The following is a 72089-nucleotide window of genomic DNA, read 5'->3' on the forward strand; positions in this document are numbered from 1 at the left end:
AAATGAACAAAGGAAACATTTCACAATTAATATTGTGAAATATCAATCCTAAAATATTCCTAAACCATGTTTATGAGCACAAAGTAACTATGTTATTTTGTCTTTGTTCAAGGTAGAAAAAAAGGAACCAAGTGGCCCAAAGAGAATGACAGATCAAGGGAAAAGTAGAAGCAATAAACCTCATAATCAAAAGGTGCATTTGATTTCAGGTCTATGTTGAAAAATTGCTAATTAGTCTAAAGAGTCTAGCAGAATCCTCAGAAAGCTTTTCATACTCCGTTGGCTAAAGCTGTTCCAGACATGGTTCTCAGCTTGGTTTCCTTGCAGAAAGCCAGTCTTCTTAACCTAAGGAACAAATAGAAGTGAAGGGAAAAGATGTTTTCCCCATTACTATACTGTTGGGGAACATTTACTTTGAAGAGACCTGGAAAATTACCCTACTGGAAAACAAAAGGTCATCCACTTGAAAAGTCATTGATGTCTTAACTCTTGACTATATTTTATGTCACTCCAAGAGGTTCTGATATATCTTCAAACATTCAGGTCTCCCTTAGATGGACTTAAGTGTGGATCGTTGTAAATGAAACTTGATATCTTTAATTAAAGCCCTGGTAAGCATGATCTGGATTGATGGAGGGTCAACTGTGTATCCAGCCTGTGTCGAACACTGCAAATAGGAAGACATGTAATCCGTAATGCCAGTTCTTAAGGAATTCGGCCATGAGCTAGACAGACACACTAAGGCAAAAAAATATCTCAGGGCACCATCCTGTGCCAACTACTGCCTGGGTCGTACAGTCAGTGCTGTTGGATCCTAGTTGGCAAGATTTTTCGGGATGTCCAGGGGCAGTGGTATGTCAATTGGATGGGAGTGGAGGACTTGCACAGAGAAGTGAAGGAGCTAGGTAATGTTGGTTGGGGTGGTTTGCAATTGAATTGTAGTAGACTTTGATAACCAGGATAACAACAGTTTTGCAGGTAACCAAAATCCATGGAAGGATGTGGAGCTGGGGCAGATAAACCTGGCAGCCATAGATTGAGTTGGAGCAACAAGACCATTCAATAGGAGAGTTGGCATAGCTTAGATGGCAGCTGGGTGATAGGAAGCCAGAATGGAAGTAGGAAGAGACACATGAGAGAGACTAGGAAGAAAGAAGCAGTTCTTGGAACAAGACTTCCTTCCCAGTTTGATCATGGTCACCATAATTAATAGTATATTTATCCCACTTTTCTGATTAAATGACAAATTTCTTGAAGGTAATGTCTTGTTTGCGTAAAGGAAGCTGTTGGTTGAATTAAATTGGGTATAACCCAATATATCGAAATTATATTTTTTTTCACATTGACTCTTGCTAGTCATGAAAATCTTTTAATTTTTCTCCAAGACAATTAACAACTATGAGCTATTTTGGATACCAAGATTACTTTATACACCCAGTATATATCCTGATAACACATTACTTTGAAAAGAAACCTCCCCTACACACATGCCCACATCTACCAAACCCAGAATCTCAGAATCAAAATGCTTACTCTGACTAATAAAAAGAATGGGGGTGTTTAAAAGGAAGAAAACACTTCCATTTTGAGGCAGAAACCTAAAAGCTGTGAAGGGTGTTAATCAGTTTCTCCGGGCATTTAAGCATTTCATCACATTTGTTTTTCCCCTTTCTTGATTCATCATTTAAAAAAAAAACCTTCAGCTTGGGGAATTCTGATCTGTAAAAAGCTTTTAAACAAACTCCCTAACACCCTTTTATACGAATACCTCCTTCTCCTCAGAATGCAAAAATAGAAACTACATTCATTCTAAATAATGTATTGTGCTCTATTCTACCAGGCAGTGGACCTCCAGCAGCAACTTCAGCTTTATCGCCTGCTGAGCTCTTCGGTTACTGTGGAGCCTCTTTCTCAAGAGCTCTGTATTTCCTGGGGCAGTAGGGCAACCTTGGATTCATCTCTGATACTAATTGTGAATATAAAGCTGTGCTACACTGCCTGTGGGATTTTTTTTTACTTTTGTTTAAAAACTGCTTATTTTTACACTTTTTTTTTTCTTATTTTACTTTATCAGCTTTGCATATGGGAGACAGAATGCACAGCATGAATTTTGTAGCCAGATGAAATCCAAGTTCCTGGACTAACTAGTTCATATAACCCCCTTGAGCCTTTGTTTTCTCATTTGAAAATTTCCAGGAGTTTGTGAGGATTAATTAACAGGAGATAAAGGAGGCATTCAGCATAGGGTAGGCTTGGTAAACTTTCTGTGTGTGTGTGTGTGTGTGAGTGTGTGTGTGTGTGTCTTACCAATGGAAGTTTGTTCCTGAATATTCTAGTGCTTAAGGACAAGGTAGTGGATAGACAAGTCCTTCTGCGCTATCATCGAGCTGACAGGCAGCATTAACATTCCCTAGAAGTTGTTGGAAGTACAAAGCTGCTACCTGGGGAGGGGCCCAGTACTCTGTGGTCGGAACTCTCCAGGTGATTCTGCTGCAAGCTGAAGTTTGAGAACCACTTTCTAGATTACAGGACAGCATGGTGTATGAGAAAGGTATGCCTGTGTGTGTGTGTGTGTGTGTGTGTGTGTGTGTTTCTGGTGCTTTGCTGAGATGTTAATCTTTGGTTTTTACAAATACCTCTAAGAGGGAAGGAGCCAGAGGCCAGTGTCAGGTCACATGTTTCTTTATTCTTGTCCTGTTAAGTCTTTGGAGGCAGAGAATTCGGAGTACAAATACAGCCTGATTCCTGTGGTCTGTTCAGATCCAGAATTTGAAGACTTCCTGAATTTTAGCCTCAAAAATCACAGCTAAGGTACTCCCAGGTGGTCTTCTTAGTCTTTGGTTATGGTGGTGGGTGGGGGTTGGGTGCAGAGGTGGGGCAGGAATTTCTGCCTGTGGGAGTTGAGTGGGAGGGCTAAGATGTAACCAGGGCCAGAAAGCACCCTCCATTCAGATTCTTATTTAGAGACATCCCAACACCCTTCTGTTTGGAATCTTAAATAAGACTTTGAGTATGACGGGTGGAGAGGTCATCAAAAAACTGACGCAAAATACTTGTTAATCTCATATGAGAAACTACTTCTGAAAATGGGCTTTTAATGCGGACCCTTTCAGTATTTGGGGGACACTTTGGGGTCAAAATAATAGCAAACAGACATACACACTCATCAATGGCTACAAATCTCAATCTTTGAGGGTCTCCTCTGTAGTACCATCATGGCCAAATCTCCTTCCAGTACTTGAGCTTGCAGTTGGTTAGATACTGCCCCCTTGTGGGCACGTGATCTCACCGTATACTGTTGGGAGCAGGGGAGTCTGCAACTTGCTGGCTTAAACTTTTTGTGGTCATCGGTGGAATGTCTAGGTTTGCTTTTCTGTTCTTTTTCCTGCTCTGAGCTTCTGTCCTCTTGTGAGTTTTCATAAATCCCATGCTGATTTTGGGAGATACATATGTTTCACCAGGGTTACCCAGTTGCAGGCACGGGTGGATCAGGGATGCATGGCATTTGGCACAACTAGTAGGGTACTCCTAATGGACATGCCACACTCCATCATTAAGTTTTGTATTAAATGGTTCAAAATTAGGTAATTTGTTTATTTTAGAAAAATAAAATTAGATCTACACTCCTATCACTCATTATGTGGCTCTTTTGTTACATATCATTCTGTAGACCATATCTCTTCTTCTCCACTTTTCTCCTTTCTGGTTCCATTTTAATTGTATGCACTTATTCCAGGAACAGGAAAACAGAGAGAGAAGAGAGGAGGGGAAGGAACAGGACTAAGGCTGATAGTGAACAATGCTGATCTAGTCCTTGCCTGTTGGGGTAGGCTGCCCCTGTGAAATGAGACAGCCTTCCCCTTGACTGCTCAGCCTGGTCATTTGAAGTGCCACCTAAATCACCACCAGGCACCTCATCCTCTTCTTTATTACCTGTTTTTGTCTCTTTATTTTCAGTCATATCTGTAGGCTCTAAAACCTTCTGTTTTTGCTTTTAGCATCTTCTTAATTTTCCATGGAAGAGAAAGAAGAAAGTGTCTAAATATTACTGACTGAGTTGAGAATATATTTTTTATCTTGGCTGGGAGCCTCCAACCCAGCATTTCTTAGATCTGCTCATGTTTTTCTTGATGATTCAGAAAGGCTTCCACATACTAGAATGATTAACCCTCCATCATTAAAGTAAAAATATTTTTTTTTCATTCCTTCAGCACTTTATTTGGTTTATGCTTTCATTCATTCAGTAATCATTCAGTACTTACAAAGTGTCAAGGGGCTTTTCTGCATTCTGGAGGTTTAGTGATTTATAAATAGGTAGGATTTCTGCTTGTGTGGAGTTTTAAGTGAAAAGGGAAGAGAAACATGAAAGCAAATGAACAGTTTTAGATTTTGGTGAGTGTGTGAAAGTAAACAAAGAGAAGCGATAGGGTAGGTGGTTACTTTAGATGAGTCTGTAGGAAAAGGCTGTTATGAGTAGGTGACATTTAATCAGGGACATTTAGTCAGCAGCATGTCAAACCAGGGGAAAATCTGGGTAGGAATAGTGACTACAAATACCCTGTGGTATAAATAAGCTTGCTGCCCCGAAGGATCCATGAAGGCTGTTGAGATCAGAGTTCAGAGAGCAAGAGGGATAGAGGGCAGCTATGGTGTTAGAGGGGCAGTGAAGCCAGGAAAAACTTGGAAGCATTCTAAAGAGCTAACATGATCACATTTATATTACTCAAAGGTCATTCTGGTTGCACTCTGGCCAATGGACTGTCAGGGAACAAGAAAGGGCAGGACAGACAGACTAGAAAGAAGACTATGTGGCAATGTAGATAAGATGTGAAAATGGCTGATATATGGTGAGGAAAATTGGGTGGGAAAGTGGGTGATCCCTGAACACATGGTGGAAGAAGAAATCATGGGACTTTCAGCTGAACTGGATCTAAGGCAAAAAGGAACTATCAGAGATATTTACCTTTCAATATAGTTTACATTTTTTTTTAGAGTGGAAAGTGCAAAGCTTTATTAAAGCATAACAGAAAAAAATTCCCCCTGCCCCCAGGAAGAAGGGGACCCGAAAGGTGGAATCCCTGGAAAGGGGAGGACTTCTCCCTTTTATATCTAAGGTCTTCTTTTGTCCTCCCACATTCCTGTCCTTTATTTCCCCTGCTATCTTGCATGTGATGGGGGATGCAGGTGGGAAGGCCAAAAGGTGGGAGACAGGTGTACATTTTTTTAAGGTGGGGGTTGAGTTAGCTTTCTGTCACTGTGACAAAATATGTAAGATAATCAATTCAGAAGAGGAAAGATTCACTTTGGCTCACGACTTCACATATTTCATTCTATAGTCATTTGGTCCTGTTGTTTTGGGCCTGCAGTGACAGAAGTCATCAAGTTCGTCATGGTGGGAACACATGGTGAAGGAGGAAGCAAAGGGAGAAAGGAAAGAGCTGGGATCCCAATATCCCCTAAAGACCACACCCCAACAACCTAACCTCCTCCCACTAGGCCTCACCTCCTAGAGGTTCCACCAACCTCCCATTAGCACCACAGCTGGCAACTAAACCTTTAACACAGGGGCCTTTGGAGGACATTCAATAACCAACAGCAGGGGTCTTACTAAAGAACGAAGATTTTTAAATGCATTTATTTATAGCAAATAATATTATTTTTCACAGCATGAATTTGTGCTCTGAATAATTTTTGCAGATGTTTAATGAAGGCTTTGTTTGTTTAATGGACCAAATGCCTTCAAACATCACACTGACTAATCAATTCATTTTGCTAACATCTTCAGTTACCCAAAACAGAGTACGAGAAACACAACAGTCTGACTTAAGTGGCCTATTTTGTGTTTAGAAACAAAAATAATGAATCTGATACTGGGAACCAATTGATTTTCTTTCCAGTTTGGGGGAGTCTCTTTCTCCCAATAGCTCTACTACTCTTTATCTTTTGATGCTAAGAGATCCTCGGAGTCACAGCATTAGATATCTGGCAGCTGCACTTTTTCATCCCATTTCTAGTATTTTCTTTGATTGGAAATTCATACCCTGATGCTTGTCCTTCTGCTTTTCACAGGTCCTTTTGACATCATTCAGGCAAGATGGTGCACGGGGACGTGTGTTCGTGTTTCTGGTGTCTGTTCGTGTTTGCATGCACATGATCACACTTAAGCATGAAGAAGGACAAGAGAGAAGAGGAAGACATAAGAGGGAGAGAGGTAAACAACAAGACAGGTGGAGACAGACAGAAGGTAGAGACATGGCAGAAAGCTGAAAACGTGATAGTTTTGTTTTGAAGATGTAAAACCAACTGCAGAAGGAATTCATGATTATTTTCAGCAGGTCATATTTGTGGGGTGCTGAGTCCTTCCACTTTTTCTGCACTGAAAAACTGGGACTGGTGGAAATTAGGTGAGGCTTAGGAGGGATAGAGCAGCAAGGGTGATAAGACGCTTGGAGTTTTTATTGGATAGTTCTGTTGAATTGTGTCCCCTGAAAAGATATGTTAAGTTCTAATCCCAGTTCCCTGTTCTATGGTAGTCCCTTCTTATCTGCAGGAGATATGTTCCAAGACCCCCAAAGGATGCCTGAAATCTCCACTAATTCCAAGCTCTCTAAACAAGCATTGGGACACTAAATAGGTGGACCTGATAACTGAGATGGCTAAGTGGCTGAAGGGCAAGTTTTGTGTACAGTGTGGATATCCTGGACAAAGCAATGATTCATATCCTGAACAGGACAGAATGCAATTTCACCATGTTACTCAGAATCATGCACAATTAAAAACTTAACAAATTGTTTATTTCTAGAATTTTTCATTTAATATTTTTGGATTGGGGTTAATCTCAGAGGGCAACTGAGATTGCAGAAAGCAAAACTACAAATAAGGGGAGACTGTAGTATAGATGCTCCTCAACATTGAATGGGATTCTGTCCTGGCAAACCCTTCATAGATGTAAAGTGCATTGGATGCATCTACCTCACTGAAGGTCCTAGATGAGCAATGCAGTGCACTATGGAACGTTCATTGTTTACCTACCTGATGGTGTGGCTCAGGGGAGCTGGAATTCACTGCTACTACCCAGCATCATGAATGAATATTGTTTCATGTTGCTGACTCAGGAAAAGATCAAACTGAAAAATTCAAAGTATGGTTTCTTCCAAATGCATATCACGTTTGCACCATTGTAAGGTGGAAAAATATCATTATATTGACCCAGTGTAAGTCAGGAACCATCTCTATTTGGAAACAGAGTCTTTGCAGATGCCACCAGTCAACATAAGGTCCCTGGGGGCTCTGCTGCAATATGACTAGTATCCTGATAATATAAGGGACATTAGGGCCCAGATTCATAGTGAGAACTCCGTGAGGTGGCAGAAGAGAGAAAAGAATGAACACCAAGGGTTGCTGGCCACCACACAGAGCCAGGAAAAGGCAAAGCAGGATTCTACCTTACTAGGTTTTCCGAGATGTCCAGCCTTCAGAATTGTGAACGAGTGAATTCCTGTGATTTTAAGCCACCCAGTTTGTGGTATTTTGTTATGGTGGCCATAGGAAACTAATATAGGTAGTAAATCCAGAATAAGTCACCCAGGATGTGGTAGCCAGAAAGCTTAATATGAGTTAGGGCTGCATCAAGAAGAATATAGGGCTGGGGTTGTGGCTCAGTGGTAGCGTGCTCACTTAGCATGCGTGAGGCACTGGGTTCGATTCTCAGTACCACATAAATAAATAAATAAAGAGTCTATGGTGTTTATGAAGAAGAAGAAGAAGAAGAAGAAGAAGAAGAAGAAGAAGAAGAAGAAGAAGAAGAAGAAGAAGTAGTATAGCATCTCAGAAGTGAGCGGGGAGGTGTCTTCCTCCCCAGACCATCCATTCTGCATGGGGACTATTGCATTTGCTCCTGAGAAGCATACTTGGCAGAATGTTGACAAGCTCGAGATTGTCCAGAGGTACCCAGAGTCGGGAGGGGGGCTGGAACGCTGCCACCCTGACATCCAGACTCTTGCAGTCTGCCTCCTTACTGTTGTAGCTTTATCGCACAACACTTCCATCCATGCATTGAATCATTCATTCAAATCAAGACAAGCTGTGTCCCAGGCTGCCTTCTTTTCTCATTCCACAGATGACTCATTCCTGCACCTTCAGTTTCCATCTTTAGCTAAGTTTCTCTCTGAAGCTCAGGTCTGTTGATCTGACCACCTACTGGTTTTCTGTCTCTACTTTGTTTAGTGACGGCCTAAGCAAAACTTGTTTAAAATGGAACTCAAAATTTACCCTTCCCCCCCATCCCCTGGATCTGCTGTCTCCCTTGTGCACGCCTCACGGAGGGGCACCTCTCCCACCTGGCTGTGTGAGCCCTACTTGACGGGGTAGTAGCCCTCCTGTGGGTCTCGGGAGTTCCTTGAGGTCTGGGCTCCTGCAGGCCAGCTCTTTGCCTAGAGTTCCCTCTGGCTTCCAGGACAGGTTCTGTCCACAGTGAACACTCACCTGGCTGACAGATGGTCCCTCTCCTGCTTTCTTCCCTGGGGAGAACAAGACTTAGTTTTTTTTTTTTTGTCTTAGAATAAGTCCACCTGGGGATATGAGTTGTCTGAACAACATGGATTTTGGGAATATTCTTTAAGAGTATAAAGAGCAGGATAGTATAATAGAACGTGCCCTTTCCTAAAAGTATTGTTAGTGAATTTGAATTCTTCCAGAAGGGCAGTGAGTCCCAGTGTCACCAAAGAGTTAATTTGAAGATTAGCATTGTCATGTTTCCTTTTCCTTACAAACCTGTAGAGAAAGCTGGATAGTGCAGAAAAACAGAAAGTAGCTTCACAATCCCTTACTTTTAGTTGGAAAATAATCCTCCCTCCCTCACTCCATGTTATGGACTAGACGCTCTGGTCCCCCAGGATTCAAACACTGAAAGCCCTAATGTTAGGGCATTTGGAGCTGGGGTCTTTGGACCCCATGGTGACATTAGCTGTCTTACAGCAAAAGGAAAGAGACCAGAGCACTCTTCACTTTTATGAGGACATACTGAGAAGGTGGCAGTTTGTAAGCCAAGAAGAAGAAATGGGAACTAAATCTCTAGCAGATTGATCATGACTGCTCAGTTCCCAGAACTATGACAAATAAATCTTTTTTGTTTATAAGCTATCCAGTGTATGGCATTTTGTTATAGCAGCCTGAACAGATCAGAACTATCCCTTTCCCTCGTCCCTTTCTTCTTTCATCTCTCCTTCTTCTCTCTCTCACCCTTCTTTATTGCAGTCTCTTTCCTAGTTTGTTTCTTGTGGGCAGGAGGAACTGTAGGATTTGCAGGGGTCATCACCAATAGTAGGTCTGGCAAGTAGCTCAGATTTCACAAGCATAGGGCAGCTTTCTTTCAGAATGAGGGGTTTACTCATCAGAAAGCTGGTTTAGTTTTCTGCCATCATCACCATCTTCATTCTTTACAGTTTAGTATTTTTTAATATATTTGTTTTTTAGTTTTAAGTAGACATAATATTTTTATTTTACATTTATGTGATGCTGAGGATCATACTCAGTGCCTCAAGCATGCTAGGTGAGCACTTTACCACTAAGCCATAACCCCAGCCCCTACAGTTTAGTATTAATCTTAGGTATGTGCCTTATTCTAAACCTTTGTGGTAAAACAAATAAATAAACCACAGCCAAACAAAACCAAAACTCCATCTATTTGGAGAATTGTTTTTTTTTCTTTCTAATAAATCTACATTGCCTGTATATGAATGTGCCTGGGAACTTGCGGATGGAGATGAAGACAGGGAGTGTGGGCAAAGCTCTCTGGACAGAAAGGATTAAGCTGAGTGAGGGCATTTTAACATGTTGGAGGCAGAGTTGTATGGTGAGGAGAACCTGAAATTTTGGAAATGAAGACACCTGTTTGAGTCCTAGCCCTGTCACTTAACCTTATTCTTTTAGTTATTTTATCTATAGTGTGGGAGACCAACCTTGCACGTGACTGAGTCACACTCCCCGGCTGGGTGCTGAGGCGCTCAGTCACAGAAATGTGGCAGAGCTTTCCCCACCCTTCTTGGGTCCGAGGGTCAGTGTCTCGTGCATGAGTGTGTCTTGCTACAGCCCCATGGGTGAAGCTACGCTCACCTGTTCCTTTGTAATATAACCTCTTGCCCTGTTTAGGGTAGAATCTTCCAAGGAAGTGCCTTGTGTGTGTCCCCTTCTCTTACTGTGCCCTTGGGCGTGGCCTACCCAGGTGTCAGTCAACCTGCTGACAGTGGACATCATGAAGATAGACTCAGCCCCCTGAAACCTGACCCCCTGCCTCATTTGAATAGCTTCTCCTCAATAAAAGGGTCAGCACGTGCTCTCGCTCTCTCTTCCTGTGGACCCTTAAGGTCAGAGGAGCATCACTGTGACCCTAAAGAAAAAGGTCTTTGTGTCTCTTGTGTGGTTATTTTGCACAGCCCAGTCAGCCCAGTTCAACTGGAGTAAACCCTGCGCCTTTTAGTCGCGGGAACAGAAACTTGGCACTATAGAATAGAGATATGGTGACAGTTTCACTAAATTGTTATAAAAAGTAAATGGGTAATCAGGAAAAGCATCAAGTAGTGGTACTGGTCCCAAATATGGGAATTTCACTATCTATGGTTCCTGCTCTCTCATCTAGATCTCAACCTCTTTCCCTATGTATCTCCTTCAAACAATATTTTAAAGACAGAGATTATTCTGTTTAGTTTTCTGTACCTAGTGCCTAGTTGAGGGCAAAGCATCTATAGATGCTTAAGATAGGTTTGTAGAACAACAGAGGACAAATGAATGCCCTTTGGTCAGGTCCAAGTGGAGACTTGATCTAATGAGTTGGGTCCCACCCTCTTTCTCTCCTCCACTGTTGTATTCTTTTATCTTCTCTTACTTTCTGAAGACTGTCCCGTCCCATCTGTTTCTATCCTCTCACTTTTATTCGTGAGCTGATATAAATATGTATTTTTTTGAGAATGTGTCCTAGACCTAAGCTCCCCAGAGACCTCATTTAGTCTCACCAGCAAGTTGCTCCGATAATCACTGTAATTGCAAAGATGCTAGGATGAACCCTTAAATTAACTGCCTTTCATTGCAAGAGTCAGGAAATTTCAAGCGGGTGGAGCAGGAGTTTCCACAGTTGTCATGGCAACGACAGTGGGTCTGATGCTCCGTATTCTCCTCTCTGCATCCCCTCTCCCCTTCCACCTGTGCTCACTCCTTCACCCAGGGTGTCCTAATCTATTCTTGATGGTACCAGCCAGAAGTCTAAGAGTAGTGATATTCTTTGAAGTGGATATAGGGATAATGGGACATAAAACATAGGCTGTATAGTTATTAATAGAACAGGTCCCTTTCATTGGTACAAACTATGAGAGTCAGGTAAGAATACAACATAGCCACTTGCTTTGTCAAGACATATTTGGCAAAGAGACAGGGACATTGGTAGTTGTTCATTTCCTTAACCCCTTCAAGCTGAATTCATGGACTCTCCTTCCCCCCACCAGCTGCACTCCCAATTTCCTGACCAATCTCCCAGCCCTCCAATTTCCTGAACAAATCTGTATGTAGCTGGAGCCGGAGGTTTCCCCCACAGACCCAACCCTATTTGAGTCTGAAAAAAAGGTCAAAGTGGAAACATAGATAGGAGAAAATGGATTTGAGAAATGTCTTTAAGAAGTAGAAGGTGCCAAGCTTGTTAATGGATTGGAAGTAGGGGGTAAGGAAGAGAGTGACCAAATTTCTCATGAGGGCGATGGCATGGAGAGTGGCCTTCATTAAGTTCCTCCTGAGATTGGGAATCTCTCCAAGTTCCCCAGGAGGAAGATCCAGTTGGTGGGGGTGGAAGAGCATTTCCACTCTGCCTATGCTGAGGTCCCGGCAAAAAAACCTAGGCATGAGCCAACCGACTTCAATTCTGTTCTTTTCATATTGAACTGAAGATAATCAATCCCCACCCTGATTCATAAGAGACATTAAACTGGAGAGGATTTTATTTATAAGGCTCACATAATCTTGAAAAATTGCTAGTTGAGATCTTTGGCCTATCTCTTTAAATTTATAGCTGTATTCAATTCATACCTATGAGTTAGCCTACCTGGAGCTGCTGAGGTGTCTTTAACCACCAGGTGAAAGCTAAATCCATGGCAGATCAACAGCTGTAATCCACAGGGTCTGCTCTTGGGACTGTACTAATAATACCCACCCCTTCCTGCCTTTTTTCCTCCATGTGGCATCCTGTGTCCAGAAGTCTTTGTTTTTCAATTTCTGTTCCTCAGGAGGAATGTTGTCTAGTTCTGAGAGGCTCTGTGAGACACCAGTGCTTTCTAGAATGAATTTCTTCAATTACCTTGTGACCCATCTTTTAAGTCTGACCATCTATCCCAAGAACCTCAAATTAAGAAAAAAAAATATTCATCTGTGTTTTTGTGATGTATTTAGAAATTAGAAAAAAAATAAGAGAAATAATTTTATTTTCAAAAGGTTTTCCACATTGATAATCTCAGTTGATCCTCATAAAACTCTATGAGGGGGACTGGGGCTGTAGCTGAGTGGTAGAGTGCTTGCTTAGCATGTGTGAGGCACTGGGTTCAATTCTCAGCACCGCATATAAATAAGTAGAAATAAGGCTCCATTGAAAACTAAAAAAACATTTTAAAAAACCCAACCCTGTGAGGTACAGAAACAGATGGGTACATCTCCCTTGTTATGGTTTAGAAAAGCGCATGTGTGAGGCATTCCAAGAAAGATTCGAGGTGAAATGAGTGGGTTGTGAGAGTCTTAACCTAATAAGTGTGTTAATCCATTGATAGGGATTAACCCTAGGTGGTGACTGTAGGCAAGTAGGGTGTGGCTGGAGGAGGTGGGTTAACACTCTCCTTTGGGGGTATGTATTGTGTCTCTGATGGTGAAAGCTCTCTCTTTGCTTTCTTGTGGCCATGACTGGAGCTGCTTTCCTCCACCACATCCTTCCACCATAATGTCCTGCCTCACCTTGGGCCCAGAACAATGGGGTTGGCTGAGACCTCTGAAACCATAAGCCCCAAATAAACTTCTCCTCCTCTAAAATTGTTCTCAACAGATCTTTTGGTCACAGCAGCAAAAAAAAGCAAACTAAAACATTCCTGATATGGAAGCTGAGGCTCTGGAAGACTGTTTTGGCCTGAGGTCACCAGGTGGATCAGTAGGGACAGGAAGAATTGTTTTACATAACACCAATGTACAAAGACTTTCACCCATACTGTCTGTTGAGTGGCTACAATAACCATCACCACCTGCTTCATTTTATAGAAGAAGGACTACCTCTCAGGGAGCTGGGTGTGGTGTTTTTGATGCACACTAGAGTGCTGTAGTTGAGTTCTGGCATTCACCAGCTGGAGCCAGCACAGCCCACAAGTGAAAGGCACTGCCCTGGTAAGACCGCCTCACTTAGATGTCAGCTGCAGATGAGGTCCCTACATCACCCACAAATCTAAACACAGGCTACACACCTGGGGGGGGGCATCCATGAGCTCCCTCTGGTTTGGTAATTTGCTAGAATTGTTATGCTCAAATTCAGGACCCCCAAAAGACCACCAGAGACCAAGATCGATGTAAGCAGCAAAGAGGTGTTTATTTCGAGCTAGCTCAGTCCTCCCCGTGCACACTCAGCAACTGGTGACACTGAGAGGCCCCGAGCCCAGGGTTTGCAGCAGTTTTATACACTCTTTGGAGAAGTCAGGGACTTCACATACATCATAGCATCTCTTAGCAAATCATCACACACCTTGGGAAAATCAAATAACAACTCTAAAACATGACTAGCACAGTCACTGGCAGGAACAAGTTGGGTAGGGGTGATAGGTTAGTACCAGAGGGATTGAACTGATTGGTATAAGCCATGAGGGGTGTACGTGCTGAACTACACGGTTTCCCAACATGTTATCAACCCCCATAAACTACTGGGAGGGTCATCTGGCATCCCAGGTATTTCCCTGTCTCATGCTGATTGGTGGCTGCTAGGGGGTTACTATGGGTCTCCACCTAGCCTGACTGAGTCAGGGACACCTGGCGCAGCAGATCTCTCCTGTTATTTGTAGATAAACAACTTAGCAGGGTGGGAATGTGCCTAGGAGTGCTCTGTGGGTCTTTCCAAGGACAAAGGTCATGCTCCTTCCTTGGACAGGCTTTGCTCTGAGGTAGAGGCTGGTTTTTCAGAATGACTCATACAACCCAAGAGAATGTTATAGCTATAATTTTGTTCTAAAGGATACAAAGCAGGATCAATCAAATAAAAAGAAACAGAAGGCTGGGCCTGGGAGGGTTCCAGATGCTGAGCTTCTGTGTCATTTCTCTATAACTCATGGAGTACCATTCTTCTACTCAGTGATGTGTTCTCCAATTAAGAAGCTCAGAGAGCTCCAGTGTCCAGGGTAGTTACTGAGTTTTCACATGTAGGCATAATGGATAACTCAGTCTCCAACCCCCACCCCTCTCCAGGTTCAAAACCCCAGCCCTCTAATCACATGGTTATTCTTCCTGGTAATCCGCCTCCATCCTGAGCTACCTCCTTATCATAAACTGTGGTGTGGTTCAAGGACCTCATGGATAACAGATACTCCCAACATTTGAGAAATATCTGTTTTGGAAACCTGTAGTAAATACCAGAGAAATTCTTCATTATATTATAGTAGCAGAGTCAGGCAGGCTCTGCATCTGGTGTGGGGATTCCAGACCAAGTGCTTTCCCTTATGCCCTAACCTGGTTCCCATCTGGCTTTCTGACTATGGTTTAGATATGAGGTGTCCCCCAAAAGCTCATGTGTGAGACAATACAAGAAGGTTTAGAGGTAAAATGATCAGGTTATAAGAAAGCCTTAACTTAATCTGTGCATTAATCTATTGATAGAGGTTAACTAAATGGTAATTGAAAACAGGTAGGGTGTGGCTGGAAGAGGTAGGTCATTTGGGGACATGCCTTTGGGGTATATATTTTGTATCTCTGCTTCCGGGTGCCATGTTCTGAGCCACTGTCCTCTGCCACACCCTTCCGCCATGATGTCCTGCCTTACCTCAGATCCCAAAGAATGGAGTCGGCTGTCTATGGACTAAGACGTATGAAACTGTGAGCCCCCAAATAAGCTTTTTCTCCTTTAATTGTTCTTGTCAAGTTTTTTTTTGGTCACAGCAGTGAAAAAGCTGACTAAAAACAATGCATTTAAGAGAGAAACTGGAATGTAGTTTGACCTCTTGAAGACCTAGAGAGAGACTTTCTCATACTTCAAAAACCACACCTGATCCTTCCATTTTACCCACCTGAAACCAGACGGAACCCACAATCCAGTTTCCACATTTCTAAGGTAATAAAGCCAAGCAGGAAGAATGCTGGTAAATGAATGTGCTCTCAGGACAGCGCAGGGTTTCTGAAAGCAAGCCACGTAGGAGGTGCTAGCACAGACCCTGATTGCAGAAGTCTGCATTTATCCTTAATCTGCATTTTAAACCCAAACCCTCTGCCCCACACCGTTCTCTGCCCTAGCTAGCTGTATTCCACAATCTGCAAGCCAAAACGGAATTGTAGATGAGGAATGATTTCAAAGGAATGAAATCCTGACAGGGTGCTTGATGAACAAACAGCATATCCACTTTCATATCCACTTTGATTATTGCTGCAAAGCCCTTGGTGAAAGGGGAGGGGATTTTCATTTGCTGCACACCTACTATGTGCAACAAATCATTTAACTCTCAAAGTTCTATAAAGTGTGACTTACTTTCATATTTTTTAAGAGAGAGAGAGAATTTTTTACTATTTATTTTTTCGTTTTCGGTGACACAACATCTTTATTTTATTTTTATATGGTGCTGAGGACCTAACCCAGCGCCCCGCGCATGCCAGGCATACCGCTTGAGCCACATCCCCAGCCCTTACTTTGGTATTTTAATGAACACTAAGGCTCTGAAAGCTTAAAGAACTTGCCCAAAGATGTGCAGGCTGATTTGAACCCAGATTCAATTCTAAGACCCTGCCTCCTACACAAGTCTGCCTTCAGCCACTGGTAAAAGCTTGGAACATGTTGCTCTCAATTTTTTCTTCTTGTTTGCTTGGTAGTTTATAAAACCTTATTTTTGTATGATGATGTAATTAATCTGTGATCTTCAGAAAACCTGTCATTTTGAAAGCTTAGGGCAGCAGAACAAAGCTAATCAAAGAAAAGCTTCATTTACATTAATACCACTGGGAGATTGCTTAGGTCACTTTTCTGAAGAGCCTGATGACCTTGCTCAGCGTAATCTAAACATTAGACCATTTTCAGTTATTAAACCTCTGCTAATTCAGGCCCCAGTGCAGAACAAATATGCTATTAATGATAAAAGTCACAATCACATAAAAGCCTGGCTGTGGGATTAGAAGGGCAGCACTATTTCCAGATGCAGCATCTATTTTACCTCGCTTCTCTTGGCCTTCCTTGATAAACAATGAGGTTTCTGGAAATTTCGGTGGGTATGAAGCCTGAACTTCTCATCAGTTCCGTACTAGTGCCACCTAGTGGTATCCCGAGGCATCTGCGGGTCCTTCAGATTTCTAAAGGGTGGGGTAGGGTTTTGAGGCCCTGCCATGTCCAGGACCTCAGTCTAGAGGCACTAGAGATACTTGTATGAGCAAGAAGAGGAAAGGGGGTGATCATCTACCTCATATATGTATAAAATTCTAAATAGTTGAGATGATAAATTTTTGGACTTGGACAATTTTGTTTTGAACTCATACAGGCACAAGAATACCTTGCCTCCTGCTTCTTTTGGATCTGTGGCCCTATCGATATCCGGGAGACCCCACCAGTGCAAACATGCAATCCCTTCTCCCCAAGACATTGTCCTCAGTCAACACCACAGCCCAGGAAGAAAATTAGAAAGCTCAGTTCTACCACAGACCATTCACTCTTCTAATTTTATTTCCTTCTCATGGTGTTCCTCAGCCACCTACCTGGCAAAGGATATCGGAAGGCAGTTCCTCAGCATTGTCTTTGAATAACATGGGGAGCATGGACTGGGGCGTCATCTAAGTAAGTGCAGAGAGAGCCAAGTTGGTTAACTTTGAGAAAGGCTTCACCTGGTCAGGGAGACAGCCTTTTTGAGACCAGAACAAAGAACAGGTAGCTGATTATCAAAGAAAAGGAAGTGAGTCTATAGCAATCCCCATCACCTGTTTGCTAACAGCCTCTGGGGTAGGATCACTTTGCAACAGAAGCAATCACCCCATGAGGCTCTCTTCCTGCCTTTTGGTCACCAGTAGGCATGAGAAGAAAGGAAACCTAAAATCTATAAAAGGGGCAAGACACCTTCACTCCCCTAGGCACTAGATCTGGACCCGCTCCTCTCAGGATAAATCGCACGTGTGCGCTCTCTCCTTCTCTCCCTCTGTTCTGTTTCTTAATTTTTTTTTTTTTTGATCTTGCTTCAGTGTTTCTCAGATGTTTAGTCTTCAACACCAAGGGAATTAGGATTGAATCCTGATTTTTCAAGACTGGTTTCATTGTTAAGATGTAACCAAAGTAGGAGATGATAAACACCAGACAAGGAGGCCATGATAGGAGAATGATAGGGTCAGTTCAGGATTTGGAGTCAGAGTTACCTGGGCTTGAATCCTGGATCTGTCTCTTGTTGTATACTGGGGGAAATTATTTAGCCTTCCTAAGAGTTTCCTTACCTGTAAAATAGGTATCATATCCTGTTTGCTGATATAGTAAGAAATAAATCCAACTGTGGAAATAAATGAAGTTTGTTCTCACTTAAATGAGAAGGATTTGGCCACCATCACTTGGTTTGGTAGAGACTCAGGCAGCAGAAAGGGAAAGCTTTATAATGAAAAAGAAAAGCTTCAGTTTGGCTGTGATTGGAGGTTGTTGGCACTGGGATGCTGGAGGAGGGTCAAGAGGCACAGGGCATCTTCTGAGATTGGTGTAGAGTGCACATTTGTATTCTTCTGATCAGTCTTGAGTTGGAAGCAATGGCAAAAAATGCCCAGTCCCGAGCATTCTGTGAAGATTTCTGTAGAAGCTGTGGTTTGGCTTCTGCATATTCTACAGCAGGGGTTGTGGGTTGGAGTTCTGTTGTCACATGTAGTTTGGCCATTGTCCATTTGTATAGTCAGTCTTTTATAATACATTCAAAGCTACTCACACCTCGCAATCATTGTTATTACAATTCACAGTGATCAGAGGTGGTTCTCAAATTCTTCTGGGGCCAGACTTTAGGTGGTAGTTTCCTTATTTCATTTTGTGTTGCTGTAATACCTGAGACTGTGTAACTTATAAAGAAAAAAAGCTTGTTTGGCTCACAGTTCTGGTGGCATGTGGCACAGGCCCCTTTGGTTGTGTCACAGCATGGCAGAGAAGTAGGAGGGGAAGTGGGCGTGTACAGAGACAGGAGATAAAAGAGTGGGTGGGGACCAGACTTGTTCTTTCATAACAATGTGTTCACATGAACTAAGTGGGTAAAAACTATAATAGTCCCTCCTGAAGCCAGTGACTCCATAACCTAACCAATGGGTTCCAATGGACCCCATTTCTTAAAGATCCATCACCTCTCAATACTATTGCATTGGGAACCAAGTCTCTGGGAGATACACTCAAACCACAGGACTCCCAACAGTGTCATTCAGGGTCCAGGCAGGAAACCAGAACCTATACCAATTATTTTAAGAGAGATAACTTAATAGGGGGAATTGAAGAGATGGAGAAAAAAAAAAAAAGGTAAGAAAGCAATACAGAAGCAGTTCTTGAATGAAACAGCTGCCGCTCCTAGGGCTGGAGGAACAAGAAGAGATGAAGAAGAGATGGGAGTTATTCAACTTTTGAAGCCTAGAGCAGAAGCCTCATAGAGTGTGAACCAGATCTCTTTAGAGAACAGTGCTCTTCAGCTGGTGTTGGTACCTCCTGAATTTGGAGGAGGCCCTGAAGTTCTTGAACTTGGGCCTCCAAGTACTCACAGATTGGAGCAGTTATATTTTGTAGAAAGGGCAACATGAGGTTGGTGCAGGGAGAGTGGAAGTCTCTCCAAATGGGAATGATTGCTGCTGTTGGTTGGAGTATCATTGCTGCAATGATATTGATCAATAACCAGCAGCAAAGATGGGAAGATGCCAACTCCCTCCTCTTGCTTTCATTTCTTCCTCCAGTGTTCCCATAACTAACAGGGATCTGGCTGGCAAAGGCAGTAGAAGAAGAAATTTTAGTGTCAGCTTTTGGTATGTGAATAAGGCCTTTTCAGTTTGTTTCCACATTATTTGTAACAGACATCATCAAGAAATGAGCCCCAGATTCAATGTCACAGAGAAGAGTATAGAATGGTGGTTTGGAGTGGAGGGACGACAGCTTTCAGCAGGCTTACCTCTTTCTCCATTGTTTGCAGAGCCTCACTTGTTTAGGCACAAGGTGGCTAAATGTGCTGGAGAAACACAGGCAGCCCCATCCACACTCAAAGATGAATCTTGATTGATTCCTTAAACCTTGGTTTTCAAAACTAAAACAGCCAACTGAAAGTAGACAGTCAATGAATAACTAATTTGATCGTTTCTGTCCACTTACTCACTGCTTTTTTTTTCTTCCTACATCTACAGACACCTGGAGGAAAAAACCCAAGTCCTTCTTTTCACGGAGATTGGTGAAGCCTCTGCTTTTTCCTCGCTTTTCGATGCGGAGCCTAGAGATTCCCATAAACTTTCCAGCCCTTTCTTCAGGGGGACCAAGGGAAAGCCAGGTCCTGGGGAAGGGAATCTCCTTCGGTTCCACCTTAGATCTTCACACTCTAGGTGGTCTTCTAAAAGAATATAGGGATGGAGGTTTGGCCCCTCCCACTTAGAGGAGGAAGGCTCTAGCTAGACTTTCATCTAGAAGTGACTATCCTATGCTGGAGATGATCCCAGGTATCTGGAACACCAAGGTGAATCAATCACAGTCCCCTCCCTAGAGGAGTTCCGTAGGCACTGGTCAAATCAGTGTAACAATGTGAGCAAAAACATAAGTACATGACATCATGGCCTAGGTCTGCCTGTGACCATCTCAGAAAACTTATCAGAGGACACAATAAAAGAAATAGGTGGGCACTCCAGACAGATGTCAGCATGTGTGAGACGGTCTGTGGGTGTCTAAAAGCATCTCCATTAAGGGCCTTTACGATTTTGGGTCAGGATTGAGCTCTGGGATGACTTTCTACAGAGACTGCTGGATAGTTGGAGAGGCATATGGCCCATCTGTTGTTAGACAGCTCACTTCAGCAGCTGTGTGGAGGCTAGACCAGGAAAGGGAGCTGCAAGACAGGAGGCAGGAAAGTGGCTAAAAGTTTGTGTCATAATATTCGTTGGTGGGTTAAAGATGTTCAAGAGGCCATGGCGAGTGGCAGCGGCTCCGGGTCGTCGGCGACCGCGGCGGCGAATCTGAATGCGGTGAGGGAGACCATGGATGTTCTGCTTGAGATTTCAAGAATTTTGAATACTGGCTTAGATATGGAAACACTGTCTATTTGTGTACGGCTTTGTGAACAAGGAATTAATCCAGAAGCTTTATCATCTGTTATTAAGGAACTCCGCAAGGCTACTGAAGCACTAAAGGCTGCTGAAAATATGACAAGCTGACTTTCTGGAGAGATCCTGATGAGATATGTCAAATTCCTCAAGAGGATTTGAAGATTGCATTTTAGTCAAGAATGTACAGTGAAATTACTGCATGCAGCAGTGTAGAAAAATTTTCCTTTTAAAAAGAATTATAAAACCATAGCTTTATAAATCAGTGGAAAGTGGCTTACAGAGAGAACTATCAAATGTGTTTGCATCGCATCTTTTTTTTTTTAATGGCCCTAATGTTTTGGCATTGCTATGTTTATATTTATGTATTCCTTATTTATAGCTCTGATAGCTTTAATTTTCTAAGCAGTCTGTCTATCAGATGTGCACATCTGCTGTGCCTGGTGGAAGTATAGTGGAACCCATCAGTATTGATGTGTCGTAGTTATGACTTGTTGACATTTCCATTATAAACTTTAATTTTGAATTGTTTATGCATAATAACTGTTGATTTATGTTGTATCAGGCTGAAAGTTGACAAGATTTTAGCCACCATGTAAGAATTTGTATTTAAATTCCCCATGTATACCAGAATCTTGTTTTTTAAAATGAGAACATAGAAAACATTTCTTGTAATCTTCTCTTTAGCAAAGAATATTTAGTTTTTTAAACAGTTTTTGGGCAGTTAATAGTGTGAACTAGATCATTTTGTATTGACTGAAAAATAAAACTTCTAGAAACTTAGATTTTAAAAGTAATAATAGTGCTTAGCTTAGTATTGTTTGTAGTTTGAGTCATTTACATCAAATAAGAATATTAGTTGAATGTTTTTCTAAGCTTTATATCCTATAAAGGCCTAAAAATAATGTATAAAGTGAAACAGCCAACATGCAAAATTCCTTTTTTACTTTTATTACATAAAAGTAATTGGAATTTTTATCTAATAACTATGATGTAGATATATAATAAATCACTAGATAAGTGGTGTGTTTCAATGAATATGTAATATTTTCTGAGGAAATAAGGATTTCTAGTCATTAAACAAAAACTAATGAAATGTGTATCAGGAATTATAAGTTTGCCTTTCTAAAATCATTTTGTGTGTCATTATTTACCCTTAAAGTTTTAACTCATCAAAATGATAATTCAAAAATAAATTTTAGAAAATTTAGGATGTTATTGGTTCTGTTTCTGTAACAGAATCTCAGTGGAATTTTTTTGCAAGGCTAATATGGATTTAATTTCATTGTTGACTAAATTTTAGAATGGTATTCATTCTTCACTAATGTTTTTTGTTGTTCATACAAGCTGAAGTGGTTTTAATAAGATTTAGTGATATTTAGGTAGCCACTTTCTCTGCTTTTTTTTTTTATATTTATTTGACCATTATCACTTTTAATTCATGGCATCTTTACCAGTAAACTGAAAAGGTCTATTAGCACAACAAGTTGGGAGACAATAAGAATTTGTGATAAGCATTTGAATGAAACTAAACACTACAAATATTGCATGTTATTTATAAATCAAAGAGAACATTTATTCTCAACTCCAAAATGTGTATGCAGTTCTAGGCCACCAGAGTTGATAATATAGATTAAGTTATTTACGTATGAAGCAAAATAGGAAAAAATATTGAGAAAGGATTATGTTTACAGAGGCCTTCTTATATGTCATATTTCTTAAATGTTTTTTGGTGATACTGGGGATTGAACCCTGATGCATTCCACTAAATCACATCCCCAACCCTTTTTATTTATATATATTTATTTGAGACTGGGTCTGGTGATATTGTTCAGGCTGACCTTGAACTTGTGATCTTCTTGCCTCAGCCTCCCAGGTAGTTGGGATTAGGTGTGTGTCACTGCTGCTGGCTTTAAATGTATTAGTATCTTTTTAATGCATACTTCAGTAATATTTAAGAAATAAAATGATACAATTCCAATGCTGTACATGTTGACAATGACAAAAATAAAACCATATTGGTAGTATAAAAAAAAAAAAAGATGTTCAAGAGACTTTCCTTTGCTCCATCAGCTGAAGAGTGATTCAAAACAGTAGACACAAATATAGAGAGTGGGAGGGCTGTGACAAGCTTTCTCTCTCTCTCTCTCTCTCTCTCTCTCTCTCTTTTCTTTTTTTGGTACCAGGGATTGAACTCAGGGGCCCTTATACTGAGCCACATCTCGGTCCTTTTTTGAATTTTATTGAGAGACAGAGTCTTACTGAATTTCTCAGGGCCTTGCTAAGTTGCAGAGGCTGGCTTTGAACTCACGATCCTCCTGCCTTGGCCTCCCCAAGTTTCTCCTTGGGAGATCCTGTCCGGCAGAGACACTGAATCTGACCCGGGAAGATCATGTCTCAAGGCAAGTTGAGGTCTCTAGGGGACAGGTATGGGGATACATGGGCGGGAAGCAAGGCTGGCAGGAGGGCACAGATTTCAGATGTTATTTCCGAGGCGAATGACAACTAGTGGGGATTCTGAGTCTGGGGCATGACATGACAAGAGGCTGTGCTTTAGGAATACTGATCTGGGAGCAACATGGAGCACATATCAGCGTAAGAGAGGAGTCTATTGCAAAACGAGCGTGTGGGCAAGTGATGACAAAGATCAGAGCCAGCACAGTCACTTTGAGAGTGGGGATCATGGGTCAGACTTGAAAGGGAGACTATTGAAATTTTGGCCACTAATGTGGGATGGGGGAGTAGGGGTCAAGATGTCCCCATTTTTTTTTTTTTTTTGTTAAAAGAAAGTGAAAGGGAGATAGAAATTGGAAAGGCAGTAGAAGAAGAAATTTTAGCGTCAGCTGTTAGTATGTGAATAAGGCCTTTTCAGTTTGTTTCCACATCATTCCTAACAGACTTCATCGTCCTGTAACAGAGCCAAACTCATCTTTGGACTTCAAATGAAGCTATTAAAGCAACAGGGAAGGGAACCACAAAGGAATGAGGGGTAGCAGCTTCGAGGACAATTTGATTTCTGGCAATGATTTTAATTGTGACAATAATCGTAATAGTATTCCATTAATTTTATATTTCTGATGGAAAGTGTTCCATTAGACTAATGTTAGTGAGAATACAGTAAAATTAGCCTACAGATTCACTTTTGGTAGCACTGTAAATTAGCACACCACTTTGAAAAGCAATATAAGATGTGGTAATCCCACTCCTAGGAATTTATCTTAGGAAATATAAATATATTTTAAGGCAAAAGCTGAGAGCTCAAGGAAGTTCATTACAGCATTATCTACGCTAAGCAAAAATAGTGAAGACATAAAACATTAATAGAAGGAAATGTTTCAGTAAACGATGCTATGGTGATTCAGTGAAATATTATGAACCTATTAAAATGCAAATTACAATTACACTGACTAGGGAGAAACATAGAAACATGTTTGATATGATAAGCAGGAGTAAAGGAAGCAGAGTACAAAATACTTTCCACACTTTAATAGAGTATGAATATGTGCATGCATTGGGTAAAGTCTGGAAGGTAATTTGAAGAAATGAAAGTAGATATTGTGCCAAATAGCCCAGAGCTCAGGAACCAGAATGTAGGTCTCCAAACCTCTGATTTACTAGTCTGTGACCTTGGGTAATGTCTTCATTCTCTCTCAGGTTCAGTTTGTCCTCTATAAATGGGGATAACATAGGGTGTGATTTTATAATGGGTGTTGAAAAACACCCACCTTAAGGAGTTGTGAACATCCAGATGAAATAATGCATGTGAAGCTCTTGGCTCTTAAATGTTTCGATAAATGACACCTATTATTGTGGGCGATTTTTATTCAAAGTATATTATAAATAGATTATCTTAACCAAAAAAAAAAGAATTCACAAAAGTGTTAGCTTTTTGTCACTGTGACCAAAATAATTGGACACGTTAACAACTTAGTTTGGCTCATGGTTTCAGAGGTTTGAATCCACGGTCCGCTGTCTTCATTACTCTGGGCCTAGGTGAGGCAGAACATCATGGTGGAAGAGTGTGGAGGAGGAAAGCTGCTCAGCGTCTGGAAGGCAAGAAGCAGATGGCTGAAAAGAAATCTCCAAGTGGATTAATCCACTGATGAGTCCAATCACTGCCCAAATGCCCCACCACTGAATCTGGCTGCATTGGTGACCATGCTTTGAACATGAGACTTTGGGGGACATCTCAGATCCAAGCCCATAGCAACCAGTAGCATGCTATATAACTCTCTGTATTGGAATAAGGTAGACCCAAGGGGTATTATACAAAACATTGAGAAGAAAACGTTAAGCCCTGAGTTCTCTTTTTTTTTTTGTCCTTGCATTTGAATCTAACTTGATATTTTTTTTTTAAATTTAACTTTTATTTTATTATTATTTTTTTTAACATTTATTTTTTAGTTCTCGGCGGACACAACATCTTTGTTGGTATGTGGTGCTGAAGATCGAACCCGGCCGCACGCATGCCAGGCGAGCGCGCTACCGCTTGAGCCACATCCCCAGCCCTAACTTGATATTTGATCAACTCTGGTTTGAATTTTTTTGGGGGGCGGGTATTGGGGATTGAACCCAACATCACTTCACCAGTAAGCTCTATCCGCAGCCCTTTTTATTTTGAGACAGGGTCAGTCTCACTATGTTGCTGAGGCTGACCTTGACTTTGTGACACTGCTACCTCAGCCTCTCCAGTTGCTGGGATTATAGGTCTGCACCACTGTGCCCAGCTGACATGTGATCAACTCTGGGAGTGAGCTACATACAATGTCCCCCACCCCCAATATTCTTACTCCATGTCTTTGGTCATCAGCTTCCTTCCTGTTCCTGCCAAGAGAGAGGGGAGGGCCCACTCCTGACAGGGATGGCTCGTGAGTCATTACCTGCCCTGAGTTTTAAATTATTGGGCAAGGGAGGAGGTAAGACTGGAAGTCAATCGCCAGTGACCCCTGGCCATTGCCACCTAACCTGAGACCTGGGGAATCTTGATTTCATCTGGGCTTTGGTAGTTGGTTTTTTTTTTTTTTTTTTTTTTTTTTTTTTTTTTTTTTTTTTTAAGAGAGAGTGAGAGAGGAGAGAGAGAGAGAGAGAGAGAGAGAGAGAGAATTTTTAATATTTATTTTTTAGTTCTCGGCGGACACAACATCTTTGTTGGTATGTGGTGCTGAGGATCAAACCCGGGCCGCACGCATGCCAGGCGAGCACACTACCGCTGAGCCACATCCCCAGCCCCTGGTAGTTGGTATTATATATGTTTTCTTCTGTGTAAGAAGGATGTCCAGAGATATCTGCAAAGATGGTCAGAACTCATGTGAGTGGCTGTGTGATCATCCTATGTGTTCTCAACTTCAGAGGAAAGGCAAGGGCAGCTGGTTCACAAAGGATTTTAAACCCCTGCAATGTAGACCCTGCAGCTTTGTATCACTGACGGCTTTGAGCATAATCTAAAATCAATTCTTTGCTCTGAACATGACCCAAGGGCCTCATCTGCATCATAAATGAAAAGGCTCTGCTGTTTGCCAGCCTTGGTTACAGGGAGAACAGCACAGCTTCCCAGGGCACAGGGTCAGTGAGGGCAGAAGGCGCAGGGACTCAGGTTCCTGCTAGTCCCTGCATGGTTTAGAAAACAGGGAAACTAATAGTGCATTCAGCAATGACACCTCTACCCTTCTAGGATCTATTGTTCAAAAATAGCTACTGATATTCTCTGAGCTGTTCACTGTAGGTTGTTCATCCTAACATTCTTTCAATAACAAAGGGCTGGTAAGAATCCAAATGTCTGTCAATAGGGAATTGATTCATCCAAGAAAACGTATAAGGAAGAATCACATAGAATATACACCCCCTTGCTATTAATAGCTGAGAACTCAGTGGGGTTGACCTGTAGGAGTACCTTCTACAACATTCACTTCTTTGTTGTCTGAGACTTATTTCATAATTGCTTTTGTAATCAGAGGGAAAAGATTTAAATTAGGAAAAAGAAAACCAAGGTGGAGACACCGATCTCTTCCTCACCTACCTTCCCTCTTTATCTACCTGAGAAAATGAGTGGCTCAAGCATTCTCGATGTCATTCTGCCTCTCCACATTTGCTGCCCCAGAGCCTGGAAAAAGGAAGCCAGAGTTATCTCACCTGGGCCCCCTCCTCCCCAGGCCCAATGTGCACTCAGGCCATAACACATGTAATTCTTTGATCACATGGATTTTGACTAGAGATTAATTCTGGTTTGACCTCAAGAATAACAAGTGCTTCTGTTTCTCACCTCCAGCTTACCCAATTAAAAAAGACTTTGGAGGGTACTTCATAGAAGTTTTCTGAATTAAGTTATTTTGATTAAAATGCAAATTGACCTTCAGAGTAGTAACTCATTGAGGTTTAGTAACTGTTTACATCTAAATGTCAATTCTTTTTAAGTTTAAACAGTTGCAAAGTGAGTTTTACTCAGGGGAAGGTTTGGGCCCTGAGCATTGCAAGACCAGGTAGAAGGCAGAGGGACGTGCCTTAGGTGTGTGTAAGGAGGATGCTGAAATCAGGACCCAAAATGAATGAAAATCCACATAATTTTGTCCAGGACTACCATCACCCCCCACTGCCCCCCATCTTCTAATAAAAAATAGACTCAAACTTACCTCTGCCTGCCTAGTTTTAAAACATTCCCAGTTTGGTGAAACATTCCAAGCCAGAGTTGTACTTCTAATGAAGAATTCCATGATATAATACCATTATGGTGGTTTTATGATATATAGAATTTCTAATCACACTACCGCAGTGGTCCAAAGCTACTGTTTGCCATCCAGATGAAATATTTTTATTTCCAAAAGTATTTTGAAACTACCATTGTAATACTTGATTTAAGTAAGCATTATCAATGGCTGATAAAATCATTGGAAGAATACTTTTGGAGGAACAGGACAATCACACAGTTTCAAAGCTTCACATCTCAGATCACTATGACGGACAAAGACAAAGGTCATGTTTGAAATGGGTTAGTCAGGTAGATACCGAATTAACCAGTGATCCAATTTAATATTACCACTAACGGAACAAACTACATCATGGGCCTCCTGGTTCAGTCCAAGAGAATACAACAGGGAATATATATCACCCCCTTTAAAAAAAAATGTGTGTTTGCTGGGTGCTGTGGCGCATACCTGCAATTCCAGCAGCTTGGGAGGCTGAGACAGGAGGATTGCGGGTTCAAAACCAGCCTCAGCAATAGGGAGGCACTAAGCAACTCAGTGAGACCCTGTCTCTAAATAAAATACAAAATAGGGCTGGGGATGTTTCTTAGTGTTCCTGAGTTCAATCCCCACAGAGGTAGGACATTTAATGGGTGGGGTATTGTTGAAGGAAGTTGCGTCATAGTTGGGGCATATGCTTGAAGGGGATATTGGATCCCAGCCCCTTCCTTTCTCTCTCTCTCTCTCTCTCTCTCTCTCTCTCTCTCTCTCTCTCTCTCAAAAGCTTCTTGACTACCATGAAGTGAGTAGCTGTGCTCTACCACATATTCCTCACCATGATGTTCTGCCTTGTCTCAGGGCCAAAGTAACAGGGTCAAGTGACCGTGGACCGAAACCTCTGAAACTGTGATCCAAAAATAAAACTTTCTTCCTTTTAAGTTGATTTTCTTAGGTATTTTTGTCATGATGACAGAAAATTGACTAACATAATGAATAATCTGAATGTAACATGAGGAAACAGCCCGTCAAATCCACATCGAGGGTCACTACACAAAATAACTTGTCTGAACTCTTCAAAAATATCAGTGTCATGAAAGATACACAAGACTGAAGAATTTTCCAAATTGAGAGAGAATAAGAGATATCAAAAGATATTAAAGAGATATGATAACTATGTTTGCATCATGATTCTATATTGAATGCTGGATTACAAAGTGTGTTTTTAGGATAAGTGGAAAATTTTGAAAATAGAAACTACATTGAACAGTATCATTGTATGAATCTAAATTTCTCACATGTGATAATTTCAATATGGTTGCAAAAGAAAATACCCTTGGATCTTAGGAGATAGTTTAAAAAAATATTTCTGGGCAAAATGTGTTGCATGGATATTTTCTTCTACATATTGAAACCAATAAAGTATGTAGATTAAAGTATCATTAATCCAGTGTTATTCAACAATGGTACAGTGAGCCACTATTATGTGCCAAGTACTTTGGGGGACACTGGAGACATCAAATAGGGAACAAACACACCAGATGCCTGTCTTCCTCAACCTTATATTGTTCTAGGGAGGAGGAGGAGAAGTGTTTCATTGTATGGACTACTGTGGGAGGCCTCTAGATTCCCCTCAGGACCAGGGTGCCTATTCTCCCTGATTTGTGTTTCACTCCTCCATCCTTCTTGGGGAATTGCTCATCCTTCAGGAAACGCCTGGCCCATGATTGCATGTTCCTCACTAGGAGTAGCCAGTGTCTAATGACCAGTCTACCTGGTGCCACAGAAACCTGAGCCCCCATCCCAGTGTAGGGTAAAAGGTCCAACTCAGTTCTGCAGCTCCCTCTGGCTCCTAGTGCAACTGCAAGGAGTTCGATTTCTCCCCAGACAAACCTGCTTCACTCAGTCTCCTGTAGGTGTGTCTCTAGTCAACCTCCTGCACATTTTAATCCCTCTTGGAGCCCATTTCCTGTGGCATGTACCCCAAATTGCTGTGCAACTATAGAGCTTCAATTTGACTGCAGCCATCTTGGTCCTATGTCCCATCTTGCTCCCCAAGAGACTCTGGCAGGCATTCCAAGTTCTGTAGGATAACTAAGTCAGCAGAGAATTTCTGTGTCATGTGCAGCCTGTTTCTTTTCTTTTCTTTCATTCTTTTTTTTTTTTTAACTTCATAATCCTTCCAGTCTGTTTCTTAAGAACTTGTTTGATGGTCCTAGCTAGGGACTGGACTAAAAACTGGTCTTCTATTGGGAAGCTTGTCTTCATCAGCACAGAGTTTTGGTGGGACAGACATGAACTGGTGAGAGAGAAAGGACACACCAACCTAGCTAGCCAGATCAGTGGAATCCATGTTGACAATCAGTGGGGAGTCAGAAGTCACAGCCAGATTGCCCTTACCTGCAGACCTCAACTGTTTCTTAAGTGACATTTGACATGTTAATAGTTTAAAAAATATTTGTTTTGAGGGCACATGATAATTATTATTACAGAAGAGTGGGTTTCATTATGGCATATTTGTATATGTACATAACATAATTCGATACTAATAGTTTTTGTGATAGCCAGGTAAATTGTGGTTGGCTATAGCCAACCTGGATCTAGTTTAGTGTATAAAATCTGCCTCCCATCCTGGGCTACAGGGGTTTGCCCAAGGCAGACTTATGTCTATGAGCCCCTAATAAACTGCACTTTGTGCAACCCTGGAATTTTTTTTTTTTTTTTTTGACTCTTTCTTTGGTCTCTGGGCATTCTTCACCTGGTTCTCCATAAACTGGAACTGGTCTCCTGAAACAGCAATATAGTGAGTTACAAGTTACTAATACAGGATGCAACAGGGCCAGGAAAGGATTGGGGAGACACAGTTTTGATAATCTTGACTGAAGTCCTGGCATAATCAGGTGATGAGAAATTAGATGCCTAGGACAAAAAACCATTTTTTTAATATTTATTTTTTAGTTTTTGGCGGACACAACATCTTTGTTTGTATGTGGTGCTGAGGATCGAACCCGGGCCACACGCCAAGCCAGGCGAGCATGCTACCACTTGAGCCACATCCCCAACCCCCAAAAAACATTTTTACTAATCTAATTTTTTGTCCCTTCCCGGCCTCTACATAGTTTTCAGATTGAAATTTTTTGAGTGAAGTCATTGGGCTGTCTTTGTACCTCAATTTTCAGATTTTTCACTTGGTTGGAAAGAGAAAGCTTGAGGCAAATTCTCAGATTTGAGCTTAAAGTGAAAGAAAAAGGCAAGACATTTCTTGCCTGCCCTCCTCTGGCAACTCTCCTCCTCCTCTTACTATTTTTAAGTAGGAGGACAAAGCAGGACAGCCTTGGCAAGTGGTTATTGATAATGGGTCTGCGAATGCTACCCACCTACTCTTTCTCCATTTATGGCTTCACATTTAAAAAAACCAGCCAATTACACTCGAGCTGGAACATTGTGAGTGTTGAATTCTGGCAAGGCTGGCTCTCTCCATCTCCACAATGACCATGCCTGAGGCACTGGAGAGAGATTGGAGAGGTACTCCGCTGGCTCGTTATATAAGGTTATTATGCCTCGTGACAGTTATGGGCCGGAGAAAACAATGGAGCTAATAACTTCAAGGCAGTTTCAGTCCTCCTCATAAAAGCACGGGGAGTTCCCTGCCTGCACAGCTCTTCATCCTGGTGGAAAGGGAACCCTAGGTGACTGCTTTTATATTGATTCCCAATCCCTTGACAGCGCTCTCCTTTAATATTGATAGAGAGATGGGTTTGGGCACTAGCAACTACCTTTTTGATATATTCCCAATGAAGGAACAATAGCATTTTAGTTCAAGGCATTTAGAATAAAGACTTCTCAAAGGGCAAAATCAGTACCTGTCTCGTAAGGTTGGTAGTGAGTCAGGGTTTCTTCTGAGAGATGCCTCAGCTTTCTGTTACTATAAAATTACTGTTACTGGAGATATTATTAAGAAAGACAGAAAGGGGGCCAGGGTAGGGTTCTTCAGAGTCTGAAGTACAGAATTGGAACTGGACTGGCTGTTTTTTTCCCCCTCAGTTCTTGGGATTGAACCCAGGGGTGCTTTACCATGGAGCCATATCCCCAGCCCTTTTTATGTTTTATTTATTTATTTTTTAAAATTCATTTTCTTTTCTTTTTTTTTCTTTAAAGAGAGAGTGAGGGGGGGGGAGAGAGAGAGAGAGAGAGAGAGAGAGAGAGAGAGAGAGAGAGAGAGAGAATTTTTAATATTTATTTTTTAGTTCTCGGCGGACACAACATCTTTGTTGGTATGTGGTGCTGAGGATCGAACCCGGGCCGCACGCATGCCAGGTGAGCGCGCTACCGCTTGAGCCACATCCCCAGCCCTTTATGTTTTATTTTGAGATTTTGAGAAAGGGTCTTGCTAAATTGCTTAACACCTCACTAAATTGCTGAGGCTGGCCTTGAATTTGTGAACTTCCTGCCTCAGGCTCTCAGATCACTGTGATTACAGGCATTCGCCACCACGCCTGGCTTATCTGCTGTTTTATGGAAGCATTTTCATAGGAAGTAGACTGCCTGGAATCCAATCATGGCTCCATTGTCTGCAATGGGGAAACCAGGATTTAATTGGGTGATTTACTTAACATCTCTCGTCTATAAAATAGGAGTACTATGAATACTTACCACAGAGGGTTGTTGAATGATAAATGATTCAAGATATGTAAAACACTTAGACAGTGCCTGACATACAGAGAGGGCTGTATGTGCCAATGATCATTCATTCATGATTTGATTCTTGACCTGTCCAATCCCAATAGTCAATACTTACGCTTGGGAGAAAAGAAGAAAATAATTTCATATAATGGTTTTGGCACTGATGTGCCAAAAGTTGATTGTGTGTGTGTATATATATATTGGTACAGTTGAGAAGGAGTTTGTGCTGCCCAAGAGGTATTCTACTGTATCTAAATGTGAAAATTCTTGTAGAGAGGACTTGGAGTACTATATGTATGGCTGCAGGAAGAAGACGATAGAGTGCTTTCTCAAGATTATCAAGTATAAAAGAGAGTCCCATCTATTTGGAAAACACCAATGTTTGTTCAGTGTGAAAACAAAGGATGAGTGGAAGTGATTTTTCATTTTCTTTGCCAAGGACCAGTCCTAGGACTTCATGCGTGCTAGACAAGTGCTCTAATACTGAGCTACATGCTCAGCCATTTTTTAAATAAATACATAAAAATTGTACATATTAATGGGATACCATGTAACATTAGATACATGTATACGTTTAAATCAGGTTAGTGCAGCCATTAAAAAATTATGATAAAAAACAGGTAACAAAAAATCCCAGATAACATAAAATGTTACCTGTTTTTAAGTGTACAGTTCAGTAGTTGTATAATCAAGCTCCAGAACTTTTCATCTTGCAAAACTGTAACTCTATACATGTTAAATAATAATTTCTCATTCCTCCCTACCTCTAGGCCCTGGAAAGATCATTCTACCAGTTTTTATGAATCTGACTACTTCAGATAACTCATATGATTGGAACCATATAGTCCTTGCCTTTTCATGACTGGCTTATTTAACTTAGCATTGTGTTCTCAAGGTTCACCCATAGTGTAGAGGGTAATATGAAATGATTATTTTTCTCTTCCCAGCTTGGGGTTGGTGATTTGAAACCTCCAGATGACCGAGGGGGAGAGAATGGAAATAGAAAACTCAAAATCAGAATCCAGTATCCAAGATGGATCCAAAGTTTACTTTTCTCTCTGGAGAAGTCCCTCATGTTCAAACCCATTGGCTTGGGACCTCATGATATCTGCATTGTTAGAGGATGAAGAATTTTTGGATGGTTTCTCAGATTTACCTTGAAGAGTTGGCAAAGAAAATCCAGAACCAGGCGTATTAATTTGATGTAAGTGCAAAAATAGTCCTATTGACATCTTAATTCTCAATCTCCTACTAGGCTAGAGAAGACTATCATTATATCCAGAAAACTTCAAATGAACATGAGTCCAGTGGCAGTGCCTGTAATAATAGCAAACCTTCAAATCATAATGGATTTGAATTGTTTCGTCTGTCCATTCTTTGAAAAGTTTTGGTTAATACTTTTAGGTGTGACTCCTGCTTCCACAGAGATACAGCCTCCAAAGTCTTACCTTGGTAACTTTTAAGTGGTTTATTTTTTTCACAATTGGACTGGAAGGACAGGAATAACTCGCTTTCTTTCTTTCTTTCTTTTTCTTTTTGTATTACAGGTCTAGTTTTTTGTGTAAGCAATTGTCTGAGTGATATCTGATGGAGATGCATAGAACCATGTCCTTGTAAATCTAGTCCCCATAAAAATCCAGAGGTCCTTAAATGTGATTAAAAAGCAACAGAAAATCCAAGAATGAAATGTTTAAATAAATACTAAGAAAAAATGATGTGGCCAGTGATTAATAACAAAAATCGTAATATTTGATATGACCAACCTGAAATAGGATAAAATTAAAAATTTAAGAATATAATGTTTTAATAGCCTTTTTATTGATGCATTATAATTATATATAATAATGGGATTCATTGTGACATATTTATACATACACATGACATAATTTGATCCATCTCATTTTCTAGGAACTTCCTTTCCCTCCCCTCCTCCCTCCAGATCCATTGCTCTTCTTTGCCAACCTCCCTTCTATTATCATTACTGCTATTTTAATTAATGTGTTATATATACATATTAATATACAAAATCACACTTTTTACTTCTTTTTTAAAAATATTCGTTTGGTTGTAGATAGACACGATAACTTTATTTAATTTATTTATTTTTACGTGGTGCTGGGGATTGAACCCAGGGCTTCACACACATGTGAGGCGAGCACTCTACCACTGAGCCACAAACCCAGCCCTTTTTACTTCTTTAATACTCCTATAGTGTCTTTTTCAGGTGATAAATACATTTATTTTGTTAAATGAATGAATAATATGCAAAACCTGCAAGGCTGGGGATGTGGCCCAAGCGGTAGCGCGCTCGCCTGGCATGCGTGCGGCCCAGGTTCGATCCTCAGCACCACATACAAACAAAGATGTTATGTCCGCTGAGAACTAAAAAATGAATATTAAAAAATTCACTCTCTCTTAAAAAAAAAAAAACAACCTGTGAAATGCCTTAACATTATAGTTGTATTCCTATGGATGGATTGGGAGGACAGAAATGTTCCTTTTTGATGATTTGAATTTTCTTTGAGGTTGATGAATTTACAAATGACTGTCAGAATCCTAGAAAGATGACTTAACAGGGACGTCAGCCCTTCAGGAGTGAAGACAACAAGAAATGCTCATTCAAGAAGAAAGTAGGGAGCCCAGGTTTCATTGTTTCCATGATCATCAGTTTATTCATCCATATGCTTTCTCACAGTCTCAATTCCTCAATCAATATTTATGGGCATGTGTTACTTAAATTATTATGCCCTTTCTATGTTAGGGTTACAAGATGAGCAGAACATTAACTTTTTACATCTGCAATGTAGTATTCTAGGAGATCAGACATGGTGAAAATTGATATACTATGATGTAAAATTCCACATAACCTAGAAAGGTATATACTTCCTGTGAAGTGCAGAAGAAAAGATAGCTCTCAACAGTGGGCATTGGGGTAGGGGTCCAGAAAGGCTGCGTGAAAGAGCTGGCCTGAAGGGGGGCGGTCCCCTGATTGTCTAGAGTGTGGGTAAGCAGGGATGGGTCAGGGATCCCCCCAAGGGAACCTTTATTCTCTAACCAACATCAGGAAACTGGGCCAAGCGGAATAAGAAACAGAAAGCAATTCTGTAGGACTAAAGCTAACATTTATGAAGGGGACATGTTGAAAACAAAGCTGGAAGAGAGCCAGGCCTGTGCTGAAGAGCGCTACAGAGATTGGACTGCACTTAGGAGGGCGCCCCACGGCAGTGGAGAGAACAGGCTGTGGATTCAGACAGGTGAGTGTGGGAGTCCTTGCTCTGCCAGATCAGAGCTGAGTCTTATTACTTAAAGTCTCTGAACCTCTGTTTCCTCATCTATGAAAAAAGGGTAATAACACCTACCTTGCTAGGCTGTGAGGATTCAATGAGAGGGTATATATAAAGCTTTTAAAATAAAGATTGATAGATTATGAAAACTCATAGTAAAGGATGGTTATTATTACTAATCACCAATGGAAGATTTTTGAGTACTTTAGTGAAGTAACAGTTCATGGGCTGGGGATGTAGCTCACTTGGTAGAGTGCTTGCCTTGCATGTATAAGGCCCTGGGTTCTAATCCCCTACACCATAAAAGAAAAAAAAAGTGATGATTCAGTGATGGAAGCAGAAGAGAGAGAAATAAACAGGCCCCATCAGAGATTGGGAAAACTAGCCTAATATTTTTGGTAGTAGCAACCATTTATTGTATTGTATCATATTGATTTTCTATGTATGTATAACAAATTACCCCAAAATGTCACAGCTGAAAACAATAAATATTTGTTTTCTCATAATTTCTTCTTTTTTTTAAAGTTTCTTATTTGTTATTCCAAAATTTGTTATATTTGACAGTAGAATGCATTACAATTCATTCTCACAATTTCTGAGGGTCAGGAATCCCTGAAACATCTTAGTTAAGTGGTTCTGGCTCACGGTCCCTAATGAGGGTACAAAGTGTCATCTGAAATCATCTCAGAGCTCAACACAGGGAGGATCAGCTTCCATCTCCTATGGCTATTGGCAGCCTCCAAAGTTCCATTACCAAGCTCATTCCCAGGGCTGCTTTGTGACGGCAGCTGGTTTTCCCCAGAGTGAGCTAGAAGACAAGGTACCTAAGAAAGAAGCCACAATCTTTTTGCAACCTAATATCATAATGACATCACATGACTTCTATTAGAAGTGAGTATTTAAACCCATCCTGCCCTCAAGGGGAGAGATTCAAATAAGGGCATTGATACCATAGGGTGGAGATTGTTAAGGGCCGGTTTAGAAGCTACCTATTACAACTACTATAGCCCATTTTAATAAACCTTGTATTACTTTATCTTAAGAACAAATATCATAGTATCAGACTTATATTCATTTGAAAGAAAATTTTGCTCAGAGAAGTTATATAATTTGTCTAAGATCACATAGCTATATACAAACAATTCTATAACTAACCAATATAAGATAAAACATCAGTATGAGCCAGCAGCTTGGGAGGCTGAGGCAGGAGGATTGAGAGTTCAAGACTAGCCTCAGCAACTTAGTGAGGCTGTAAGAAATTTAACAAGATCCTGTCTTAATAAAAAAAAGAAATATATATATATATATATATATATATATATATATATATAGAGAGAGAGAGAGAGAGAGAGAGAGAGAGAGAGAGAAGGGCTAGGGATGTGGCTCTGTGGTAAATTACCCCTGGGTTAAATCTCCAGTACAAAAAAACGAACAAACAAACAAACAAGCCAGTATGGCAATTAGCATTATGTAGAAATTTCCATTTGAGAAAGTTTAGGTTGCAGTCATTGTTTCAAGAGGTTTTGCATACCATTGTATATTTACTGTATGATGTGCACCCTGCACAGACTGGATGCTTGCATCCTCCTAAAATCCACTTGTTGCAACCCAACTTTCAATGTGATGGCATTTGGAGGTGGGGACATGGAGAGGTGATTAGGTCATGAGGATGGGGTCTTCATCAATGAAACTAGTATACTCATTAAACAAACCCAGAGAACCCCCTCTGCTGTGCCATGTGAGGACACAGAATTAGGCCTCTGTGAACCAACAAGTGGGACCTCCAAAGACATCACATCGGCTGGCACCTTGATCTTGGATTTTCAGTCTCCAGAAGGTTATGAAATAAATTTCTGTTATTTATAAAGTTACCAGGCCTATGGTAGTCTGTTACAGCATTCTGGACAGAATGCTGTGTTTATCCTCCAGTAACATGTGAAGTGAGCACAAGTGCTGAGCTTGTTTGGCAGACAAAAAAGTCCAAATCAAAAAGGTGGAGTTACTTGGCCAAAAGCACATGGTTAGTAAATGATGTTCAGAATATGAACACGGATCCCATTGACTCCAGAGTTTAAAACTATAAATAAATAAAAATTATTCAATCAATAAATACTTTTCAAGCTTTCACTATGTTCAATGCACTGTGCTAGATTCTGGGACTCCCACTTTTAAGCTGCTCACATTCTGATAGCGATGAGACAAATTACCACAACAGCATTGCATTAAGACAGGATTTCCTTTTCCCCCAACAGGCCCTTACTTTCTTCCCTTTCTCATCTCTCACAGGGAGAGGGAAGAGACAAGAACCTTTTTTTTTTTTTTAAAGAGAGAGTGAGAGAGAGAGGGGAAAAGAGAGAGAGAGAGAGAGAGAGAGAGAGAGAGAGAGAGAGAGAGAGAGAATTTTAACATTTATTTATTTTTTCTTAGTTCTCGGCGGACACAACATCTTCGTTTGTATGTGGTGCTGAGGATCGAACCCAGGCCGCACACATGCCAGGCGAGCGCGCTACCGCTTGAGCCACATCCCCAGCCCACAAGAACCTTTTTAGATAATAACTTTATTGATGAGGAATATTTGTAGCAGGTAGTAAGAATTTGACTCTAGTGGGCTTCAGGAACAAAGGAGATATATTGTTTTCCAAAGCCAAAGTCCTTGAAATATTTAGCTTCAGGCAAGGTTGGCTCCAGGTTCCAAGTAAAATCATTTTTTCCCCTTTCTTTGAACTTTGTCCTCAACCACACTCTTCCTACAGAGTTGCAGGATGGACACAGATTGCTCAAGACTTGGATCCAACTGGCATAGAACCTTCTAGAAGAAAAGAGTATGGCTTTAACAATAGTTCATACAAAGTCATAGAGGTCACACTCCTTGGCCTGGAGTGGGTCACACATGAATGCTTAGTGGTGGCCAAGGGGATGCAACATTTTCAGTGCTCCGGCCTAGGTCACAAGTGTTCTCAAAAAGAAGGCCTACCCAATCCCAACATTCTGATAGAGAAGTAGCGTGGTAGTATGGCTTGAATATTCCCTCCCAAACATATGAAATTGATTTGCCATTGTGATATCAGGAGGTGGGACTTGGAGGTGATAATGTTATGAGGGCTCTGCCCTCAGGAATTGGAATAATGTGGTTTTCCTGTGTGGGGGTTTGCAAGAGAGGCTTTGTTATAAAAGACATTGCTCTCATTTGCTGTCTTGCCCCACGATGCCCTCAAAATGTTATGATGCAGCAAGTAAGCCCTCACCAAAGGCTGGTACCTCAGTATTGGACTTCAGCCTTCAGAACAGGGAGAAACATATTTCTTTTCTTTATAAATTATCTAGTCTGTTGTATTTTGTCATAGAAGCAGAAAATGGACTAAGACACATGGGCTCCTTGGAGAAAAACCTGAACATTGTTAAAAGATCAAGGAGGAGTGGATGACATGGTAAGTGACAGATGTCCTCTGCAATAGCATTTTAAAGCACTGTAAATGAAAACCAAAGAGATCCAAAGTGAAAAACCTTCATGAGTCTAGTAGGACTTCCACTCCAGACAGTCTGAAGTGCCTCTATCTTCCATGTCTATTACTCAGCACCTATTTATCCAGGCCTCTACCCAGGCAGTAGCCATTCTAGAGTCACCCTACTAAGAGTTGGCACAGAAACCTACTGCTACCCCCAGTGAGGCTAGGAACTATAGGTTTTAGCTCACTTCTGGCTTCCAGGATGGAGTTAGGGTCCTAGAAGAAGGACAGAGGGGAACATGGGGAGAAAAGGAAGAGAAAAAAGGAGGGAGACAGGAAGGAAAAGGACTCTCTCACATACTCATCCACAGGACATTTACTCTGTTTGTCCTAAAATAAACCACTGAGCAAAGGTGGGAAATCTGTAGCAGGAGGCTCTGGACTTTGTGTTGGTTTGCAATTGGCTAGTTGGCAGGTTGCTTCCTTATTACAGTGGAAGACCCCTGAATCCCTTTCCCAAAGTTGCAGATAGACTGACGAGTTATACCACACGAATAGCAAGTAGTAAGAGAGGATGGAGAGGAGGGGTGATATATGAGCTGAGCCTTGAAGAATGAGTTAAGGGTGTGGGGGCATTCCAGGAAGAAAGCTCCCTGCATGAGCTGTCCTTGTGATTTAGTGATGTAATTCAAAAACTCTCTACAGCAAATAACCCTATGCAGGAAGAAGCCTCATCTTCCCAGCAACAGGCAGATTTAATAACCAAAGGGTAGGGGAGAACTCAGCTGGGGCAGCACAGTTTTATAATTCTTCCCTTAACAGAAAGTACCAGTCATTTATCACTCCCTTTGACTTCAAACATTGTATTTGCTCTCTCTCTACTTTCAAGTGGACCCCGATTCTCCCTTCAAGGGAGTATGGCAATGTGAGATGAAGGAAGAACTTCAGCTTTAGGATTGGTCTGAGCTGGGTTTGTATGGTGGCCTTGCCATTTATTAGGTCTTCATAGTAAGAAGCTATCTTACCTCTGCAGTCCTGTATTAGTCAGCTTTTCACCTCTATCACCAAAATACACAAGACGAACAACTTAAGAGGAGCAAAGGTTTATTTTGGCTCATAGTTTCAGATGCTTCAGCCCATGGTTGGTTGTCTCCATTGCCTTGGGCCTGAGACAAGGCAAGGTCATGGTGGAAGGTGTGGTGGGAGAAAGCTGCTCAGCTCATGGCAGCAGGAAATAGAGTGAAGGAGAGGCCAGAGACAAGATAGAGTCCCCAAATGCACACCTTCCTCCAACCACACCCCACCTCTTCCCACTCAGCTGTCAATGGAGCCACCATACCCAGTGAGTCTAACACATTTCTTTAAGGTTCATTTCTTTTGAACTCCCATACATGTAAATATTAATAAATATTGTGGCACACTCATCCATTGCTGGTAGGACTGCAAATTGGTGCAACCAATATGGAAAGCAGTATGGAAATTCCTTGGAAAACTTGGAATGGAACCACCATTTGACACAGCTATTCCACTCCTTGGTTTACACCCAAAGGACTTAAAAACAGCATACTACAGGGACACAGCCGCATCAATGTTTATAGCAGCACAATTTACAATCTAGATGCCCTTCAGTAGATGAATAGATAAAGAAAATGTATATATACACAGTGGAATATTACTCAGCATTAAAAGAGAATAAAATCATGGCATTTGCAGGTAAATGGATGGAGTTGAAGAATATTATGCTAAGTGAAGTTAGCCAATCACCAAAAATCCCCCAAAATATCTGATATGTGGATGCCGATCCATAATGGGGATGGGGGTGGAGCATGGGAAGAATGAAGAAACTTTAGATAAGGCAAAGGGGAGGGAATGGAATGAAGAGGGCATGGGGTAGGAAAGATGGTGGAATGAGATGGACATCATTACCCCAAGTACATGCATGAGACTCGAATGGTGTGACTGTACATTGTGTACAACCAGAGTCACGAAAAACTGTGCTGTATGTGTGTACTCTGAATTGAAATGCATTCTGCTGTCAACGTATAATGAATTAGAATAAATAAATTTTAAAAAATGTACTTCTTTTTCTTCTGTTAATGTCTTTTTTCCTCCCTGACATTTTCATTCCTCCTGCATTCCCCAAACAAACAATGAAATAAATAAATAAACAAAGAGACCTGAAGCACAGGTGACTTATCTATTGTCAATTCATCACAGAGAGAGGTATTGCAACTACCTTTCTTCTCCAATTTCTTGGGTCTGGCATATTTCATGATTGTGAAAGAGGGTTGAAAGAAAAGAAAGTCCTGGAGCATATTCGCCGAGGTCTCCTCCATGCATGCAGTTGAAATACAGGCATCACCATTTTAAGCAATCTCAGCGTACAAGACTAAAATTCACACATTTTTTCTTTTTTTAAAGTATTAAGAAGAATAGAATGCCTAACTCATTATTTCTATATAGGTACTAAAATTGAATGGTGAGGGAAACTTAATGCTGAAGTAGCCTTAAAGTTTAATTAGAAATGAGGATGAAACTTCTCTGAATTGAAAAATGTCATTGGATTTCCGACCTTAAATGCAAAAAAAGCATGATTCTATTTACAGCCATTGAATCAGCTCGCCTGCCTCCAACCCTTCCTCTACTCCATCCTACACATCACTGCCGATCATCTTCCTCCATGTTTCACTTTCTTCCCCTCCAGATGAAAAACCCTCAGTTTGGATCAACATAATCACCCTCCCTTCCCACTGCAGCTAATATTATCAACATGGCACATTACCAGTTTCTCTATTTAGTTCATACTGAACTTCCTGCCAAAAACTTTCCTTCCTTTTCTCTATCATCAACAAACCTTTCAACCTTCGACTTGATCTCACAGTCAGGCTATTTCCAGCAGGCGGCATGCTAAGTGAATTCCTACTGAAAACATTTCATGAAGTCTTCATCTTTTTGTTTGTATCCAGTTTCAACTAAGAAAGAGCATTTTTTAAACACAGAAATTATTTCTATTGTAGACATGAATTTGCATTTCCAGTGACTTTTGTGTTGTGTTTGTGAAAGTTTCTTGTTAATAATAAAAAGTAGACTCATGCAATCGATTGCATGGATTCCTACACCTCTCACTAATACAGTTAGACAGTGTCTCATCTATTGCATAAAGAAAGGTTCATGTGTACTGACATTTAACACACAAGAAGATAGGGAGAAAGGTAAGGATAAGAATATAGTTGCTGTGAACATTTAGAACTAAGGGTCTGATCAGCAATCAGGATTTGTGGAAGATTTAGTCACCTGTGCTTATCAGTATTCTTCAGCAATGGCATGATATATAGTGACCTCGCAGCAACTCCACATTAAATATAATCAGTCTCTGCAAAAGCTTTACTTTCATTCACTGTGTTTGGCAGGATTTTGCTGCCTGCTTTGCCAGTTAACCCAGGAATGAATTCTCTTTCTAACTTGAGTGCACTTTCATATCTTAGATCTCGACTGACACCAACATTATCTTCACTGTCATCATGAGAGGAGTTGGGGAGTCTTCTCCTTTTGGTGAGAAAACTTGCTTCATGTTTGCTTCATGTCACCTACTGAAAAAGATTTTTCATTCTGGTGTACTAAAATCCCTGCTGCTTCCCAAACCACGACCTTTCTAGGTTAGATCTTTAATCCCGACAAGCTTGGTGTTAAAACAACATCCTGACTGCAGTAGGTCAGAGCTCCAGTTGCTTTAAAGGGGCTACAGTGACTCAGTGTTATAGGTACAGAACTGACGGACACGGGAGAGTCAGGATAATGTAAAATAAAGGCAAATACTGAAATATATGGAGCAGACTCTGCAGCAAGAGAGGGGAGACAAGAGAGATCCATGACAGCTAAAGCAATAGGAAAGAAAATAAAAAGGGGCGGACTTAGAAACCTATTTCAAAAATAAAGTAACAGAACTATGAAAAGACATGCATTGTTGCATTACTTGAAATGCAAAAGGAATAGAAACAAAGCATCAATAGGGCATTGGCTGAAGAACATCTGTTGTCCATCTATAGAATAAAATACTAAGCAACTGTTTAAAAAGAATGAGGTTGTTGGGTGCAGTGCCACACGCCTGTAATCCCAGTGGCTCAGGAGGCTGAGGCAGAAGGATCGTGAGTTCAAAGCCAGCATAAGCAAAAGCAAAGCGCTAAGCAACTCAGGGAGACCTTGTCTCTAAATAAAATACAGAATAGGGCTGGGGATGTGGCTCAGTGGTCGAGTACCCCTGAGTTCAATCCCAGAACCCCTCCAAAAAAAAGAATGAAGACTATATATTTTGCTTTGGAATGATTTCTGATAATTATTTTAATTGAAAACTGCAAGGTTCAGAAAAATGTATAAAGCATGCCAAATTTTATCTAAGAAATGGTGGATAATATAGATATTTACATATTTGTTTATTTTTAAAATTAAAAGCAATGGAAGAAAAATCTAGCCAGTGAAAAATTGGATAAATTTGGGAACATGGAGGAGGCAGGAATTTTTGTGGAACTTGTCTAACTGTATTAGTGAGAGGATTAGGAATCCAGGAGCAAGCTTTAGCTAGGTGGTTCCGGCTCAAGGTGTTCTGAGATTCTAGTTAAGATGTTGGTCTGAGTTAAATCACATAAAGGTTTGATGGGCACTAGAGAATCCATGAGCACAATGATTCACTCGTATGGAGCCCTCAGTTCCTCACTACAGGGCCCCTCTTTCCCTAGGTGGCTGGAGCATCTTCAGGACATGGCAATCGGCTTCCTCCAGAGCAAGTTATCCAGAAAAAGTAAAGGAAGCTGCAATCCTTTTTATGACCTAGTCTTGGAAGACGCACAATCACAGGTATCTTACCGTATCTGTTAGAAGCAAGACACGGAGTCTAATCCACACTCACGAGGGAAAATTGGCTCTGCTTTTGAAGAGTGCACCAAAGGGGCTGGGATTGTGGCTCAGTGGTAAAGCGCTCATCTAGCACACGTGAGGCTCTGGGTTTGATCCTTGGCACCACATAAAAATAAAATAAAGCTTATTGTATACACCTACAACTAAAACAATATTTTAAAAAAAGATTTTAAAAATGAAGAGTGCATCAAAGAATTTGTGGACATATCTTAAATCTCCATAGAACCTAATTTCATATGTTTGAGTTTGGAAATTAATTAATATTTTATGTAAATATAAAAGTAAATTAAACATAATAAGAAAATGCAACCCTGAATCATCGAAAGCAAAATAAAAGAAGAAATTCACCTAAACATACATCAAGTTGGTGGTTTAAATAGAGATAGTAATTGCATCAATTACTTTACTTATTTATTTAGTACTGGGGATTAAACCCATGGCCTTGTACATACTAGGCAAATGCTCTACTACCAAGCTCCACCCCTCTTGAGACGGGGTCTCACTAAGTTGTTCAGGCTAGACACAGACTTGCAATCCTCCTGCCTCGGCTTTCTGAGTCACTGGGATTGTAAGTGTCTACCACCACACCTGGATAATTACATTACAGTTACTTTATTTTATTACAGTAAGAACATTTAATATGGGATCTATACTCTCAACAAATTTTTAATGTACTTTATTGCTGACTGTAGGTAAAATTGTTCTATAGGAGCTCTCCGGAGCTCATTTATCTTGCTTGACTGAAACTTTATGCCTGTTGAGTAGTGATTCTCCTCTCCACCCCACTAACTACCTAATCCCTGATAGGAAACCATTCCATTCTTTGAATCTATAAATTTGACTATTTTGGTACTTCATATCAGTGACTTATGCAATGCTTGTTGTTTGGTGACTGGCTTATTTCGTTTAGTTTAGTGCTCTCAAGGTTCAACCATGTTGTCACACATTGCAGGATTTCCTTTATTGAGGCTGAATAATATTCCATTGTATGTATATACCATATTTTCTTTACTCATTTATTTGTTAGTGGGCATTTACTTGTTTCCATATGTTGACTATTGTAAATAGAACTGCAATGAGCATGGGAATGCTAATGTAGCTTCAAGATCCTGATTTTGAATCTTTTTTGATGAACACCCAGAAGTGAGATTTCTGGATAATATGGTTCCTCAAAAGTTTCAGGAACTTTTATGTTTTCCACAGTGATTGCATCATCTTCATCTCCACCAAAATCACATAAGGGTTCCAATTTCTCCTCCTTGCCAACACTTTTTTTTTTTCTTTCATAGTGGCCATTCTGATGCGTATGAGGTGAATGTACTTCAGTTACTTTAAAATAGAGTAATTTGATCCCAAGGACTTGGGAAGCTTATGTAGGAGGTTTGCCAGTTCAAGGCCAGCCCAGGCAACTTTGACTTTGTCTCAAAATAAAAATTAATAAAAGACTTAGGATGTAGCTCAGTGGTAGAGCACCCCTGGGTTCAATCCCTAATATTAAAATAAAAAGAGTAATTCAATTGTATAGTCCTGGAAGAATATATCAAAAGGATAAAAATAACAGTATATTTGCTAATTAAAATTTTATATTATCATTCTTAAATTATTAAGTTTAAATGTTTCAAATATGTATTCTAAAAATTTATACTATACTAGTATTATAGATTATATTAGCATGCTCATACTGTATTGGAATTATTCTAACACTAAATACATATATATATATATATATATATATATATATATATATATATAGTTATGCTAATGTATTTAGGAACCAAGCTTTTTAGCAGAAGAGGAAAAGTATAATATAAAATCCAAAGGCTGTTGCAGTGGCACAGGCCTGTAATCCTAGCAACTCGGGAGGCTGAGGCAGAAGGATTGCGAGTTCAAAGCCAGCTTTAGCAGATTAGCAAGGTACTTAGCAATTCAGCAACTCAGCAAGACCTTGTCTCTAAAAATTTTTTTTAAAAGGGCTGGGAATGTGACTCAATGGTTAAGCATCCCTGGGTTCAATTCTTGGTACTAAAAAAAAAAAAAATTAATAAAATCTAATTAATCAAAAGGAAAATTCTATAATCTTAAATTTGACTTAAAAATTAATAAGAACTTAGGATGTATTTTCTTTAAAAATAAAGCATATGCTAAGGTCTTTTTCGTTCTTTTTTCTTCAGAATTTGATAATTTTCACTTGAGATTTTTCACCACCATAATTAGTTTTATTCCTAAGTATTTCATTTTATTTTCTTAAGCAATTGTGAATTGGAGGGTTTCCTTGATTTCCTTCTCAGCAAATTCATTCTCTGAGTAGAAGAAAACTCATGATTTTCCTGTGTTGAATGAAACATACAAGTTGGGCTACCTTATGAGCATAACATATGAACTGGGCTACCTTGCTGAATTTGCTTGTTAGTTCTATAATCTTTTGGTGGAATTTTTGGGTCCCCTAGGTGACAAAATTATGTCATGAGCAAACAGAAATAATGTGACTTCTTTTCCTATTTGTATCTTTTGATTTCTTCTCTTACCTGATTGCTCCAACTAGAGTTTCAAGAACTATATTGAATAGAAGTGGTGAGAATGGACATCCTTGTCTTGTTCCTGATTTTATAGGAAATGCTTTCAGTTTTTTCCATTCAGTTTGATGTTAGCTTTGGATTTGTTATATGCAGCCTTTACCATGATAGTAGATTCCTTCTATCCCTAGTTTCTTCATTTTTATACCTTTATTTTTGCTTATTTATTTTTATGTGGTGCTGAGGATTGACCCCAGTGCCTCACGCATGCTAGGCAAGCGCTCTGCCACTGAGCCACAACCCCAGCCCCACATTTTTTTTTTTTAAACATGAATGGATGCCTGAACTTTTTCAAAAGCTTTTTCTGTGTCTATTGTGATGATCTTGTGATTTTTGTCCTTGAATTTTATTTATGTGATTAATTATATTTATAGGTAGAATATTACTAATCAGATGATCATATCACCAAAATCATTCTATAGATTTATTGCAATTCCCATCAAAATACCAATGACATTCTTTACTGCACTAGAAAAAAACAGTTCTAAAATTCATATGGAAGAATCAAGACCCAGAATAGCCAAAGCCATTGCAATACCTGATCTCTACAGAGCTATAGTAAAAAACAAAACCCAAAAGCAAACTGAAACAAAAAACATCATGGTATTGGCATAAAAACATATATGACAATCAGTGGAATAGACTAGAAGACACAAAGACAAATCCATATAGTTACAGTAATATAATCCTTGACTAATGTGCCCCAAACATATACTGGAGAAAAGATAGCCTTTGCAATAAGTGATGCAGGGAAAACTGAATATCTATATGTAGAAGAATAACATTACATCCCTGTCTCTCATCCTGCATAAAAATCAACTCAAAGTGGATCAAAGAGCTAGGAATTAGACTTAGAAGTAGTGAAACTGCTGAGAGAACCCAAAGGTCAGCCTGTCAGGGTATTGGAGCAGGTACTGCTCCAAAAATCACTGGACTCCTAAATAAGAATCCTTAATAAGACTCCTAAAGTTCAAGAAATAAAACCAAGAATCAACAAGTAGAATGGTGCTAAATCAAAAAGTTTCTGCACAGCAAAGGAAGTAGTTAAAAGCATGAGAAGAAAACCTGCAGAATGGAGAAAATCTTCACCAGCTACTCATCCAACAGGGGATTCATGTCTAGAATATAAAAGGAACTCAAAAAACTTAACATCAAAAAACCTAATGATGGGCTGGGGATGTGGCTCAAGCGGTAGCGCGCTCACCTGGCATGCGTGCGGCCCGGGTTCGATCCTCAGCACCACATACCAACAAAAGATGTTGTGTCCGCCGAGAACTAAAAAAAAATAAATAAATATTAAAAATTCTCTCTCTCTCTCTCTCCTCTCTCACTCTCTCTTTAAAAAAAAAAAACCTAATGATGCACTCAATAAATGGGCAAAAGATCTCAATAAAGATTTCTCAAAAGAAGAAATACAAATGGCTAACAAATACATGAAAAATATTCAACATCTCCTTAGCAATCAGGGAGATGCAAATCAAACTACATTGAAATTTTATCTCAGCCCAATTAGAACATTAATCATCAAGAATACAAATAACAATAATTACTGGCAGAATGTGGGGCAAAATGTACACTTACACATTGTGGGTGGGACTGCAAATTAGTACAACCGTTTCAGAAAGCAGTATGGAGACTCCTCAAAAGACTAGGAATGGAACCACCTTAGCACCTGGCTATCCCACTCCTTGGTATCTATCCCAAAGAACTAAAATCAGCATAATATCATGATATATGCATGCAAATGTTTACAGCAGCATAATTCATAATAGCCAAGTGATGGAACCAGCCTAGGTGCCCATCAGCAGATCAATGGATAAAGAAAATGTGGTATATTTGCACCATGGAGTTCTATTCAGCCATAAAGAAAAATGAAATAATGTCATTTGCTAATCAAAAATGAAACTGGGGAGCATGATGCTAGGTGAAATAAGCCAGATTCAGGAAGTCAGGGGTTGAATGTTTTCTCTCACATGTGGAAGCTAGAGAGAGAAAAGGAATAAAAAAGGGGCGCTGTGTGGAAATAGAAGGGAGATGAGTAGAGGAGTGAGGAACAAAGGAAGAGGGAAGGGGAGGGCAGAGGAAGAGCTAGGGAATGAAACTGACCAATCACGCTATGAGCATGCATGGATATACCAAGACGCATCCCAATTAATAAAAAAACTAAAATGTACCAATTAAAAACAAATAACTAGGGGAGGGAGGAGGGGAAAAAGGGATAGCACTGGGTACTTAAGTGGAGTAAACTATTATATTCACTTATGAATATATTAAAATGAGCTGTACTATTATGTATCAGTATAATGAACTAATACAAACATTTAAAAAGTAAAATAGAATATTTGCTTTCTTTATTCGCTGTAAAGACCTAGAAGCCATGAGTAACCCCAAAATAATGACCATCCCTTCATCCAAACTGTGTTCTCTAAATAGAACTTTGAACTAAAAGGAGCCATGTCTCCTTGGATAAATGCTGATTTTGAGACTGGGACAGGAAACATGAATGAGGTCTGAGAAATTCTGTTGTATTGGAAAGCAAAGATGCTATTATAGACCACAAGGGTTGTATCAAGAAGATTTAGGAGCTTGTTGAAAGGCCTCCCATTGGCCAGAGTGGGACAATTTGACCATAGTAGCAATAATAATATAATGTCAAGTTAAATATATTTTGGTGCTGGGAAAACCGAATATCCATATGTTGAAGAATAAAACTAGATCTTTATCTCTCACCTGCAAATATATTAAAATCCACATATTCATAATGATAATTAAAAATAAAAAGTTAATAAAACTAAATGAATACTTTGGAAGATGCTAAGGAACCCACTCACTATGAAAGTGATAAAGAAGAAAACTGGATGGAAAGAAACAATATTCACTCTGCTGCTGGTGTTCAGGCCAACACTCAGGAATTTCGGCTAATTACTATTACGATCATTCTGCAGTCCCTACTAAGAAACAAATCCAGTTGGAGATATCTGAGACTAAAAAGCTTTTTTTTTTTTACATAAACATTACATTTCCATAACTTTATTTTATAATTGTGTCTTGCTGACTTTTAGGAAGCCCAGGCATAATGCTATTGATGAGGAAATCAAAGTTTAGAGACATGGAAGTTAGTGGCTGGGTTGCTGTTAGAAATCATGTCAGTCCTTCAGGACAACAAGGACCTCAAGGACAATGCTGGCCAGAGATTGGGGTCTTTGCTGAAGAGTTGGAAGCACTGCCTCTTACATTGGGGGGCACCAAATTAGGAAAAATTTGAAAATCAAAAAGAAATTTTAGACTAGTATCCAGGATCAGACTAACACCCCTCCGTCCCCACAAATAAGGCAGAAAAAAAAAAAAAACTTGTTTCCTTTAGACAATGCAAAATGCTCAGCTCTCCTGCTTTGATAACTCACAAGTGAAATTATATAATTGTATTCAAAAATTCATTAACACAAAAAAAATCATTTCAGTTATTTATTTTAGTCAAGGAAGAAGGGGAGGCAAGAAAAATGAAGGCAAGGGAGAGAGGTAGAAAAGAAGATCATCAGGAGAGAGATAAAAAATATTTTGAGAAGAGGATTAGTGGTTATAAACTGTCCTCCTTTTGTTATTGCTATTCATTTGCACCACAGGCTTCAAAATGGATTTTTGCCTATTATGCCTGTCCTTTGAAAATCTGGACTGCTGATTATACTGTTAGTTCCTAGGAACCTGGATTCCTGGTGAGAAAGAAGAAAGTGGCATGTGTGTGGCTTACCAGAAGGAAGAGCTCTGATACAGCCATTTTTAAATAAGACCCAAAAGGAACCAAGATCCCCCTCTGTATGATTCGGTGTTGACCAGCCAGGCTCCCCAGGAGACAACTCCCTGTAGATTTATCCACTGGGGAAAAGGATAGTGGCCTGAACTCCCAGACTCCTTAGCCAGTGGCCTGGCACTATGAGCTTTTACTTGGTCTTCAGTGGAGAATGCTCAATTACATTGAGTGACAGGGCTTCCCGACTAAGAGCCATGGAACAGCAAATTCTAGAAATTAAATAATCCTTCCATTTTCTATTTTTCAGTTCTAATTCCTATATTTTTTAAAAAATTCTTCACTGCATATTAGAACGATGCACAAGGAAATAAATCACTAGCCAAAATAATGGTGCAAATTGATCAACAGCAACTTCAGGAGTCATCAAATACTGTAGACATTATATCATTATTCCCAAAGTTTGGAGAGAAAAGATGCTTCTTCTTAGCTGGGCAAAGACATGCAGGCCTGTAATCCCAGCAACTCCAGAGTCTGAGGCAGGAGAATTGCAAATTTGAGACCAGCCTCAGCAAGTTGGCGAGACCCTGTCTTAAAGTGAAAAATAGAAGGGATTTGGGGTGTAGCTCAGTGGTAGAGCTCTCCTGGGTTCCATTCTCAGTACCGGGGGAAAAAAAAAGATGCTTCTTCCTTTGTTTCGAATCACTAAAACACTGACAGGATGGACATGAAAAATATTTTTTATGCCTCAAAGCTTTTTTTTTTTTGCTTTATTATCTTGCTTGGGATGAAGAAAAGATAAGGAACAGTGACATACAACTTACTTGATAGAATACAATCCCTGGTGGTGATCAAGTACCTCTCAATGTCCTTTTGGGTGGAGAAGAGATGGATGCTTCTACTTAATGTCTGGTGAAATGAAGAGCAAAGCAGTCAAGTGATTAGTCAAACATACCAAAGGAAGTTAGTGATGGTGATGAAACATTTTATTCTCTAAATGTATTGACCACAGAACCTGAAAAACTGGAGCTCTTTGCATGCATCTAAAAGGCATGTATTGATTTATTAATTTATAATGATTGCTAAGAATGATTCTAGCCTCTGGGACACAAAGATGAGTGAGAAAGATACAGGTCTTGGAAAGCAAAGAAGTAAACACAGGGCTGAAAGGCTCATCCTTTGGTGTTTTGTTCCAGATCTCCCAGGCACTGTGCTGGTTGAAGATGAGAATTGGAGAATGCAAGTTGAGAGAAGGTTGAGAGCAGGTACCTGGGCCAGCACCGAGGGCAGTGTTGGCATCAGAGGACGTGGTTAGGAAAAGGTTGGCTTGAGACTAAAGCTGAAGTCAGATGCACTGTACTGGAGCCTGACTGTAATCATGCAAGGACACAGGAAGCAGGCGGGTGTCCATATGTGTGTTCCAGCCCTGACCCAGGAACAAGGTGCCTGGAGTCCTTCATATGAGCCATCCAGGCCAGCATTCTGACCCATTTCAGGTGTGTTTCCTGTGCTGATAATGAGAGAGCATTTGGCTCTGTTATCCTTTTACCACGCTTCACTACTTTCATTCAATGAACCTTGCTCCAATTCCATCCCACCAACTGACTGAAGGTGGGTTCTATTTTGGATTTTCCGAAGGAAAGAGGATGTACTCTTGAATACAACCAGCAATCTCTTAACAGTAATAAATTTCACTGTAAAATGACAATATATTCTGGTTAATTAATTTTTTTTGTGGATCTGATAGGGCTGACTCAGATAAGCTGAGAGGGAACTAATAATATCCAGTTCCCATGCTTGCAAAGCTCAAGACCAGAAATGGAACTTTCCAAGGTAGGAGTAACTTTCTTGGCTACAATGTTCCCAGTTCTAGGCACACTTACTAGCATTTAGTCAAGAGCTCAGTAAGCATTACTGTTATTATTACGAAAGTATTCCTATTAGTTTGTTTGCTAATTTAATAGCCAAGGGAGTTTTAAACGGAAATATCTACATACTTTTAAGCCATGTGTCTGCACTCCTGCAAAGTGGCATGTTCCTGGAAATCAGGGATCTGACCATGCAGTGCCCTGCACATATAGATGCTCCATGAGAGTTGGCTTTTAATGATCAGCCTACATGGTGCTTGGAAGCCTGCTTCAAAGGTTAGTAAAACTGTGACAGAAGCCATCCAGTTATCTTCTGTTCTCATCTCTCCTTCCATTTGGCATTTTTTCTGTTTCTACTTTGTTCCGTTGCCTTTCCCTCTGACTTGCAATCAGGCAGTTGAAGTTAAACTCCATCCTCCCTAAGAGTTCCTTAAGCTGTGCCCCTTGGGTAGCATGTACACCAATATTTAACTTCCCTATGACAGTTTTCATGATAATTCTGTATATCTTCAATGACAGGAATGGATAGGAAAAGCTGGGCTATAGGAAGTCATAAGAGGGTAATAACTAGACAGTCAGTATATGTTTTAGCCTTCAGGAAAGTTACAGCCACCTTAAGCAGTATAAATTTCAGTTACATATGGGAGGGAGAGGGAATTGTGTTGATTGGGGGTGAGGGGTTCTCCATACCAACCTAGAAATGTTGAGGATGTGTGGTATGGAATAAGCCCAGGCTTTGGCACAAATACCTTAGCTTGGGACTTTATCTTGTTGTTTATCAGGTGTGCAGTCTTGAGCCAATTTTCAGACTGTAAAATAAGGAAGGTCTTAATGCTTCCCTTTCCTATTGCTCAGAGATATGTAGATAAAGTAAGCTTTTCTTCTCTCTCTCTCTCTCTCTCTCTCTCTCTCTCTCTCTCTCTCATCCCCCCACTCTCTCCCCCTCTTTTTGGGGGGTAAAGATCCTGTCTTTTTTATCCTGCTTTGTGTCTTTATTACATAGAAGATGCTCATTATTAATTGCTGACTTGAATGAAAAAAAAATAGTGAAGTTGGATCAACTAAATCAGTGATTCCCAAGCTTTGGCGTAAATCAGGATCACTTAGGGGGCTTGTTTAAAGTACGGACTGCAAAGACCCAACTCAGGAGCTTTCGTTGGGTAATTACCAACGAAAAGCTGGTGGAGCCGGAGAACCTGCATCTTTAACAAATTCCCAGGTGATGCTGATGCTGCGGCCCAGGACTGCAGCATAAGAAATGGCCAGCAGATGGCGCCATTATCGAACCCAGGCTTCCCCCGGGAGCGGGTGGAAATGGGTCAATTCTGGGCTGAACCTATAGAAACAGGTTTTCCCTAGCAGGAGGGGGAGGCGGCGGCCTGGCTGGCTGCTCCGCGGAGCAGAGAGCAGAAGCGAGAGAGGGAGCAGCTGGTGTGGGGGAGGAATCCGAGCTCTTTCACCGGTCTCTTTTCACTGCCGGTCGCCTCTCTTTCTCCCTCCAGGCGCTTTCTGCCTTGCCAGACGCCAGCAGCACTGGTATCATCGCAGCAAAGTTTACATTTCATCCCCGTGGAAAATATTCATGAAGCTTCCTTTTCAGTGACCCCATTAGGGGACCGAACTCGTAGGAAAAGAAAATCTTTCTGAAAATTTAATAAAAGTACCCTGGGCGGTTGACAAAGCCTTCCATCTTTCCTCTGGGTGTCTGTTCCCCTCCCCCTTTACTTTGCCAGTGTTGTTTGCCATCACTACTCTCCATGCACTGGCTGCCTGGACTTCCTTCCATGTTGGGCCCACTTTAAAGATCTGTTAGGATGAAATGAAACTACACAAGGCAAAAGTGAAGCATTATTATTATTATTATTATTATTATCATTATTTTTAGTAAGGACTCAATAGACTTTTAATAAGTAGGGAGGAAGGGCTGGGGTTGTGGCTCAGTGGTAGAGAGCTTGTCTAGCATGTGTGAGGCCCTGGGTTTGATTCTCAGCACCACATATGAATAAATAAAGTAAATGCCCATTGACAACTTAAAAAAAAAAAAAAAACTAGGGAGGAAACAGTGTTGATCTGATATGCAGTGAACTAGGGGAGACATTGATTCCGATTTAGCTACATGCCTTCCAGTAGAAACTTCTGTCTACACTGTCCAGTACAGTGGCCATTTGCCACAAGCGGCTTTTGAGCACTTAGAGTGAGGATAGAGTAACTAAAGAAGTGAATTTTAACTTTAATTTTAATCAAATTTAAATATTGGACAGCCCAGTTTTAGCAGAACACCTTGATGGATGGTGAAAAAAATGTCACTTAGGCCTTAGGAGGGAGTAAGAGGTAATTAAATTGGCTCTGCCTAAAAATGCATGGGAATGTTAGGGCATGGGCCATTTAACTAGGAAGGAAAGGGAGAGAAAGTTGAAGAAGAAAGTGTCCCAAGGGATTGCAAGCAGTTGAAGTGTAAACAGATGGAAAAAAGTCAGCGAACCACCTCTGGTGGCAGAAATGGCTCAAGGGGATTTTAAAAACTGGAATGCCTAATATTCAGTCTTAATTTATTTTCTGAGCTGCACTGCAGTGTTACTTCTCTCTGTTGCCCCTTCTCTTTAGAAGTGTCTGCTCAATACAGAGCCTGGAGGTGGCTGCAATTAGGGAGTGAAGAGCTGACGAGATCTGGGGGCGTCCGGTGGGGGTGATTCATTTAGGAAGGGTGACAGCATGCTCGGAGGGAATTGGAGGACAGAAAGAAAATTCAGCACAAGTAGAATCCAGGGGCTGGGAGACTCTACCAGGATGTTGGCTTTTCCACCGCAGCAATGATGGAAATTTTGGACCCAATTTTAAATAAATCTTGAAGGTACCGACAACTCCAATATGTGGGAAGACTTGGATATCCAGGCAACTGTCCCAGAGCATTTCCCCAGACTAATGCTTCCTGGCCCAAATACAGCATCAGTCTCTTGAAGGGGCCTCGCTACAGACCTCAGGTGTGGGTGAGAAAGGTGGGGAGGCTTGATCCTGTGGTTCTACTGCAGGCAGACAGGAAGCAGAGACACTGTGTCATGCTGAATTTATAAAGCATAACATCATTTCTTTCTGGACCTTTGAATCTCTCTGTGGTGCCTTGCAACAATGAACCACTGTCCACCTGCTCCCAATTTTTGTAGCTGTGTGTGTGTGTGTGTGTGTGTGTGTGGAGAGAGAGAGAGAGAGAGAGAGAGAGAGAGAGAGAGAGAGAGAAAGACCACAAAATGGCAAGCAGCTTTGACAACAGACATACTTCATGTGCTGAAATAGAGCTTCCCAGTCAGTATCTATTATGCAGTCTTGGAAGATGACTGCTGAGTGTAATAAATGTGGAATAAACATCCTCTTGCAGTTGATTCCATGGCAAACTCTCAGATAAAGCCATGTCAGCTACCCCTTCCCTGCCTGGAACCTAGTGGTAAATCAAAAATTATTGCTTAGCAGCCACCTGCGACTCATACCCATAAAATTTGCCTGTGTGACCAGGAAAGCTTGTGTGTGTGTGTGTGTGTGTGTGTGTGTGTGTGTGTGTGTGTGGTTTTTAAGAATTATAGTTATTAATGTATTAATTGTACAAGTTATTGGTTTCACTGACATTTCCATATATGCATATATCTTGCTTTGATCTTGTGCACCTTCTTTTCCCCTCTCCTCTCTCTCCACTCTCCTGGCCCCCTTCCCCTTCCACTAGAAGGCCTTATATAGAGAACAATGGGAAGGAGACAGTGCAGGTTTTCCAAGGCAAGGGGTGCCTGTGTTCTCCTGGTCCATCTGTCCTGTCGGAGCAAGGCCAGCTCTCCAGCTTTAGCACATGATACCTCCATCTTCCATGCCATCATGCATTGGCTCCTCACCATCTACTCTGCTCTATATTAATCTCCTTACCTTTCTGGCCCTCCTCACGTGATCACTCTAGCTTGCATCAGCATGGTTGCTGAGGCAACTCCCAGTGGAGGTGGAGTGAGCAGGTAATCTTTGGTATGATTTGAGAGTATCACATTCTTTTAAAAAAATTTTTTTGTAGTTGTAGATGGACTAAATGCCTTATTTATTTATTCATTTATTTATGGTGCTGAGGATCGAACCCCGTGGCTCACGTGTGCTAGGCAAGCGCTCTGCTGCTAACCTATAGCCCCAGTTTGAGAGTATCACATTCTTTCTAGAAAGCCCCTATTAAAATAATTAAATTACCTGGGAGAGGGGGGAGGAAAAGAGTAGAATGGCAGCATTTAGCAGGAAATTGGCAAGAAATATTCCACTGGGTGGACCAGATCTTACTAGTCTAGGAAGGGAAGTTGCAGGGTCCTGGGAGAATAGAGGAGAACAGATTTTAACAGGGGGCAAGGTGGTGAGCAGCAGAAGGGATGAGAGGGACGTGGGGGGAAAGGAAGGTGCTATCTGAGAGAAGCTGTATGAGAAATATTCTATTTTGAAGGGGAGAGGGTGAATTAATCCTAAATTCTGAAAATCAGACCAACCTGGGTTTAAATTGTGGCTCAGCTATGATTGGCACGACCTTCTTGGGAGCCCATGTCAGGAGATTTATTTCTCTGATGAATACAGGTGGTCCTGGGGATCATAAAAGATAATGTATGGAAAGCCCACACTTGAAAGGCACACACATACATCACTTTTGCCCAAGGTTGACCACCCTTGCAGCCACAGCAAAGGCCAAAGGTGATTACCATGTGCATGTAAGTCTCTCTGCCTTTCAGAGCACTTTTCTATAGGATCATCATGATTGTCCAGTTATGTCTACCTTAGGAGACAGGAAGTCTCCAGTGGTGTCCCTGCTAATTGAAGGGCACTGACTTCATTCAGCACAGCACTAAGCTGGATCAGAACTTTTGAGTCTGCAGAGTCCTGGACCTGGGCTGCTAATAAGGGTTTTCTGACACTCCAGGTCTCACCTTCAGTCCTGAAATGTTTAGTGCAGCTAATCAGTTGGGCAGAGAATAATATATGCACATTTGAAAGACATTGATTGTGTGACGTTAATTAGGTACTCATCTGGGTGAGTGGTGTCTGCTTTGCATCATGAAAGGCAGAGTCTGCAGCCCTTAGAGGAAATAAGAAATTGACACTGCTGTCTTCCTGTGCCAAGCCAGCCAGAAGGAGCTTTGCCAGGTTGCTGAGATCTTGGGGACCAATGTGTCTGATGAAGACACAGAACCCGAAGTGCTCTAACGAGGTTTTGTGTGGATTCATTTGAATTAAAGTCTGTGTTGGCATGAACTGAGATTTGAGTGAAGGTATGAAGAAGAGCACCAGCTGCTTGCTAGGAAGGGGAAAAGAGTGAGTGGTACCCAAGTAAGGGCTCAGCATCATCCATTACTGCCAACCTTCGACGACAGCTAACACTGTGATTTATTGAACAATCTCACTACATGCCAGCACTGTGCTGAGTGTTTTCCCTACTTGATTTCTCTGAATCACTGCAGCCCCTTTATAAGAAACTATTTTTATTGCCCCATTTCAGATGAGAAACTCCAAGCTCTCTTATCAAGATGAAATAAGGTTAATAACATTGCATAAGGAGGCATCATTGGAATTCTGGGATTTCCACTGTCAGATCATTTGTTCTTTACAACTGCAATACGTTATCTGTCACCAAACTAATCTGATAGATGACCTCAATTACCATATTGATTGGCAAGAAGAGGCAACTATTTTATGGCATTGGTGTTTTGTTGGGTATGGTTGGACTGTGTCCACAGAAAAGCCCAGGTCAACCCTTACTGTACCAAGACAGCTTTGCAAGGGGCTTAGGTCACACTGTGTCCTCCTCTCTAACTGCCCCCTGATCAACTGAACACACAAGAAATGGCCACAGGATTGGTCACTATTTAGATTATTTTGGGGTCCTCAGAGTGGTAGACTGAGCACTGGGATGGGATCATGGCAAAGAAGAAGATGATGGTTGCACCTGGAATCATAATACTGTGAGTTTCCAGTCACTGAGCACTGACTGTACACCAGGCATAATCCTCATAATAACCCCCTGAGGCAGGTATGATCGCACTCGGCTATGGAAAACTTAAGACAGAGTGTGTGAATAACCTGCTGAAGTTTAACAGGAACTGCAGCTGTGACTCAAAGTTAGGCCGTTTGAAGCCATGTCCAGATATGCAGCCACCATTCTAGGCAACAAATAAATGTGGCAGAATGGATTTGAAGATTAACCACCACCACCCTCTGCCCCTTTTGAATCTGTGGGCTCTGGAGCGGACACATCAGAGCCTGTCTGAGAGACTCACCTGGAAAAGACTGGAGAAAGCCATCCATGCATTCCTACCAGATCTTCAGATGCTCAGATCTGGTCCAATTTGGGGCATAGGCAGGGTAATTTCAGAGGATCTGGTGAGCCCTATTAGCTATTCTCAGAAAATCTTTGGTAGCTCTCTGAACTCAAAGAAGTGCTTCTGAAGCAAAACTCCAAGCAATTCCTACCACCTTATTATTTTTTTTTCTGAGATCAAATAGAAAAGAACTGGGAGCCAGAGTTGTGTGTCCCCCCCAGGGCCCACCCCACAGTCACTGCTGAGCACGCTTTTCAGACCCTTCAGGAAAGATGCCTTTCTTCCCACTTGACCTCACTTCACCTTAGTCTTTCCATTAAGATTCCCTTCCTTTAATTATATCTTGAGATAATAAAATGGGAAAACATAAAAATTCAATCAAAGCGAAGGCTTCATTCACCCCAGCAGGTTCCAAAAGCATTTAATAAGTTGTGCGGAGACATAAAAATAGATCATGAGACAGCTGATAAGAATAACATTTGCCACGAGAGCACTTATGCACGAGGAGGACTAGCGAAAAGAGACACTCAGTGAGTGTTGATGGGAGGTGAACTAAGGTTTGCTCTTTTAGAGGAAGGAGAACACAGAGAACACAATCAGACACCAACAGAAGAAAGAGTGGCTGGAAGATGCCGGGAGTGGGGAGGGGGATTGCACAGCAGAAGCAGTCACAGAGTTCCAGGGGAGATCCATATCCCAGGGCAGCCCTGGAAATAATTACAGCTCACAGAAAAATCAATCAGCAAGCTTTTACTGAGCACTGGGAGGCAATAGCTTTGTGAAACCAAAAGACAGGCCCCTCTGCAAGGAGAGTGCAGAGGGAGATAAAAATAGCACACTTGAAACAATTAGAGAGCAATTAATGCCAAACTGTCTGGTTCTGACTCAAGTACAACAGAACTCCAGAGCAAGGAAGAAGCCTGGAGAGCTGGGGTAATCAGTAGTGGGAGGCAAAGCTCCCTGGAGTCCCCACCGTCTTGGGCATCTAATGCTTTGAGGAAGGGTCTATCCCTATAGAATGCTCTTTTGGCTCAATATAGCATGACCCAAACTAATCATGGTCTTGCCTTTCCAGAAGTTTCCAACTACAAAAGAGAACACAATGCTTCACCTATGACACTTTTGCTGAATAAATGGATGATTGGAGTCCTAGGACTTCTTGGGGACAACTGAAGGAACAGGAGGGCAGGAATAACATGGTTAAAGAAATATTGCTTGGCCTCCTGTACACTTTTTGAGAGCAAGGACTATGTCTTCATTTCTTATTTATTAAGACCTCATCACGCAAAAATAGTGCTATGCTGGTCCTGGTGATGGGAGGTCTGGAGATAAAGCAGAAGAGCCCAGCAGCTTCAGAGAGCTCATGGCAGAGCTTGTTTTGGAGCCTAATTATTTATACTATGTCTCAAATGACTGGATATTCCTTCCCTAAACACACTTCTACTAGCTCAATCATTAGCTCTATGAATAGTTTGCATCTACTATGTACTAGGTAATATTATAGGCACCCTATATAAACATCAGAAGGCAGTGTTTTCCTCTAAAAATAGCTTATTGTCAAGTGAGGAGATAGTCACATGTATGCTGTCCAGAGGAGTGACAGCCTTGCAGAAGGAAAAGCATTTGAATGGGTTCTGGAATGGGTTCTGTCAGGGGTAGTGTTTGTTAAACGGGAAAAGTATTTAGGCAGCTGGAAAGAAATGGACAAAAGTTGGAAGCATAAGTGGATACTGTAACATGTTCCAAGAGCTATAAATAATTGAGTGTTACTAGAGCACAAAGTTCCAAAAGGGAAAAAGTGGAAGATTATGGTGAACAGATCAGCAGGAGTCTACTTATGAATGACTCTGGATGCCATACCAGTGGGACAGATTGTGTCTTGTTAATGATTGAGGGGCCACTGAGGAAAGCTGAATGGTAGAATGATGGTATCAGGTTTTTGGATTCAAAATAACATCCTGCCAGCTGTCTGGAAGGTGAATGAAGTTGAGAGTGGGGGATTGGAGAAAGGATAACTGAGGCCAGAGGAAGAGAGACCAAATGGGAGGCCCTTGCAGGGGTCCACGTTAGAGACCATGAGAACCTGATTTGAGGAGCAGACAGTGGAGAAGGAAGATTGGAGAGATTCTGGAGAGCTCCCTACAAACCAAAGCTGACAGGCTCTTGTTACCAATTGGTCATGGAGGTGAGGGGTATCAGAGCCAGTGTGAAGTTGCCCAGAAAATAAGTCTCTTCCTGGAGTTCTTCCCTCTTCTTGATTTGAACTGAAACCTGCTCTTATCCAAGGGCACTGTCTTACCTACTTCTCCTCTGGAGGATGCTCATCTTCTATCGCCCAAGTACCAGCCAGACAAGTAGCACTGACCCTGACAAGGAGTTCTGCTTACAAACCACATGTTCTCAATCCTGGTATAAACATTGTTCCTTGGAAACCCACATCTTCCTGATATACTCTCTTTTATAGATTTCACTTGCCTGGTCACAGAAGACTTTAGTGCCCAGGTCAGGTTTTGTCTCCACCCAAGACTGTCCTCGTCGGGACTTCTCAGTCTATATAAGTGGTCTGTACAATAGTGGAACTTCAGCATGACATTCACTTCCATTCTGCTGTAGTCGTTCACACCTATGGGCACACTTTGGGGTTTAGTCATCATCTGAAATGGTTTCTTCTATGGAACCTTTATCTCAACTTCCACCCCCTGACCACAGATTCTTATCCTTTCATTTCTCTAACTTTTTTTTTTATCTATTGCACTTATGCATTTACACTGACTTTAATAAAATCTCTTTCATTTTGCCCCTCCATTTTCACACATCTACCAATTCTCTTTTTAATTTTTGTCTCCAACTAGTCTAGAAAATACACTCTACCTCATCATTGTCTTTTGATTTTTCCCTGCCTCTCTTTCACGGTCATCTTTTGCTTTTCTTCTCAACAAAACCCCCAATTTCTGTATTTCTGTGCTAATCCAGACATCTGTTGCCTTCCTTTTTGCACCTGGTTGCAGGCCAAAAATTAGGAGGCTCCCTTCAGACTCTTCTCCCTCATTCCAAGTGGTCACCAAGCCCTGCCATGCTGCTTCCTAAATATCTCTTCAATAGGTCCCTTCCTCTCTGCCCTGCCTTAATTCAAGTTCTCAATATTTTTCATTATATTAATTCCACTCACTGATCTAACTGCTTACACTTTGGGAACTGAAGTTTAAAATCATTTTCTGAATTAGGCTCTGATCATATCTCTGTAGCCAGGTTCATTATCTAAAATATAAACATCATCATGTCACTCACCTACTTAGACTATTTTAATGACTCTCCAAATTCTTTTGCCTCATATATAATATAATATCCATTGTGATTTGACCCATCCATCTCTCCATCTCCTGCTTTCCTTATTCTCTCTGAAACCCTATTTTCTTCACCCTATCCTAAACTCTATTAAACTTCTTGTAGGTTCTACCTGATCTCATGCCTTTTCTCTCTGCTGTGTATATTCTTCCTGTGCCTGAAAGCCTTACCTTTTCATTATTTCTTCACTCATTCTTCAAGATACAGCTGACCTCCAGTACAGAACACGTCAATCTATTGGATCTTTGCAAACAGGACCCTGAGATTTATCCTTCCTCCTCAAGTGTTTGAAATAGTTGTTGCTTCTAAGTAATCTTTGAGAATCCTCACTAGTATGCCTTTCTTACTTTGTCAGATTTATGTTTACTTCCTCATTTTCTACACTAGTCTGAGACCTTGTTGAGACTAGAAATTGTGTTAGTCAGCTTTTTGCTGTCATCAAAATACCACACAAGAACAAGTAGAGGAAGAAAAGTTTATTTTGGCTCATGGTGGGCTGACTCCATAGATCTGGGCCCAAGGTGAGGGAGAGCATCATGGCTGAGACCACCACTTCTGTCTGCCTTGCAAATGCTGGTTTCAGCCGACATCTGTGTTTTTGAAAGTACTCGCTGTACTAATAAAGCATTCCTTGCCTTTCAGTGCAGTGGAAATGAAGGTTGATAGGCCCAGCTGTTCCCAGCAGGCCTCCTCATCAGGGACCTAAGAGGAAGGTCAGAAGGGATGGGTAAGTTCTGTAAGTTCTTTGAAAGATCAAATCCAGCAGCTTCCTTGAAATGCCCCCTTTACTACCTATTAAAAAGGTTCCACAGATTCCAAAGGCTATCATTCTGCAAAGGGAGTTAGAAGAGCCACATTTTTATGCCTTTATTTTCTTCCTCCTGCATCCTCTGCATAGTCATCAGATGTAACGGTTCAGTCCTTTTTATTTTTTTTCCCCGAGCACTGGGGATTGAACCCAGGGTCTCATGCATGCCAGGCAAGTGCTCAACTGCTGAGCTACACCCCCAGCTCCAGCTATGAGATGTAATATCCTAAAATAAGGATATGATCAGGCTGTTCACCTACCAAAAGCCTTTAGTGTTTCCCCACTGCCTACAAGACAGAATCAAAAACCTACAGTCTTTTTTCTTAGTCTTTTTTTCCTTATGCCATAACAGAATATCAGAGACTAGGTAGTTTACGAAGTAAAGGAGTTTACTTAACTCACAGTTCTGGAGGCTGGAAGTCCGAGATCAGGCAGCTGCCTCTGGTGAGGGCTTTGTGCTACATCATGACATGATAGAAAGCAGAAGAGCAGATAGGAGTGTGGGCAAGAGATAAAAATGTGGGTACCTTGCTTTATAACACCTGCTCTTGTCTGAACTAATCCAGACCCTGCATTAATCTCTCTTCATGACTTAACTCCCCTTAAAGTTTTTACCACCTGTCAGTACTGCAATAATGGCAATTAAATCTAAAAATGAACCTTTATATTTACAATTGCACTAAATGGAACAAACCATAGCACTTGTCCTGCAAACCATCTTGCCTGCAGGGGGCAGCTGACTACTGCAGGCCCTCTGCCCTTTGGACTCTATTATTGCACACCTCTTTCCAGTTCTTCAAGTGTTCTCCCCAGCAAGTCATGTGCCTCCCAGGCTCCATACTCTGGCCTCCTTTACTCCAGCCAACATGAATGCCCTTCCCCTATGTTCCACACAGGGAGCTGCACCGGAACTCTTCTCCTCTGTGAAAGAAAGACTGAGGCTTCTTCTCCTTTCCCAGGTGACTATTCCTCAGCCCTGAGGAAGGAGTCACTCCTCCGTGCTCTGCCAGTTTTGTTGTCTGTACACAGAGATTGTATCATTCAAACACACTTAGATGCTCCCATCTTGTTCTGCCCAGGCTGGATTAATTATTTCATGAGAACTGCCATCATGTAGCCGTAATTTTGGGGGGGGGGGGATACACTTGGACCGTGGAGCGCATTATTTTTGTAATAATGTGACAGATTTTGTGGGGGTTAATTGGTTTAGGTTTTAGAGAAAAGACTGTTGTGATAGAGTCAGATAGATGCCAGCTCATCATTTCTGGTTTGAGGTTTTGTTTCCCGGACTCATTTTCCTTATCTGTTAAGTGGGAACGAAAATAATAATCTTGGAGGTTTGTAATGGAGATTAAATGCAATTGTAAATATAAAGACTTGAGTCTGATATTTGGCATACGGCAGGATATGTCAAGGAAAATGCTAGCTTTGTCCCCCTTCTCATCCTTATACCTCAAAAGCTGTTTACTAACATTCTTTCACTCACACTCTACCCCCACCCCATCTTTTCCCCAAATCTCCAAATTCTCAATATTGTTTTGATCTCTGCCTTCCTTAGGAAAATCTTGGACCTCTGCACTTTTTTTGGAAAGCATTAATCCTTCGTAGATGTAGGGCCTTCAAATGGTAATGATAGTATGGCAAATGATAACAAGTAGAACTACTGACTGCTTCCTGAGTAGCTAGGTTCCATTAAGCTCTGTGTGTCCAGTATAAGTGACACCTATGACACTGTTGTTATAGTTTGTATCTAAAATGTCCCCCAAAGGCTAATGTGTTGAAGGCTTTATCTCCAATGCAGCAATGTCCAGAGGTGGAGCTTTTAGAAGTGATTGGATCATGAATACTATGACCTCATTGGTGGATTAATCCATTGATTAATCACTGGGAGATGGTAACAACTATAGGAGGCAGGGCCTAGTTAGAGGACACAAGTATTGGGGGCATGCCCTGGAAAGGTATATCTTGTCCTTATTCCTTTTTTCTCTACTTCTTAGCTACCTTGAAGTGAGCAGCTCTGCTGTGCCATCTGCTCCCCACCAAGATGCTCTGCCTCACCACAGGCCCATAGCAATGAGGCCGAGCACCTATAGACTAAAATCTCTCAAACCATGAATCAAAATAAATCTTTTCTCCTTGAAGTTGATGTTGTCAGGTATTTTGTTACAGTAACAAAAATCTGACTAACACAATAGAAATACATCTGCATTTCACCATGAGGAAACTGAAGTTAGAATATTAAAGAAACTTGCTGAAAGATAGATCTCTGGAAAACTGTAGAGCTCAGAGCACAGCTTTCATTAATTCCCAGCTTGAAACCTTTGTCCTCAAGATTACATTCTTCTGGGCTGGGGATGTGGCTCAGCGGTAGCGCGCTTGCCTGGCGTGCGTGCGGCCCGGGTTCGATCCTCAGCACCACATACCAACAGAGATGTTGTGTCCGCCGAGAACTAAAAAATAAATATTAAAAATTCTCTCTCTCTCTCTCTCTCTCTCTCTCTCTCTCCTCTCTCACTCTCTCTTTAAAAAAAAAAAAAAAAAAAAAAAAAAAAAAAAAAAAAAAAAAAGATTACATTCTTCTGATGCTCCTTGGGGACTTTCTGTGGCTGATGGACTTCTATAACAAGGTCATAGGCAGTGCTCAGGGCAGCTCATGGCAGTGAGTTGGGCTGTGATGCCTCTTTGGTATCCATGTCTGGGTATTGTGGCATCACAGGATGAGTGTCAATCCCACCAACCCAAGCCAGAATGTTCTCCAAGAGGCAGGGAGAGTTCAGGCCTCCAAGACTTTGAAACACCTCCTCACTCCCCGCATCAATACGTCTTGTTCTAGGGCTCTAATGCCAGCAGAGGATGCATTGGGTCAGGTGATTGGTCTCAGAAATGAAAGAATCTGAAGAGGACAGGACCTCCAAGAGCGAGAGACGGTGTTCAGGGAGGCGCCTGCTGCACCGGAGCTCTCCAACGAGGCTTCCTTCCACTGCTGCCAACTACAGAGAACATTTAGTACTTGGAACTCCTGCCAAATATCACACTCGGGGTTTGGCCCAGTTTCACAGTCGTCCCTCTCCGGGGGCCCCTCTGTCAGACTCGTTTCCGTGTAGCTGTCCCCAGCTCCGAGCCACAGCAGCCCATTTGGCTCTTCTCAGTGGCCCCTGATGAGCTGGGGGTTGCTGCCATTCCTTTCTCTCCTCCTTTTGTCAGCCCTTTGTGTAGCTCTCGGACCCCGTCCTGTCCCAGTGACTCCATGTCTGAGGTTTGCTCCAGAAGAAACTCTTCCCCAGCTCTCTGCATGGCCACCTCCCCTTCTCCTCAGGATTCAATGCCCCCTTCCTCCTCCTCCAGGCTCCCCCAGGCTGCCTCAGCTGGGCAGCCCCTCCGCCCCCTCACTCCCACACAGCCCTACTTTATTTTATCAAGGCAGTTCCATTTCCCAAAGCTATTTTCTTTTATTTATTTATTTTTGGTACCAGGAATTGAATCCAGGGCACTTAACCACTGTGCCACATCCCCAGCCCTTTTATTTTTTAATTTGAGGCAGGTTCTTACTAAGTTGCTTTGGGCTTCACTAAGTTGCTGAAGCTGTCTTTGAGATTGTGTTCCTCCTGCTTCAGCCTCCTGAGCCACTGGCATTATAGACATGTAATTTTCCTATTATGTCCCTTGCCCCAGTAAGATGTTAGATTCTGAAGAATGCAGCTCTTTCTTGCTAGGTGCTGTATCCAGAGTTCTTAAACAGTGCCATGCACACAGTGGGCTCTCTGGACATATTTTAAATGACCAAATACCTGATTCCTATGTCCTTGCTTTTTAATCTGTGATCAAGGACAGGCTAATGTGGTGGTTAAGAGCCTGAGCCATGCAACAAGACCACTTGAGTTTCAATTCTGTCACTCTGTGACCTTTGGCAAATGATCTAGCCCCTCTGTGCCTCAGCTCTCCCTCCATAAAATGTGGATGGCAATGATTCTGTCCAGCTTGTAGGTTGCAATGAGGATTAAATGAGTCATTATATAAGAAGCATTTTGAATAAACTGCAGAATGCATCCAGCACTCACCACCATTTATGAGTAGTGTAGTATGCCAAAGAGAGACCAAGCATTCCCACACAAATGGAGTTCATAACATGGTTTTGTCTAGTACAGCTCTGTTTTCTGTTTCCCCAAATCATGTGCTAGAAAGACTTTTCTTGTTTATGTGTCTCTCCAGGGTTGATGATGATGATGCAGAGGGTGCAAGGTGTTTGGCTACTCACTGGGCACAAGTCACCAGTTAGTTCTGGATCTGGAACTGCCCCTCCATAGCTAATCCTCTCAGCCATGGGAATAATTTCTCCCATAAACTGATTATGCTGGTAAATCAAGACCTTTCTGGATGGTGGAGAAAAAGCCTAGATATATTCAGTTCGTAGGAGTAATATCATTGGTCAGCCAAGCATAGTCACCATGTAATTAAAAATATTAGAATTACCTATCATCAAGAGACAGCACTTGATATATTCACAGAGTCTCTTCTAAAATGCTTCAGGGGGCTTCCTGCACATTATCTAGTTATCTATCCCTCTCCATCTTTCTTGGAAAGAGGTCTGGGACTGTCCTACTGGTCTACCTCCACAGTTCAGACACCCCTCTTTTCCTCTCCATGTTGAAGTTAACACTCCTCCTCTATTCCCTGCATGCAGATGTGGCCTCTGTTCCAGCAAGTTGCTTTGTAGAATAGCTGAAGCTCTCCCTCTTCCCAACATTTCAGGGGGTGGTTCCCTGATGTTATCCATTGTCATTCCTCTCTGCATTGTCCCCTCTCTGATCACTCATTCACACATCCAAGAGGATGTGCCTATCATGTTGGCTGTGGGTTTACTTCTACTCTGAGTAAGAATTCCCCTTGAAATTCTGATATATCTCTCTAGAGTAGACATCCCTTCCAGTTGAGAGGCATTTAATACTTATGCTAAGCCAGTTTCCTCCGTAATACACTCCCAGAGGTCAGTGCTCTTCTCTGTGCCCTCTGCTCAGTTGGTAAGCACATGTTCCATCTTAAGATGATTTGATTGATGAGAATCTTTTGTGTTGGGCAGACCCATAAGCAGCCATGTAGGCATTTGCCTTTATTAATCACCAGTGTCTAGCAAAGTATCTGGTATAAAATAGTCGCTCATTAAGCATATGTTGAAAGAAGGAAAGGAAAAGCATATGAAGAGATGGAAGGAAAATAATAAAGTCCCCAACTAGAATTTTAGGAAACTATACAGTAACATATTTGTACAGTGCCAGTATTAGCTGAAGTAATAGCTGAAATTTAGCCGGCAAATTTCTAGGTTTCATGTTGAGTCTTTCAGGTTTGGTCAAATTGCCAAAATTCTCTAATTTGAGGTTCCTTCAGCTTATTTCAGCATTCTGCTGCAGAATGCCAACCCAATGCAATACGTGTCTTTATTCTTCCACAATGGGGGCTCATCAGGGTTTTGAGCCAGGGTATAATGCCATCAGATAGGTGGTTTGGAAACAGCCTGGTTGCTTGGTGGGGAATGGATTAAGAGGAGATGTGGATGGTGGGGGGATTCAAGAGACAGTGAAGGAGAGCAGCAGGCTGCTGCAAGTAGTCAGGTGCCACATAAAATTCTGGCTTTAGTTAAGGAGGCAATGAAGATGGAGATGGCTGAAGACATCCTGAATGAAAAACTCTACAATAGACTTGGTGAGGGAGAGGTTTAAAGCTTAAGGACTGTCTCAATATCATTCTGCTTGTGTTATGCTACCATGTTCACTATGGGGCTCTGGGGCAGCAGCTGGGTATAAGATGACTCTTAACTAGTACTGTGGAGGACCCAAAGACAAGCGTCTCTTCCTTCACGGTGTTTTCCACACAGGCACACCTATGAAATACACCTACACAAGGCAAAAGCAGCTCTCCTGTCTAGCACAGATCACATGTCAGTGTGGACTGAGTGGGCGGGACAGAGCCTCTCAACTCTGAAGTCAGACACTGAGTTGAACTTTCATGATATTTTTCTGAACTGTTAAGGACTACTAATTAACATGCTTGCTTTTTTTCCAGAAGATGAGAAGACTTTATGTTAATTGAAAATAAATATGAATGTATTCATTCACTTATGTATTCATTCACCTATTCACCTGATTTGATTGAGGATACACGATGCGCAGGGCATTTGTGTTAGTCAGTAAAAGTGATGAAAGGAGACATCAGGGATAGAACTCAAGAACTTATTTGGAGTCTAAAGATTTGCATTTGAGATCTAGTATGTTAATTAGGTTTCTTTCCTTTTCTTAGTATAGATATCTATATATGTATGCAGATGAAACATATATACACAATACGTGTAACATAAAGTTTACTATTTGAAACTTTTTTTATAATGCTAGGGTTTGAATTCCAGGGGCACTTTATACCACTGAGCTACATCCCCACCCCTTGTTATTTTATTCTTTATTTGGGAAAATATCTTGCTAAGTTGCCCAGGCAAACCTCAAGTTTGTGATCCTCCTGCCTCAGTCTCCTGAGTTGCTAGACTTATAGGCGTATGCTAGTGTGATACCACATCCTGCCCATTTTAACTGAGGTTGACCTTGAACTTTCAATCTTCCTGCCTCAGCTTCCTGAATTGCTGGGATTAACAGGTGTGTACCACCATGAAGTCTCCATTTTAACCTTTTTTAAAGTGTGCAGTTCTTTGGCATTAAGTGCATCCATGTTGTTGTACAATCATCACCTCCCCCATCTCCAGAACTTTCTCATCTTCCCAGTTGAAACTCTGTACCCATGAAACACTAATTCCACTTTCCCCCTTTCTTCCAGCTTCTGGCCGCCTCCACTGCCACCAGTTGACTATATCAATTTGTCTACTCTAGGAACCTCATATAAGAGGAATCCTATATGATATTTGTCTTCTTGCGACAGGCTTCTCACTTCGGGTAATGTTCTCAAGGTTCATCTGTGCTTCAGTATATGTCGGAATTTCCTTACTCATTAAGGTTAAATAATATTCTCGTGCATGCACACACCATGCTTTTTTATCCATTCATCTATCAATAGACAGTTGGGTTTCTTCCACCTTTTGGCTACCATGGTTAACATTTCTATGATTATGGGTATACAAATATCCCTATGAGTCCCTGCTTTCATTCTGGGAGGTGTGGACCCAGAAGTAGGATTCCTGGATCCCAAGGTAATTCTGTCTCTAATATTTTGAGGAGCCACCACCCTCTTTTCCATAGTGGCTGCAGCATTTTATGTTCCTGCCAGCAACACACAAGGGTTCCAGTTTTCCCACATCTCTGCCAACACACGCTATTTTACATTTTTGTTTTGTTGTTTTGTTGTTTTCGGTCATAGCCATCCTAGTATGTGTGAAGTGGTATTTCATCGTGGTTTTGATCTGCATTTCCCTGAAGATTAAGATGCTTAGTGTTGAGCATCTCTTCAGGTGCTTATTGGCACTTGTATGTCTTCTTTGAATCAATGTCTATTCAGTTCATTTGCATTTTAAAAATCAATTTTGTTGTTGTTGCTGTTGTTAAGTGGTTTGAATTTCTTTTAAATGCAATATCAGAAACCACCTCAGTCTGTTCCAACTGCAAAAAAACAGCAAACCTGGTTAGCTTATGCACAATAGAAATTTTCTTCCTCTTTCTTCTATTTTTGTTCTATCCAAGACCCAAGCCTACTGGGAGGTGCTGGTTGGTTTGCCCCCTCAGTTACCAGGGAAGAGGACAGGGGACGTGAGCTTGGGGTGTGTGTAGGAGTTGCCCTCATTGCCCGTAGAGCAGTATGGGGGTTACAGTCAGGATGATGTTTGGTCACCTGGGAGTCCTGTACTGCAGTTCCTGTGACAATCATGTAATCACCTACGGGGAGGTGCTGGTTGGATTGCCCCCTCAGTTGGCTGACCTAGATGCCCATCATCTGTGGAAACACCCTCACAGATACACCCAGAAGTGTACTTTACTTATTTTTCAGGCATCTCTCAATCCAGTCAAGCTGACAATCAAAATTAACCATCACAGCTTGACTCTTCTCTCCATGCTCAGTCTTCCTGTCTCATCACATGATCTCACCCTCTCACAGGCACTCTTATGATGATGTCATCTACCATAAGGTCCTTACCAGAACTGAAATGATATTGACATCATGCCCTTGAGCCTTCAGAACTGTGAGCTAAAAAAACCCTCTTTTCTTTATACATTACCCAGACTCATGCATTTCAACATAGTAATGGAAAGCAGACTAATACTCCTCTCAAAGGCCCCACCTCTTAATATCATCACATCATCACATTGATGATTAGATTTCAACATATGAATTGTGGGGAGACACAAAGACTCATACCATATCAGAAATAAAAGTAAAAAAAAAAAAAGAAAGAAATGTCAATCTGGTTTAGGGGAAAGAATACACAGAATAATTTGTAGTTTCATGTAACTAGAAAGTTTAAGGCACATTCCACAGTCAAGATTTTTAAAAATGTAATTAGAATATTTTTCTCTCCTCCTCATGCATCTGCTTGCTTATTTATTGCTTTTTTGTCTCAGGTGAGTTCTCCCCATCAAGACAAGATGTGCCGTATTCAATAATTCACTCAACGATTTCAGAGCTCTTCCTTATTCCAACACTGAGTATAATTGGCAGTGAGTCAAATAGAAATGGTCCCTTCCCTCATATGGCTTATGAATTCCTGTGGGTGGAACATAAGTGTCAAAGGACAAAATTATAACAATTTAGTTTTGATATCTTAATTGGTTTTATTTTGTGATTATTGCTTCAAACAACACTTTACTCTGAGAAATAGAAAGAGTGTTTCAATGGGCTGAGCAAGAACAGTTTGATTTTAGACAGAGAAGGTCTGGAAAAAGCAGAAACAGAACAAAAAGCAGATTGATCATTTCAAAGTCCTCTCCTTGTAGCGCAGGAACAGGGAGGCAGAACAATCGGCAAAAACTGATTAGGTAACTTCAGGTTACTTCAGGTCAACTTTTTGTAAGGATTAAAGAATGTAAGAATTAAAGCAGAGGTGACTTCATTTTCATGAAACTGGCCCGTTTGACCTTTCATCTCCCTCTCTCCTGGTTTCTCGGAAAGTCAGATAGCAACTTAGTTTGGGTTTAGGGAAGTGGAACTTTAGCATGGGGGACTCCATTTTGATTTTCAGTCAACCCTGTTGGGGCCTAGTAAAGAGCTTAGTCCAAAACAATAGCCTCCTGTAATTTTTATTTAGCACAAGTAACTGTGTAGGGTCAGAGTGCAAGTCTTGTGGAGAATAAAAACACCAGGGAAGAGGACAGGGGATGTGAGCTTGGGGTGTGGGTAGGAGTTGCCCTCATTGCCCGTAGAGCAGTATGGGGGTTACAGCCTAGATGATGTTTGGTCACTTGGGAGTCCTGTTCTGTACTTCCTGTGAAAATCATGTAAGCAGGGTACTAGACACAATGAGATAAATCCTGATGGCCTCAGGGTACATCAGGGTGGAGGGTCGGTGAGTATTGGAAAGAGAGAAGCCAAGGGTCTTTCTAGGAGGAGGCAGAAATCTGGGCCTTTTTGTTCCTGTCCCTAGCATTTTGGAGACTAGAGAGTGTGGTCTTTTGCAGAGCTAGGAAGCTTCTTGAACTCTCCTTTGCCTATGGAAGCCTAAAAAAAAGGGGGGAGGGTAGTCTTACCCAGACTCCAGGTTTATCATTGGTCAATTTAACAACCCAGGAAGAAAGAGTTCCAACAGGAGTCCTGGGACTGGGACTGATTAGATTTGATTGGCCCAATTTAGGTCACATGCCCAAATCTAAACCAATCACTTAGGTTGGGATAATCTGAATCCTCATTGGATACGCCCAAATTATATTCCCAAGACATCAATCTCATCTGAACCATGTAGACTGAGACAAAGGGATGGTTTCTCAAAAGAATATTCTCATTTCTAGAAGGAAGGAAAACGGATCT

General features: G+C 41.2%; 1 pseudogene; it reads left to right on the forward strand.

Annotated features, from left to right (window-relative positions):
* The first annotated feature begins 20349 nt into the window (after window positions 1–20349).
* Window positions 20350–21139, forward strand: LOC144254504 (mitotic-spindle organizing protein 1 pseudogene; annotated as a pseudogene).
* Window positions 21140–72089: the final 50950 nt, after the last annotated feature.

The sequence above is a fragment of the Urocitellus parryii genome, chromosome 4 (assembly GCF_045843805.1).
Source record: "Urocitellus parryii isolate mUroPar1 chromosome 4, mUroPar1.hap1, whole genome shotgun sequence".
Classification (NCBI taxonomy): domain Eukaryota; kingdom Metazoa; phylum Chordata; class Mammalia; order Rodentia; family Sciuridae; genus Urocitellus; species Urocitellus parryii.